At 52.9% G+C, this 70,005-nt stretch overlaps 2 protein-coding genes and 1 pseudogene across 3 annotated transcripts in view; all 3 read right to left on the bottom strand.

Moving 5' to 3' along the window:
- Positions 1 to 2,900: 2,900 nt before the first annotated feature.
- TAB1 (TGF-beta activated kinase 1 (MAP3K7) binding protein 1) lies at positions 2,901 to 34,791 on the bottom strand. The gene is made up of 11 exons (XM_034987477.1): positions 34,686 to 34,791; positions 20,832 to 20,968; positions 20,311 to 20,464; positions 13,845 to 13,931; positions 13,183 to 13,321; positions 11,895 to 12,008; positions 11,199 to 11,310; positions 9,138 to 9,282; positions 7,348 to 7,570; positions 6,119 to 6,281; positions 2,901 to 4,586 (listed from the first exon to the last, which is right to left on the bottom strand). The coding sequence occupies exons 1-11, from the start codon at positions 34,716 to 34,718 to the stop codon at positions 4,379 to 4,381; spliced, it is 1,515 nt and encodes a 504-aa protein (XP_034843368.1). The 5' UTR covers positions 34,719 to 34,791; the 3' UTR covers positions 2,901 to 4,378.
- A 20,542-nt stretch (positions 34,792 to 55,333) lies between these two features.
- LOC117998932 lies at positions 55,334 to 55,474 on the bottom strand (annotated as a pseudogene).
- Positions 55,475 to 61,803: 6,329 nt separating this feature from the next.
- Positions 61,804 to 70,005, bottom strand: part of SYNGR1 (synaptogyrin 1) — a 23,531-nt gene continuing 15,329 nt past the window's right edge. Inside the window, exons 2-4 of one of the 2 annotated variants that reach the window (XM_034987478.1) lie at positions 67,636 to 67,873; positions 66,132 to 66,277; positions 61,804 to 62,080 (exon numbers count right to left, since the gene is read on the bottom strand). In XM_034987478.1, coding sequence (XP_034843369.1) covers positions 61,859 to 62,080; positions 66,132 to 66,277; positions 67,636 to 67,873 — 606 coding nt within the window. In that variant the 3' untranslated portion in view covers positions 61,804 to 61,858. Of the gene's footprint in view, positions 62,081 to 63,932; positions 64,664 to 66,131; positions 66,278 to 67,635; positions 67,874 to 70,005 lie in introns of those variants that run through there. The other variant, XM_034987479.1, reaches the window with a different exon arrangement.

Here is a 70,005-nt window from a genome sequence, read left to right on the forward strand (position 1 = left end):
GGTAATGGTATTTCCTGCAGAAAAGTTCCAGCTCTTCTCTAGGCAATTCATCTATCCACCCAAGTTCCTGACACTATTCTTAGACGCTTCTTAGACTAGCCCCCGGCCACTGAGCTGCCTGGAGGAGAGTCTAGGGTGGAGGGGGTTCAGGGGAGGTCTCAGGGCTGGGGGAGAGGACGGAGCAAGCTCACGAGTGACCAGCACAGCAGGTGCTGAGAGCAGGAGGCTGGAGCTATGGAAGGTTCTTGAGCTCAGCCCTGTCTGGACCACAGGATGGCTTTGCTGAGGTAGCAAGCATAGGAGCTTGATCATGGAGGGTGTGGAGACAGTCTGGGGCTCTGGCCTTGAGGGAGTGGCCTGTCCCTGTCCCTGCCCTAGCCCACCGTGTGACCTGAGAGAACGAAAGCAAGAAGGTGCTGGACCAAACAACTGATCCACACAGTCTGGGGTCCTCTGACCTCTCTGGGGGTCTCGAATGCAGGAATGGAGTCTGTGAACTGCTGTCCATATTCCTCAAGGCCAGCTGCCAGACACTGTGTCTGTCCTGGGGGAGGCTGCCCAGGCTCGTGGAAATGTCAAGTGCCCATCTTTGCTCGGGGCTGACATCACCTCTCTGTGGGAACAAAGCGCATGCTCATGCCGAGCCTGTCTGGATTGGCAGTGATCTGTGTCCTTGTTTGGTTTCAAAATAGGGGGCCCAGAAGGAAAAATCATGAAAGATGCCCTTGTTGGAAGAAACGTCGAGGAGCCCAGCGGATCCCCTCCCTCTGGGCTTTGGCTGAGACGAGGCAAGAAGCACACACCCACTCCCGTGTCTGGGTTCCTAGGGGAAGCTGCCAGTACACCTGCTCCATGGGAGGCCCCGGGGGGGAACCTTCATTATACAAGACTTTAGAGTCCGTGGGGGGCGTGGGGGGAGAGGGGAGGAAATCTTGTCCATTTCCACATTGTAGGGCATTCTTACCTCTCAGAGGTATGGCAACTCAGGCCTGTCTGGCAATCTTATCAACAAGTTGGTTGTTTCCTCATTTTAGAGATGAAGAAACAGAGGCTCAGCGTGGTCAAGGAACTTGTCCAAGGTCACACAGCTCATCACTTTCATTTAACATGTATGTGGAGGGCTACTATGTGGCTGCCACTGACCTTGGGGCTGGGACCGGATGGAGTAAGGAAGACAAAGTCCCCCCCCTCACAGAGGGGTCATCTTAGTGGGTGAGAGAGGCAACACAGAGGCAACACAGATAAACAAGAAAAGATGTCAGGCAGTTTCTGTGAAGCAGATTCCACAGGGAGATGGGGCGGGATGTGGCTGGGGTGGGACCAGGGCAGGCCTGCGTCAGGATGTAGCATTTGTGCGGAGGCCTGAACGACAGGAAGGAGGCAGCCGTGTAAAGAGCCCGATCAGGTGCCTTTCCCTAGGACGTTCCAGTGGCCTGAGTGGCCCCTGACAGGTCCCACTGCTGGTGCTCAGCTGCAGGGTCAGTTTGTGAGAATTGGAGGACCAGATGAAGGCTGGACACACAAGAGAACAAATCCTCGTGAAGCTGGCCCAAGAGTGTCCATGGGGCTCCTGGTGCTGCCGGATGTCCCTGCGGCCTGCCCCGCCGCCTGTGGCCCCGGGGTAACAGTGGCTCACGAAGGCCTGCCTCATCCAGTCTGACCCAGGCCAGGTCGTCGATCAAGGCGGTGACTGAATCCCATCCTGTGAGGGGACCAGATGTCTTCAAGGGACAAGTGGACACAGGCAGCACGTGGTGGGCGGGCTTCTCAGGGAAACTGAGTGCTCTCCCCATGAGGCGGTGGGGGGTGGCTCAGCCCAGCGTGCGCGTCGGCAGCCCGCCCGCCTCGTACGTAAGGGCGGGCTTGCGGGTTTTGCAGCCATGCCTGGCTGCCCTGTTCTCTTCTTGGCCTGACTCTTGCCATTTCTGAGATCCTAAGACAGACTCCTCAACTAGCTCTCTCTGCCTCACAGCTTAATCTGCCAAAAGGAACCAGGAAGCCAAACCGGCGCCCCTCTCGGCCCCAGGAGGCCGGCCCAAGTGGAGCTGCGTTGACACAAAGCCAGCTGGGCAGGGCCCTGCCCCCCCACGCCTGGGGCAAAGCAGGTGCTAGGGGAGGCCCGGCGGGGTGCTGGGGGCTGGACGGGGCCATTTGTGACACGGAGCACGCGCACTTGTCTGCGCCTCAGTCACTCACCTGAGAGACGGTGCACCCACAGCCTCCCTCTCAGGGTGCTGGGCGGACACCAGGACTCCAGGTCTTGGGCCAGCAGTGCTCCCAAGGGCCTCTTGGGGGACAGCTGAGGCGAGCTCCACCATTCTGCAGGTGGGGCCCTGTGTCTCGAGCCCCTTCCGAGCAGAGGGGCAGGGGCATCTGGGAGCCTCAGACGCCACCACCCAAACACTGAGCTGTGCTTTGTTAGTTCCAAGCAGACGCCCTTGTTAGTTCTGTAGAGCAGGAAGAGGCCAGTATTTGTGGACTAGTATTTATAGAAAGTCCTCCACCCAAACAAAACCGAAATAAAGCAAAGGAACTGCCTGAATGTCCACTATCTGGTGACAGGGGAGGGCGCCGTCCCGGTGACCCGGAGCTGTCGGCCACAGCGCTGCTCACACACTGAGAGCTGGGCGCCCTGTCAGGAAAAGCAAGAGCTGCCCACGGCCCCGCCGCTGCTCACAGGGCCCGGAGGACGTGGTCTGCGGCAGAATGGTCCCCTCTCCAGATGTGGGGGGACTGGGGGGCGGGGGGGTGCCGGACACCCAGCACTGTCCCGCCGGGACGCAGGTCCTGTCAGAAGGCTGGTGCCGCCGGCTGCTGAGCGGGACCGGAGGAGGCATCCAGCCCCCCAGGCCGCTGCGACGTACCCGAGACCAGAGTAACAGCATTCTTAACACCCGATGTGTAAGACCACCTATTACTCTTTCTTTATTGCGGTAAAAAAGGGGTTCTATTTCTAGAGACCAAACAGCATCACAGCCATTCTTGGCAGAGAATTCTCTCTGTCCGCAAGCCCTTGCGACAGACTTTCAGTCTGCTCCCCTGCGGAACGGAGCTGGCCTCGAAATGCAGGGCGGGAGACGCGGTCCTGCCCCGCACAGCGCCCGGGGCCTTGGAACTGGCCTCCGACTGTCCAGAGGCTGGGCGCCCCGACGCCGCACAGGGCAGCCAGTCCCTGGGGCGTCGCGGGGCAGAAGCCTGGGGGCTGGGGAGCTGGGGAGGGATCCAGGGCGGCCTCCTGACTTCCGCTGCACCACTGACGGTGGGAGCCGGCACGTGTGAGTGCCCTGGGCCTGCCTCGTCCTGGGCCCGCAGGAATGGCCCTGCCAGTCTCTGCCCTCCAAAGGCAGAGAAGGTGTGCTCTCGGGGCCTGGGCTGGCCCGGTCCCGTCCCCAAATGTCTGCAAGAGTGGGGCGGGTCTCTGAAGCCCCTGGTCACCCAGGGCACCTGGTATCCAAGAACCTCCTTCCCACTGTTCTTTCAAATGCGCCCACCGCCCCGACTCTTGACCTGTTTTTTCCTTAAAGCCAGCAGACTCATCGTCAGGGGTAAAGACGACTCCTTGTAGTGGCTCCCCAGCCTGTGGTGGTGAAGGGAAAACAACGCAGCACCAGCTCCCCCCGATCTGGGGCTTCCCCGCTCCTGGAGGAGCCTGACAAGAGCGGCCACGTCCTCACCTCTCCTGCACCCCCGTGACTGGGGAGGCCCAGCCACACCCAGCCTACCCCTCCAGTGGGCTCCAGGACGAGTGCTCCCCTTGGACCGGTCTCCCCTCGGTCCTTTTCACTTGAACTGCCCGTGTAGCCACCCAGGCTCCCCACGCCTCCCTTGGCCTTCCTGAACACTGACCACTGGCAACAACCTGGGGAGGCCCAGGGATGGGCGCAGGCTTCGAAGGTGCAGGTGCCCCCTGGGGCTCCACTCTGGAGGCTGAGGAAGGAAGGGGGGAACCCCCACCCAGGGCTGCAGGGGCAGAGAAAGCGGCGGCTGCCGGACCCATGGCATGCTGGGCCGCAGAACACCTCGCGCTGTGCCCCACACGGCAGGAGCCCCCCTCGCCCCCCGGCCAGCACGGCTTCTGCCCTGAGCCATCTGTCTGAGAAACAGCAACGGTCCTGGCTGAGTCTGCCTGGGGAGGGGCCTCCAGCCCCCTGTTGCCGGTGCCGGGGGCCAGGGCCGGTGTGCAGGGCTGCTCTCCCAGAGAACGTTCTCTGCAGCACCGAGTACGGCGGGGTGCGAGCGTGGTGCAGGCTGAGGACTGGGCACTCCCTGGGCCCGCACGGCAAAGGCAGACCACAGGAAAAGGCCCATCCGGCCCCGGAGCTCTGGGCCCCCTTGTCCCCAGGCTTGGTCCTGCTCGGGCCACATCCCCCAGCTGGGGCTATGGTGCCGTCATCACACTCTGCTCGCCATGGTCCACGCTCCAGAGGCGGTAAAACTCAGCAAAGTCCACGTAAGGCTCCACACGGCCGCCCTCACCAGGCGGGAGGGAGTGCGCGGGCCGGGAGCGGAAGAGGCCTCCGTCCGAGCTGGAACTGCTGCTGTGCGTGTGCGTGGTGGTGGACTGCAGCGTCAGGGTCGGGCTCTGGCTGTGGGGACCACAGGGCACAGTCAGTCAGGGACAGAGAGGCCCCTCAGGCCACGAGAGCCAGCCCGGTCGGATGTTCTCAAGGGCAGATGAAAACTCAAACGTATTTTCCAAGCTCTAGCTCTATATGGCTCCTTAAGTTAACTAGAATTTAACAGAACGGATCACTCGGTTCAAGGGCTTGATCACCACGCATCCCAGCGGCTACGGTATCGGACACAGAACATCCATCTCCCCCAGAGCAGTGCTGAGCTAGAGGTGGTCCACTCCAGCCTCTCCAAATCCCACTGACCACAGGCAGGCAAGTGCTCTTCTCCCCGAAAACTGGCTGGGTGGGACAGGCCCCCTGTTGTCAGAGCTCCCTGGGCAGCCGGCTCTGTCACAAAGCACCTCACAGCCGGGCAGTACCTGCTAGCCGGCCGCCCCACACCTAGCATTGCCCACCCACAGCGGGGCCCACCCAACACCCAGACACAGGCCGAAGGGAAGGGCCGTTTAGGGGCCTCAGGAGCAGAGGTGCGGCAGGATGGCTGGTTCTCCCGCCTGGCCTGGGACCCCTGCTGTCCCGCTCTGCCTCTGTGGACACTGCTGGTGGTTTCCTCCGGGCAGCCCTGCACTCGGGATGCCCACCGCTCGGCTGCCTGGCAGGCCCCTCTGGCCCCCAGCAGCAGCAGCTCTGGTGGCAATGGGGGCAGGGAGCAGGAAGGCCCCCTGGGAGGCAGAGGCCGACAGCACCACTCCCTCCTGGGCGGCCCTTCCAATTGGCCACATCCTCTGAGTGGGCTGGGTGTGGCATCCCTATTATTCTGCGCAGGGCTGGAATGTGGAAACCAGATCCCCGCCTGGTGTGGTGGGGTTGAGGGGATGGACATTCCACAGAAGAGAAGGGGCTGGAGGGACACAGACCTGTGAGGCAGGTCTGCAGTGAGGAGGGGGGCCAGTCGGCTCACCCCTAGGCTCTGGGCCTCCTGCTGCCTCCGCCCCTCCCCCCTGCCTTAAACTAGACGACTCACTGTAAAGCTAAAATGGGACGCTTTAGTCAGAGCACCGGCTGTGACGAGCCAGCACAGGCCAAACAATGTCCCCCAAGCATGGATGCCACCGGGGAGGCTCCGAGATGGGGAGAAGATGGGAAAAGAGAAAAGAACAGGAGAACCTTCCCATTAAAAGAGAACGAATCTGTGGGACCCACGGGAAAGCGCGAGCAGCAGGCTGTCTGCATTAGAGGCCTATCTCCTCCCAGCCTGTCTCGCCCACTCTGCCTCCGAACCTCCACCCCTCCCAGGTCTGGGTTCAGTGAGCTGCTGGAACCTGCAGGGCTGCCTCCTCCTGCCTCCGGGTCTGGGGAGGACCCCCAGGGAATGGAGCTGGGGGATGTGAGAGGCACAGGACCCCAGCGCACCTCACCCAACATCACTCGACCCCAGGACTCGGCCCGTGGCCACTGCTGTCCAGGTACTGAGGGCTGTCCCAGGAGGCAGGCTGTCCCAGGAGGCAGGCCTGCGGGAGGCTGGGGGCGGGGTGAGGGCTTACTTGGTGAGGGTGGGAGTGGCTTCGTCCAGGGTGGAGGCGCTGTGGGCCCCATTGAGCAGCTGGCCCTGGGAGGGCATGACGAGGGAGAGGGTCACGCTGGTCTTGCTGGTGCTCTGGGCGCTGGAGTACGGCACGGAGACGGGGTACACACGTCCTCCTGCAGCTTGGGGAGGAAGAGAGCAGTGGGCCGCGGGGAGTGGCTGAGGGCGGATCCCTGGGGTGCCGGGAACAGGGCTGCCGTGGGGCCTGCTGGGGGCAGTGTCTGAGGGGCCGAGTAGGTGGGCAGCGGCCAGGCCTGGCTCCCAACACTGCCCCTTGGGACAGTGAAGGGGTGTCTGTCTCAGGGCAGACTCTTCCAGGTGGCAGCTGGGGGAGGGGGGCTCATCTCAGCAACAAAGCACCAGTGGTACTTAAAGCAGGAGGAGAGTATGTGCTGAGCTGCCTCTAGGAAAGGGTTACTGCCAGGCTTCCCACGGTGCTCTCAGCCCAGGGGTAAGCTGAGGTTGGCCCAGCAAAAATCTGGTTGCAAAAACAAGTTAGAGAAAATCGGGTGACCCTGGTGTCCGTGGGGAAACAAATCCATTGCTTGTGTGCTAAGCCCTGCTTGTCTGAAAAAAGAAAAGGAAACACAGCCCCTAGGAATTGATGGTCTCGACACTGAGCAGTCCTGGGAGAGAAACAGAAAAGGACCAGCACCTCTCTTCCTGAGCAACCTGATCACAGAATTACAAAGGCAGAAAATAAAGCGTCTCAGCCTCACCCCCGACAAGGCCCAGGGACAGAGCCAGGCTTCGGGGGACCCTCTGTCCACATGTGTAACCTCGCCTCCCTCTCTTCCTTCCAGAGCCTCAGCTCCTCAGTAAAAGGGGGTGCCACCTGCACCTAGGGTTTTCAGGAGGCCTGAGGGAACTCCGTGGACCCAGCAGACACCCAAGCAGTGGCGGCTACCATCCCTATTATGTGGCCTTGTGGCTTGGCAAAGAGCTTGTTCACGCACTCAGGCCTTTAGGAGGTCTGCCGGGCAGGTTCTAGGATCCTCATTTCACAGGCAAAAGGAAAAAAAAACAACAACAAACTCAGATCAGAAAGCTTAAAAGTCAGAGAGACCAGACTGGAACGGTTCCAAGCCAGGCCTCTGGTTCCACGTCCACTCCAGGCAGCAAGGCCCACCCCAACCCCGATCCCAGCCGGCCTCCTCAGGGGGCTCCCCGTCTATACTGCGCACATACCTGGGGCCGGGGACGGTGTGGGCTGGCTCATCTCGCCCAGCGGGTAGCCAAAGTTCCTCACCAGCAGGGTCATATCCTCGTGCCTCGGGCAGAACTTGGCACGCTCGCCACCGCTGGCAAAGGTGTCCCCGTGGATGCGCTTCACCCGGTCCACCACGGCCTGGGCCACGGCATCCAGGGAAGTCTGCTTGGCGAACTCGGTGTCGATCATGGCGGCGATCTCCTGGGGGGAAGCGGGAGCAAAACCTGGTGAGGAACAGGGAGGGGGAGCCCAGGACTGCGGCCCATGACTTCAGAGCTGAATCCAGATGCTTGGGGGGCATCAGCCAAGCAGGTGAAGGAAGTCTTCACCAGCCAAGCCTGTAATCTAAGCTTTTCAAGGTATTCAGGATAATTCTTCTGGAACTTTCTCATTAGAAAAGGTGTGACCTTGTGATCTCTCCAATTGTTGGCTTCCACACCAATAAAATGGGGGATAATATCCACCTCGCTGGGTTATTAGGCAGATTAAATTGCACAGTGGATGGGAGGGCACTCTGGAGACCACGAAAAAGCCTCGTACGAATTGCTGTTATTATCAAGTTTCCTTTCCTGGAACAAACTTACTGTAGGCTACATTACACCATTTTTGTTAGAGATAGGGAATATAGAATGAAGACAGGCCTCAGAGAAGTCCACTATCCAGTTTACTCTAGAACCCAGCAAAAACCACTGGATAATTCTTTGGCAAAGACCAAAAACAAGGAAAAGAAAGAAAAAAAAAAAATCACACTGACAGTAAGTTCACAAACACAAAATCCTCCACATGATGGCTGGCCTGAGTCTCTTGGAGGTAGGAGAGCTGGGGCAGGTCACAGGAGATGACCCGAGCTCGTCTGGGGTGGGCTCAGGTCCATCACTGACCGGCCATCGCCTCAGAACCTCAGGCAAACCCCCTGAACTCCATGAGCCCCAAGTTCCCTAACTTGACGTGGCAGTGAGCCCCTGCCTCTTGGGTTACACGGCTACTGGCAGGAACGATAAGACAAAATGGATGAAAAACCTTGAACATGGGTTATCAGGAGTCAGGCACATGAGACATTTTCTTCCTAATTTTTAATTAAAAAGAGGACAAAGCAGAAAAAGTTAACTTTCCTACAGGAAGCACAAATGGAAGGAGACACACAACCTGAATTCACTATCCAAGGTCAGGAAAAGGCAGCTTCCCTTCAAAATCATCCTTGAGGTGACTGTCTCGAAGCCACAGCGTTAGGGACAATTGTCTGACACGTGTGCTCTCAGCATAGGAAAATTAAGCGGCTCCCACTGGCAGGGGACCCAAGCTATCACACCTCGTCCTCACCACAATCCCACAAAGGTAGATGTTATCACCTCCTTTGTCAGAGAGGAGGAGCAAGCTGTGAGCAAGTGCAGCTCAGAGGGGAGGGGAGGGGAGGCGGAGTGAGGCTGAGGCTCAGGCCATACCCTCTGGGCCCTCCTTGGACCAGGGCCCTTCTCAGACACACTCCAGAGCAATGTGCCCCTGGAAATTCACTTCCTGGGGCCCTGGGGACAGAGCCTGCTTCAAGCCCAGAACAAGCACAGCTTTTGGGTGGGATGGGTGTTCGCGGAGCGCTGGACATTTTCTTCCCCCAGCTTTGAACGCACAGAAGCTGTCTGGTGAGGGCATTTGAGAACCGGAGCTCTGGGTCCCTGAGCACCGTGGAGTGAGCAGGAGGGCTGGCTGGGTCCCCAGGGGAGCACGCCGCGCTGCAGGCTGGCTGGTGGCGCTCTGCCCGGGCCGGGCTCACCTGGTTGGCCTGCCCGGGCCCGTGGGCCGCCTCCAGAGCCTTGTAGAGCCCCTCCGACATCAGCACCAGGAAGCCAGTCACCCCATCCAGGGGCTGCGCACCGTGGATCTCGGGCTCCGCGATAATCGGCTTGGACTTGGCGGCACTGTGGGAAGAGAGTGTGGGGAGAGCTGTGCTTGGAAGGGTCCCAGGGGACATTTCTTCTGCTGACGGCAAGAATCTACCCAGGATGTAAAGTAAAATGCACATGTGACAAGAGGAAAAGAAACAGAGGAAAGAGAAGACCAGAAAAACAGACCTGTCTTCTGAGGGTGGCTCCTAACGTAAAGCTCTGAGGGCCCGGAGAGCCAGTGGGGCCGCTGGGGTCAGGACGGTGAGGGTCGGGAGCCTGATGCTGGCCCCGGGCCCCATCCCGTCCACAGCCCCCGTGCGGTGGCAGGAGGGACAGCACGAGGGTGGGGATCACTTTTAGAAGCCCACTTCTCCCGGGCTCCTCCAGAACGAGTACCCACGCATACCCCACGGCCACTCCCCGGGGGCACGGGGACCCTTCACCGAGGGGCCAGCAGAGCCAGACGTCACAAAGCGCCAACAGGTGCGCATGCGGAGGCAAGTCTAAGACGTTCCTGGCAATAGCGCTTGGAAGAGCAGAGTCTGGAAATATCCTGGGAGCCCATGAGTAGGGGCTGGCGAGCACCGCTGCAGGCCCACTCCGGGCCCCCGAGAGCCATTTCAGAGAGTGCCGCCAGCCTACCCTGCGCCGCGCAGCGGGGAGGACAGCATCCATCGGGAATTGAGGGGGGTGCAGGGTGCTGGAAAGGGCAGGCCAGCCCCGGCGGGCGTTTTGGGAAGGGGGCTTCCCCCCGCAAACACCCCCCACACACATGCGCACAGGAGCTCCGGGGCAGGATGTGGGAGAGACCAGCAGCTTCTGGGGAAGGAGTCCAGGCTCGGGGTGGAAGGAAAACTTACTTTTCACTGTGTATCCTTGGCACTATTTGAATTGTTTTGAACCACATATGTACTTTCCAATTAAGCAAACAGAACCCCACAAATTAGAGACAAAAGTTTCCAAACTCAACTGCCTAAATCCTGTGAGAGTGAGGAGTTGTAACCATGCTTTCTAGGCCATGAGGAGTCTGGCTCTGATGCTGGGGACTCTGGTATGACCCCCCATAGCTCTCTCTGGTTGTGATGGCAACACACACCTCCCGGTCCCCCCCAACACCCCACACACCCAAACCACACCCCCACACACATACCACAACCCCCCCCCACCACACACACCCACCACACACACCACACCACACCCACACATACATGCCACACCCCTCCACAAACCACACACACACGCACACCCCCCTCCCCCCACATGTCTATTTTCCCAATCACTATTAAGGACGTTGCTCTGGATTCAGGATGCCTGGGTTCAAGTCCTGCCTCAGCCCCTGCGAGCCCTGTGACCAGGCAGGCTCCCTGATGTCCCTGCATCTGTTTCCTCAGATGAACATACCTTTGGGGCAACAACAGCACCCACCTCACAGGGCCCGAGTGAGGACTAAGTAAGACTGTGTGTAAAGAGCTGGGCACAGGCTTGGTACAATAATGGCCCACAATCATCACTGCTGCCCATTTGCTGCCCTGAGCCCTGGGTGGCACCTGGAAGGGAAGTGTCCTCGGAGGGCCGTGTCCACTTCGTCCTGCACCTCTGCCCCGGGCCCAGCCACAGGCAGCACGGATCAGCAGGCCTGTGGGCCATCCCTATCCACACCTGGTGGCTCGTGCCAACGCTGGTCACTCCTATCAGGCCCTGTGGCACTGGCTGCTGCCCTTGGCTTTGACTCAGCTCCAGAGCCTGACCCCTTGCCAGCCCAGCTCTATGGAACGCCCGCTCCCGGCCTGTTGGGTCTAGGGCCACACACCAACCTCTCTGGAGGAAGGAAAGTCTTCTTGGGCTCTCAACTACCTCAACTGCATCTTTTTGTCCCTAGAGCCTAAAATCTGCTTCTGCCCAGACCCTCTTGGCCTTACAAACAGGGGGCAGCTAGGCCGGCTGCCTACCTGAGTAGGTCGATGTCAGTGTAGCCATATTTGACCTTGTAATCCCCGATGCGTCTGGTGCTCTCCTGCCCACAGATGATCCCCACTTGCTTGATCTTTCCTGCATCCAAACCTGCCAGAGGGAGAACAGGACAATCCCAGATCCTGTTCATCATGAAGAACGAAAAGAACCGCATACAGACATAGCCCCCAAAACAAGGCAAAGAAGACCCCCTGAACGGAAAATGAAGTCACATCAGGGCACCCTAGGGAGCAGCTCACACGGAGCGCCCCAGCGTCCTCAGTGCCCAGCCCCATCAGAACGCCCCCTCCCTCAGGGCCCTGGGCAGGGAGGGAACGGCTATGCCATGGTGGCTGCGACCTTGGGACTTCTCTGGCCTCTTAGTCTCTAGCAATCATAGTACCTACTGCATGCTCGGTACTCTTAGAAGCACTTTACATATAAGGACTCTTAACCCTCACGATGCCCTGAGGCAGGTGTTACTACGATCCTCGTTACAGATGGGGAAACTGAGGCACAAAAAACTTCCAAAATTCTGAACAGCACCAGCTAGTAAGGGGCAGAGCTGGGATCCAACCCCAGGCAGGCTGGTCCCAGGCCCAAGGTCACAGCCTGATCACTTCACTCCTCTCCCTACACGGCCCCCAGAAGAGGACAGAGGGTGAGCCTTGGGGGTCAGCCCCACCCTGACTCACCCAGCTGAGAGAGGCGGAAGAGCTCGTCCTCGTTCTCTGTGGTGTGGTCCACGTTCAGCTGGGTCACCTGCAGCCCGTCCACCGTGGATTTGCATAAAAGGGCACGATTTGTACCTGCAGGAGAATTTGAGAAGCTGAGCCAAGTCTGCATAAGGGGAGGATACGGGGAGGAACAGACGTGTTGAGCGGAGAGGGAGAGAGAGAGAGAGAGAGAGAGGAGGCAGGCATCTCACACAGGGAAATCCTTGAAACGAGCAAAGAAAATAGGCTTAGGGGACGCCTGGGTGGCGCAGTCGTTAAGCGTCTGCCTTTGGCTCAGGTCATGATCCCAGGGTCCTGGGATCGAGCCCCACATCGGGCTCCCTTCTTCGCGGGAAGCCTGCTTCTCCCTCTCCCACTCCCCCTGCTTGTGTTCCCTCTCTCGCTGTCTCTCTCTGTCAAATAAATAAATAAAATCTTTAAAAAAAAAAGAAAAGAAAATAGGCTTAGATCACTGGGGTGAGTCACCAGTCAGGGCATGCTGATGATATTAAGGAATTGGGTTAAACTTTCCCAGTGTCATCCTAGGATAATTATGATTTTACTAGGAGACCTTTTCTCTAGAGAGACGTACTAAACTATTTACAAAGAGATAACATGACATGATGTCTGGGGTTCACGGGCACAAAGGGCTGGAGAAGAAATGAGACTGGTCTCGAGGAGGTGACTGTTGGGGCTGGGGGATGGGCACACGGGTGTTCACTCCCTGCTTTTCACCCTATCTTTTCACATTTTTGAGTTCTGTCCACAATGAAATCTTAAGGAAAAGAGGGACATTATCAGTGGGATCTCTACACCACTCCTACAGTAATCTGCACCCTGTGGGTAAGACCTTGGGTTCCCAGATGGCCTCTTCTTTGCCCACAAATCCAAATATCCTTATGGCCCCTCACCCAGCCCATCTCGCCATCCCTCCTGGGATGCCGAGTGGGTCTTCCACAGCCAGGCAACCTCTTCCAGAAGAGGAAGCCACTGAGGTGACCCAGAGAGGGGACACAACTCGCCCATAGCCAGTTGGGGCAGAGTGGGGACCACAGCCGGGAGGCCTGCCTCCTAGCCGGTACCGCTAACTCCCTGCACTGGGACTGGGGCATTCCTGTGCAGAAATAGGGAAACGGACCCCGGGGCCTCAGGAGACACGGGCTGGAGGGCTTACATGTCTGGGAAGCAGACTGCCCAAAGAACACACAGACCTTGAGGCTGATCTCTCGCCCAGCACTCCCCGCCCTGGGACAGGTAGGCGGCTCACCGACATTGGCGACGTAGAGCTTGTTGTTGAGCAGGACCGCCACGACAGCCATGGCTCCTCCCGAAATCTCCCTCTCCAGTACCTTGAGTCTTTCGAGGATCTTCTGATACTGAGGAGGCAGCTGGTGCTGAGGGACACCCTACAGGCCATCATCAGGGGGTCAGAGCAGGCTGGGTCCTCGGAGACCATCTCACCAGCTGTCCCTCCCTTAAAAGGCAAGGATCCGAGGGCCTGGCCAGGATGAAGCCGCACTGCAGCTCAAGGGCAGGCTTCTCGCAGGAAGGCCAGACATGACCTTACTCGTCCTGTCGGTTCTGGAAGTGCCGGTGGCTGATGTGGGCGGGTGGGTGATGAGGGCTATGGACAGGTTCAGGTCGAGGACTGAGCTGGAAGGGCCTTTTCTCACATCCTTCACTGCCCACCCCCATGCCGAACCTGAGTGAAGCTGCCCACAGTGGGCCAGGGAGGCCCCTCGGCGGGGGGGTGGGGGGCTCTGCAAACGCACTGTTGCCCAGTCCCTCAGTCAGGAACTGTCCCCCTAATTCCTGCTGCTCTGGCCCAGTCATGTCAATGGCTGGGGAGTGACATGGCAGGTAAGTCCCTGCTCCTTGCAAAGCTGGGCCCTGGGGTGCTTCCCTGCGGGAGCAGGCTGGGGAGATTACCTCTGGCAGCTGGGACTGGAGGCTCGCCTTCTCAGCCAACGCGTCATCGATGGACTCCAGGAAGCTCCTTTCCACCACATCGAAGGCCTGGAGGCACAGAGGACAGGGAGGGGTGTCAGGGAAAAGGCCAGTTCAAAATACCATTGTCACCAGATACTGAAATGTCTATTAATAGTGACAAATTCTGGGGTGCCTGGGTGGCTCAGGTGGTTGAGCATCTGGCTCAGGTCATGATTCCAGGGTCCCAGGATCGAGCCCCACATCTCCCTGCTCAGCGGGGAGCCTGCTTCTCTCTCTGCCCCTCCCTCCTACTCTGCTCTCTCTTGCTATCTCTCTCTCTCTCTCAAATAAATAAAATCTTAAAAAAAATAGTGACAAATTCTGTACAAACTGCAGGTCATCACGTGGTAGGGGCTTCACACGTGGTACTGCAAGGCCTGTGGTTCCCACAGAGCCGTGCTGGACAGAGACGTCAGCCCCATGGGGCTGGAGCCTTCTAGGTAGCACTGCAGAGACCAGAGAGGCAGGAGCCTGCGGAGAGGTTCCGAGCAAGGCTTGGAATCAGGCCACCTGGGGTGAATCCCAGCTCTGCCACTTGTCTGCCGGGCAGTCTCCATCTCATCCACGAAGGAGACCAGCGCTGCTCTGGGGGGGGACTGAGATAATCCACCCTGCGCACCCAGCACCTGGCTCAGCGGGAGCCAAGGGCAATGACACCTCGTATCATCACTACATCCTGCCGGTCAATTGCCCGTCAGCCGGTCACACTGCTGCCTTTCAGGGGGTAGAGGGGTGGGGGAACCAGCCGAAAATCACTGGCGCGGGGCCCTGAGGCCATGAAGGCCCTCTGGCCCAGGTGCTGAGGCTGGAAAACGGCCGGGAACACTGTTTTCGAGGAATAGGAGTCCATCCTTCTCAACGAAAACTAAGTGCCTCTGGACATGCTTCCAAAAAGAGATACCAGGAGGAAAACCTCCAGAACATCAGCAAGCAGAAAGCAGAACTGGCCAGTGAGTCCCAGCAAACCCGAAGTGAGGAGGCAAGGCCCAGGGCTGCTTGCAGCCCCAAGAGGCTGAGAACCTAAGCCTCACCTGGATGAAAGGGATCATCCTAAATTACCGTTCCTACCAGAGCTCAGCCCTCTCCCACCACACCCCTTTGTCCAAGGTACATCCCTGACGCCCCTCTCCCCAGGAGGATCCCTCCAGAGCCCACCCTGCCACTCATGGGGAAGGACTGCAGCTGGCTGCCTGGTCCTGGACTCTGGGGATGTGGAGAGCCCCTGTGTGACGGGAACAACTTTTGAGAAAAACAGCTTTGCCTTTGAGTGGCTGCCTACATGTCTGACAGGGTGACAACCCTGCTCCTAACCAGAGTCTGGGCACTTAGATAATGGCCTGAGCTCAGGAGTCCCACCAAAAATTCCCGCTTCACAGTTCCTGGGGCACCTTTTAAAATAACCACGTAGAGTTAAGGCTATGAAAAGTAGTGACCTCCACCCCAACCACCTGGTTAGTAACAGGTGCTTGCCACCCTGCTCTTTATCTCGTGCTGGCTCCTGACCTGGGAGGGAGGACTGTCCACCCACCCATCCCTGCTCAGTGGCGCCCTCTTGCTTCTGGGATCTGTAAGTAAGAATAAATCTGTGGCATGTGGGATTGCACCTTCGGTCAGAACAGTCCTGTGGGTCTCCCGTCCCCAGAGGGGGTGCCTGGAGGCTGAGGGAGCCACCTGCCAACCTCATGACATCATCTTTATACAATATACCTGCTCTGGCTTCCCAGCACAAGCGGTGACAAGGATGGGATTGGGGGTGGGGGCAGTCTGTCCTACATGATGCCTGGGAGCTGTGAATGGCTTGCTAACTTCCTCCCCCAGACTGATCCGGTTCTCCGGGAAGGGACCACTGCTTGCTGGCCGTCCGTGGTGTCGCCTGGCACTACGCCGGGTGCTGCTACAGATGCCCACCCTAAACTGTTCGTGCTGTGAAAGGTCAGGCTCCCCTGCAGAGACCGGCCAGCAAGCCCTGATCTGAGGCGGATGTTTCCCATTCGTCTCTGAACGAGACCCCACTGGGTGTCTGGTCTGGAGGTGACTGGTTATAATCGCAGGTGAAAGTCGAGCCCCAGTGAGCTAACTAGGACAGTAGGGTTCTGCCTCTTTCCCCGCAGGGGCGCAGGCTACACGGCCCCCGGGAGCCAAGGAGAGTTCCCCTAGATTAGTGCCGGAAAAGGAGGCTGGCTGCTGGGGCCGCTGTGTCGGTGGTCGGGGCTGGCCGCTGAGCTTGGGCGGCCAGCCCTAACTGGTGGCACAGACAACTCCACCAGGGGCATCAGGCACCCCGGGTCAGCGCCTTCTCTGTTGCTGTGTTCCCTGCTGTCACAAATCATTCCCTGACCCCAGGGGATGTTGGGAGTCCCGCCCCGGCGTGCTACAGCAGAACGAACCCTCACTAAAAGCAGGGCCCCAGAGCACCCGCTACCAGCTCCTCCCCAGTCCCCAGAGGCTGCAAAACTACTAGGCTCTTGGAAAGCTCTGCTGAAACGGCCCGGGCCTTCCTGAGCGCCGTGGTGTAACAGGCCCAGCTGTTGCTGCTACGTTCCCGGGGCTGCAGGGCCTTCCCGGACACACTGGTGAGCGCTGCACCAGAGGAGCCGCCTCCCCGGACATATACCGGGCCACCCCAGAGCCGGAGGCGGCGGCACGAGTCGGGAAGGAGACAACCTCCATCCCAGGTGTTCCTGGCTACCTTCCATCGCACCACAACATCCAATGATGACCAGCATGGCCCGGAAATGGAGACCGGTAACTATACCAGGCTGGCAATGCAAGATCTTCTAGAAACATTTGTTCAAAGTGGGGAGAAGGGTGCTGACTGACTCTTATGGGACTTTGAACTGACTCCGAGCTGCTCTTTGCAGCGGCTGAGATGGGTCAGTTTGGGTTAGCCTGGCCAACAACTCTAAAATTCATAATTGGTTAAAAAAGCAAAACAAACCACTCAAGGTACTAAGGACCCATTTTATTAGAGACACCCTAGAGGACCCCCGGACTTGGCGCCACAGGGCCTCCAAAGGTGTCAAGCCACAAAAGCAGGAGACAGACAAAATCAAAAAGGCGGTGGGCTCTGAGGAAGACATCCCCTAAGCCTCGGGAGCCCTCGGAGATAAGGAGGAAGATGCTCCGCCTCTCCTGACTCAGATTTAAGCCCAAATCTTGTTTGCCCCTAGAGCCAGGAACCCAATGGAGGGGCCCTAGGGGATACGGAGGCTTCTGGGCCCCTTCTGGGTACCCACGGAGGGGTGGCCTGCAACCCTCCCGAGATGACCCATAGGCCTCTCTGGGTAGCTCCGGAGATCAAGGACCCTTCATGACTTGCTCTCAAGACGGCCAGGACCCAAGTTAGAGGTCTTTGCTTAGGTGCTGTGGATGCTGTCACCTCCTGGCATGCCCCAGCCCCAACAGCAGGACCTGGATCCCGGGCCCTGACCTCTGAGAGGGGCAGCTGCCCAAAGCCCCTGCCCCAGGGACCCAGCCGTCCCCTGGGGCCTGTCCCTCCTCCAGGAGACAACCATCCGTATACTTCTCTAATTACCCACTGGGACACATAAAGACATAAAGACATTTTACTGGTCTTGTGGACGCTTCCTGGGAACCCCTCCCCACATCAGTGAGGGGCACCCTTTAAATGATAAGGCGTAACAGGCAAGATATAGAAGGCGTTCAGCCTCCATGGGATGGGATCCACCTGCAACACAGAGGTGGGGCTATTGCCCCACATAAAATTCAAGGGCCTTAATTGGTCCTGTAAAGGCTGGGAAATTCCAGTCGAGGTTAAACACCAAATGTGAACTATTCATCCTCCCACCACACTAGGGCAAGCCCGCCACGCCCTGTGTCTCCTCACACTTCGGAGGCAACACACACCACACTCTCCTCCATTCTTGATCCAGGCACCAGCAAAGCAGGGAGAAGCTCCACAGCGAGCTCGAGCTTGAAAGCCTGCTGGCTCGGGGCACCTGGGTGGCTCAGTCAGTTCAACGTCTGCCTTCGGCTCAGGTCATGATCCCGGGGTCCTGGGATCGAGCCCCACGTTGGGCTCCCTGCTCAGCAGGAGCCTGCTTCTCCCTCTCCCTCTGCCGCTCCCCCTGCTTGTGCTCGCTCGCTCTCTGTCTCTCGCTCTCTTGGTCAAATAAAGAAATAAAATCTTAAAAAAAAAAAAGAAAGAAAGCCCGCTGGCTCAAAGGTCAACTCATCAAGCCCGCTCCCTTGTTCCCTCGGCTCCTTCTTCCAGGTGGCCTAGGCGTCCTGGGGACGACAGACTAACCACGGCCCCTCCTGGCTGCCTGTGGGCTTCCAGCCCAGACGGCTGCACGCCCTCAGAACCTCGGATTCTGGCTCCTTCCTGGGCCGTTAGCAACCGAGGCCCTCACGGACTGGGGCTGCCCTACTCACTTTCCTCATGATATCAGAGATCAGGGACGGCTCCCGGCAGTGGCTCGACACCGCTATGGAGGGCAATTTGCCACAGCGGAAAGGGTCCCTTGGGGAACGGGCTAAACTCAGCAGGGCAGGTCTTTCCCAACTGCAGGAGGATGCGGCTTCCGCGCTCCTCAGCCACCTGCCCACGGACCTTGGGGAAGCCGTGACAGAGCCACCACTGCCTGAGGCCCCGGCGAGCTGGGACAGCGAAGGGGGTCCGTGCGCCTCATGGATGGCAGCACCCCCACCGACTGTGGCAAGGCGGGGTCGGCTCGGCCTGCTCAGGACAAATGGCTGCACCGTGCACGGCTGCCCACGACAAGCCTCTCGTCCATATTTTTACTGACTCACGGGCAGCTGCTCACAGGCTGGCGGTTTGGTCAGGCCAATGGCAGTGGGGTGACTTTCACAGGCAAGGCCGACCCATCGGGGCTGTTCCAGTTTGGAGGGCACCAGGGTGGCGAAGGTCACCCGCACTCGAGCACACGCAAACACTAGCACACCAGGGGCTGTCTCTAACCTCCAGGTGGAGTCCCTCACCTGAATCCCAGTCACCACCCATTTGGGGCTCTCAAGCACAACCCTCCACTCCGAGGACAACTCCACCAGCTCTCCGACCCTCCGCTCCACTGTTCCATACTCCTTCTTCCCTGGCCTAATGGGCCCCTCTGGTCACTATCCCTTCCAGTCTTGGGGGAGCTGTGACCACAAGGGCCTGAGCTCCAGAAGGGGGGGCACTGTGCCCCTGCAGTGCTTGCAAAATGCACTGTTTTGAATTGCAAATTACGCTCCCAAACCAAAGGCCGGAAACTGCCATTCTTTGGGCCTGTGAGGGGACAAACCTCTTAGCTGCTGGCCAGTTGAATTCACTGGGCCACTTCCTCCATCGGTGGGCACGACTCACTGCACTGTTACAAGTGTGGTATGTACTGACTTATGGCCCGTACACCCACCTGGAACACCTCTGTGGGGCAGCAGTCTTTCTAAGTGCAACCTACCGCCAGCAAGGCCTCCTGACGCCATGACTCAGATCCTCAGATCCAGGATCTCCTGTTACTGTCCACATAACATAGCACTGGGCTCTCCAACAGGACCTCCATGCACTTTCACCTCGATCACAGGCCTCTGGCATTGCTGAATGCCACCGTGGGCTTTTAAAATCTTTGCTCCTTAGGACGCCACCTGGCTCAGTCAGAAGAGCATGTGACTCTTGATCATGGGGTTGTAAGTTCGAGCCTCACGCCCCACGTTGGGTGTAGAGGTTACTTTAAAAAAAAATAAAATCGGGGCGCCTAGGTGGCTCAGTCGTTGGGCGTCTGCCCTCAGCTCGGGTCATGATCCCAGGGTCCTGGGATCGAGCCCCACCATCGGGCTTCCTGCTCAGTGGGAAGCCTGCTTCTCCTTCTCCCACTCCCCTTGCTTGTGTTCCCTCTCTTGTTGTGTGTCTCTCTCTGTCAAATAAATAAATAAAATCTTTTAAAAATAAATAAATAAATAAATAAATAAAATAAAATCTTTTGGGGCGCCTGGGTGGCTCAATCAGTTAAACATCTGCCCTTGGCTCAGGTCATGATCTCAGGGTCCTGGGATTGAGTCCTGCACTGGACTCTCTGCTCAGCAGGGAGTCTGTTTCTCCCTCTCCCTCTGTGCCCTCTCTCTCAAATAAATAAATAAAATCTTTAAAAATAAATAATAAAATCTTTAAATAAATAAAATAAAATAAAAATAAGATCCTTGCTCCTTAAGTTACAGGGCAGTAAAGAGCTCCTAAACCTCCTCACTGCCCGGGGCCCTTACCACTTTAAATTCTGGGCCCCACAGCCATTACGCTCCTCACACCCTGCCACCGGGAAAGGCTCCCAGAGCGGGTTCCTCTGCGGGAGGAGCCGGCAGCATCTTCAGACCAAGCCTAGCTAACCTAGCACTTTGCAGTTGCCAGGCTGAGCTCCCGGGGGACCCGCTCAGCCAGGCTGAGCATCCCTACCTGCAGCAGCACGCGCCGCACGTCCGCCTCGGTGTGCTCGGCGCTGAGCTGGCCCAGCAGGAGCTCGGCAGACAGCCGCTGGGCCACGAAGCTGGTCACTCGGTTGCCATCATAGCCATTGAAGACCCCATACAGGAAGCAGTTGTTCTCACTCCTGCCAGAGAGGGGGGGAGCAGCTTGAGACTGGGGGCTTACAGACGAGTGACACCAGTTCCCAAGGGGAGGGGACGAGGGCCAGGATTGTGGGAGACCAAAGACACAGCAGCGGGGGCTTCAGCTGCCCACCTGAGTCTCCCCACATTGACCTTCCTTCCCCGCGGGCACGGCCTTCTGGGACACTTCCCGCCCCCACGGTAGCAGGCCCTGGGTGGGTGTGAGGGCCAGCTGTGCAAGGGCCAGCAGCAGGTGCCACCTCCCACATCTCAGTGGCGAGCCCCATTTGAGAGAGGTGCAAAACTGTGGCTTTTTCTTGCCCACAAACCTGCTTCCCGTGCCCAGGGGGACACTGCCCGCATGCTCACCTGAACTTGAGCCAGCTGTCCTCCGGTGGGTGGCTTTCGGTGCCCTTGCCTTCGGCAGAGTAGCTGCGGTTGGAGGCCGAACCAACGCCAGAGAGGTGGCAGAGCGGCAGGTCATCTGTCCAGCTTGGTTGCTGTTCCTGAGAAGGACACCAGGAGACCGCGAAGCGTCACCTTCTCCCCCAGGACAGAGCCCTCGCCTTCTTCCCCAACAAAAACTAGTAGCCCCAGAGCCCCGTGGACAAGGTTCCACTTCCTCCTGGAAAACAATGCTTGTACAAACAAACACCTACAGAAGGGTCTGCATGTTTTTATGGGTAGTCCACAATGTCTTTCTCCAGGAAACGTAGAAAAGCCTAGAGCTCCCAAATTCAAGGCCCAGCAGTGGTTTCCAAGCATGAGCTGGGTTACAAAACATGAGACACACGGGTGCAGCAAACTCTTGGTAGAAAGCTCTTTGGTAGCTCCCCACCTCTCGCCGCTGTGGCTCTTACGCCAGCCCCTCGGGCACTGGTTCTAACTGGAGGTCTCCAGGCCCAGCCCCCAGAGTGGCCGATTCTGGGGGGCCCCGGATACCAGCAACAGCAGACCCTCCAGGTGACTGATTCAGGCGGCCCGGATGGCACTGGAGAAACGGCCTTTGCGAGCAAGCCTCCGTCATGCCACATGCCGCTGGGGCCTCTGCCCCTGCTCCGCTCCGGTGACCTCTTCCATCTGCCCCGTGCCACATCCTTCTCCACCAGTACAAGGCCCCCAGCACCGCACTCTTTTCCCTCTGCGTGAACAGACTCCTTATCCTTGTCTAGCAATTCTCCGTGCCTTCGGGACTCTGGCTCAGCAGTCACCGCCTCCAGGAAGTCTTCCTTCAGGAAGACCACCCCACCCCCAGCCGGGGCTTGACTGACAGCCCTCCCATGCACTCCTACTACACCCGGCTCCCTCACTCCGGCCTGCCTGTGTCTGACTGCCATTCTACCCCATGGATCTCAAACCAGACTGCTCAGTATCATCACCATGGAGCTTAGAACCTTACACATGCGCAGGCGCACACACACAGCTGTCCAGGCCTGGCCCAAACACAGATTCTGAATTGCCTAAATCTCCTCGCAGTTCATTCTGAGCGTCTGCATTTTTTAAGCCCCAGAAACAACTCTGACACAGGGCCCAGGTGCAATCCACTGCTTCTCACTGAGAGCCTCCCCAGGGCCGCCCCTACCCAAGTGTCAGCCCAGTTCACAGGGGCATTCCCAGGACCACCGGGCTGAACTATTGGAAACCGAAACAACTGGGAGAATCAAAAGTCACCTGCAAGGAGGACAAAGTTTGCATCGGATGCTGCACTGAAATATTAAACAGGCATGGCTACTGTGTGCGATTGCTCGCAAGGTAGCAGAGCCTTCAAAGAAGGCTGTGAAAACCACTTCAATGGGCTTTTGCAGTCAGGTATGTAAAAGGCCTGTGGTTAGCTTGTGACCCTTGTGTCACCCCTCTGTAGCCACACCCTCCCCTAGCCCTGTGCTAGGCCACTACGGTGTCTTCTCAGTAACATCTTTGGTGAGGGGCACCTGGGTGGCTCAGTTGTTAAGCGTCTGCCTTCAGCTCAGGTCATGATCCCGGGGTCCTGGGATCGAGCCCCGCATCAGGCTCCCTGCTCTGCAGGAAGCCTGCTTCTCCCTCTCCCACTCCCCCTGCTTGTGTTCCCTCTCTCGTTGTCTCTCTGTCAAATAAATAAATAAAATCTTAAAAAAAAAAAATCTTCGGTGAAATTAGGCAGTACATGACTTTTTTTTTTATTGTGATAAAACACATATAGCAAAATTCACCATCTTAACCGTTTTTAAGGGTATAGTTCAGGGGTACTAAATATTCAGTGTTGTGCAGCCAGCCCCACCATCCATCCCCATGGCTCTTTCCATCTTGTAAAACTGAAACTCCGTCCCCACTGAACACTAATTCCCCCTCCCCAGCCCCTGGCACCCACCACTCCGCTCCAGGTCTCGAAGGGCATAACCTTTTGAGACGGGCTCCTCTCACTCAGCACCATGCCTCAAAGCTACCCACCACAAGCTGCTGTGACAGCAAGTTTGTCCCCTCATCACAGAGTTTTCCATCAGATGGATGCAGAAGCCCATCCGCTCATCCACTCAAGGGCATCTGGGCTATTTCCAGTTTGGGGCAATTATGGAGAGCCGGTATGAACAGTCATGGGCAGGTTTTTGTGTGAACATGACCTTTCACATCTCTAGAGGAGGGATGAGATGGCTGTCTAATTTTGTAAGAAATGGCCAACTGTTTCCCAAAGTGGTGTACCATTTGCGCTTCCGCCAATAAATGCACAGGGAGAGTTCCAGGGGCTCCACATCCTCACCACTGTAGGGTCTCCTTTGTTAAATGGAGACATTCCAGGAAGTGGGTAGTGCTAGCTCATCAGGGCTTTGATCTGCATTTCCCTGGTGGCTAATAATGGTGTTAAGCATCTTTTCATGTGCTTCTTTGCCATCGCCACATCTTTGGTGAAGTGTCTGTTTTAAGTCTTATGCCCATTTTTTTTTCCTTATGTCCATTTTTTAATTGGGTTGTTTTTTCACCTGTCGAGTTCTGAGAGCTCTTTATGTTTTTGGATAAAGTCCTTTGTTGGACATGTGATTTGCAAATATTTTTTCCCAGCCCATACCTTGTTGTTTCTTCCCCCCCTTTTTTTTTTTTGCAAGATTTATTTACTCAGAGAGAGAGAGAACAAGCAAGGGGAGGGGCAGAGGGAGAGAATCTTTTAAGCAGACTCCCCACTGAGTGGGGAGCCCGACTCAGGGCTCGATCCCACAACCCATGAGATCATGACCTGAGCTGAAACCAAGAGTCAGAGCTTAACCGACTGAGTCACCCAGGTGCCCCTGTAGCTTGTTATTTTATTTGCTTATTGGTATCTTTTGCAGGCCAAGAGTTTTTAGTTTTGATGAAATCCATTTTATCAGCTTTTTCTCTCACGGTGCACACTTTCGTGTTCTGATAACTGTCTGCCTGGCCCCAGCCACAGAGACCTAAGTTTTTCTTCTGATAGTTTCACAGTTTCACATTTAGACCTGTGATCCATTTGGGGTTAATCTCTGTATAAGGCAGGGAGTTTAGGTCTAAGGTTTTTTTTTGTTTCACATATGGATATCCAATTGTTCCAACACCATTTGTTGAAAAGACTGCCCTTTCTCCATTAAATTATCTCTGCACCTCTTTCAAAAAAAATTAACTGGCCGGCCTTGTGTCGGTCTATCTCTGTCCTCCACTCTGTTCCATGGATCCATGTGTCCATCCCTCCACCAATTCCATGCTCTTGATTACCATAGTTTGATAAATCTATATTTAAAATCTCTATTATCAAATCTACATGTTATTTATAATCTATATTATACAATTGGGTAGTGGGTTGCCTCTAACTTCATTCTTTTTCAAAATTATTTCAGTCAACCTAGTTCCTTTGCTTTCTCTATAAATTTTAAAATTAGCTTGTCTATATCTACAAGAAAATCTTGCTGGGATTTTGACTGGAACTGTTTACAGATCAATTTGAGATCTGACATCTTCACCGTGCTGAATCTTGCAATTCATCAACATGGTGTGTCTTTAATCTTACTTACGTCTTTTTTTTTTTTTTTTTAAGATTTTATTTATTTATCTGACAGAGAGAGAGACAGTGAGAGAGGGAACACAAGCAGGGGGACTGGGAGAGGGAGAAGCAGGCTTCCCACCGAGCAGAGAGCCCGACGTGGGGCCCAATCCCAGGACCCTGGGATCATGACCTGAGCCGACGGCAGACGGTTAACGACTGAGCCACCCAGGTGTCCCTAATCTTACTTACTTCTTTATAAGACTTATTCACAAGATGTCACCACAAGGTCTGAAAAACCACTAATGCCTATTAGTAGCCTTCGAAAACAGAAAATATGACCGAAACCTAGCCGTGGAAAAGAAACAGCAACAAGAGCTGAAATTCTGCTCAGCTTCTGAGGACACCAGGTATGTAGGGCATGTGTTTCCTCTCTCGCTGTGTCTGTCAAATAAATAAATAAACTCTTAAAAAAAAAAAAAGATTTTATTTATTTATTTGAGAGAGTGAGCGAGAGAGAGAGAGAGAGAGAGAGAGCACACGAGCAGCAGGCAGAGGGAAAGGGAGAAGCAGGTTCCCCTGCTGAGCAGGGGCCCTATGTGGGGCTTGATCCCAGGACCCTGGGATCATGACTGAGCTGAAGGCAGACGCTCAACGGACTGAGCCACCCGGGCGCCCCTCTAGCTGGAATCCTGACCGGTCTCATTCGAAAGCAGTATAAATGTCTCTCTTAATATAAATGCGAACTACCTTAATTAAGTCTTGGAATTCACATGACGTTATGCAATTAGAGTACATTCAACTAATACAAACACGTATTCAATAAACATGTACTGGGCATTTACAAAAGGCTGGCCTTCTTCTGGGTGCTGGAGCCACAGCGCAGAAAACGACGGAGGGTCCTTGTTTGAAGCTTCCTTTCTAGTCTAAGAGAAACCGCAAACATGTAATACTATAAATAAAGCTATTTCAGACAAGGATATGCGCCATATAATATATATAACTAGGGTAAGGGGACAGACAGTGATGGTGAGGGCTCTTGTAGATGAAATGGTCAGAAGAGGCGACCTCTGAGCCAGACCCAAATGATTATGGAGCAGTGACCATTTCAGAAAAGTGGGAAAAGAGCCTTCTAGGCAGAGGAAACAGCATGTGCAAAGACCCTGAAGTGGAAAAGTAAGTGTGTGAGGTTTAAGGAGGTCCAAGAAGGCCAGCGTGGCCTCTGCAGTGACCAGAGGGGAAAGTGGCTTGCTACGGTGTTCATACATGTGTACCTGGGTGGGAACAGGGTAAGGCTTTCCATGCCACTGAAAAGAGTTCACTGCCAAGGAATTAATTATTTTTCAATGAACTGCTTTGTGCCAATTATCCCTTAGGTCTTAGATCTGATTAATGTACCACCACTGTCAGAGACCTCACAAAGGCAACCTGGCAAATAAGTTTCTAAAAGAAGTTCTTTTTTCTAGGGTCTGTCTCTTGCCTCCAACTCAAATGAGATTAAGCATGACATTAAGCACAAAAGCATCTCCCTAGTCAGGTGTGTCCCACGTCCTCCTCCTGAAAAGATGGGTCAAGAGACCAATATTCAGCACCCCAAAGTATCACAGCTATTTTAAAGCACGGCAGAAGGGGCACCTGGGTGGCTCAGTCGGTTACGCGGTTAAGGGTCCTGGGATCGAGCCCCGCATCAGGCTCCCTGCTCAGTGGAGAGCCTGCTTCTCCCTCTCCCTCTACTGCTCCCCCTGCTTGTGTGCTCTCTCTCTGTCAAATGAATAAATAAATCTTTCAAAATAAAGCACAGCAACAGATGTTTACACTTTTTAAAGTACAGAAAGTGATTAACTTAATCACTGTCTGTGATTAAAGATGAGATTAAGACGGATTGAACTTGTCCTCAATCAGAAGATGAACAATACAAATGTGTCGTCCTGGATGCAAAACCTGCATTGCGCTGCAACCGGGGTGCTTCCTCTGCCATTGCCTACCTCCCACAAGGGACAGGGACAGGCTTCCAGGGACTCGAATCCTTCCAACAAATTCGTACTTTCCAGCAAAAAATAAATATTACCCAAGCAACTTACGGGCCCACTTGACACTGAGATAGGCTACAAAAAACACTAAGTCTTTTACAAGGAAGGAAGGAACAAACTGGAACAGATGACCGAGGAACTGGCCGCGTCGGCATTTCAGGGCACAGGGACAACTCATCTGAAGGCATTTCCCGATGGCGCCCATGACATTGCTACCAGGAGTGGGCGGATGCTGCCCGGACCGCCGCAGCCACACTCAGCTCGTGTGGGAAGAGCAAGCCCTCCCAAATCCGAAAAACTATATGACAGTGGTCAATCTACTTACAACCATCTTGTTCTTCCATATTGATGACTAGTGCCTGGCCACCTCTACAATGTTAAGTGCTCTTTTTGAAATCTGATTTTCATAATGTTGAGCTAGCAATATTTTGGAAATATAGTTGACTCTTGAACAACGCTGGGGTTGGGGCACCAACCTCCTGCACAGTCTAAAGCCCACATGCAACTTCTGACTCCCCAAAAACTTAACTATTGAAATAGGCTACTGGTGACTGGAAGCCTTACCAATAACATAAACAATTAATTGACATGTTTTGTATGTCATATGTATTATATAACGAATTCTTACAATAAAGTTAGCTAGAAAAAGGAAAATATTAAGGAAATCATAAGGAGGGGCGCCTGGGTGGCTCAGTCGTTAAGCGTCTGCCTTCAGCTCAGGTCATGATCCCAGGGTCCTGGGATCGAGCCCTGCATCGGGCTCCCTGCTCAGCAGGAGGCCTGCTTCTCCCTCTCCCACCCCCCGTTTGTGTTCCCTCTCTCGCTGTGTTTCTCTCTGTCAAATAAATAAATAAAATCTTAAAAAAAAAAAAAAGAAAGAAAGAAAATCATAAGGAATGGGGCCCCTGGGTGGCACAGTCGGTTAAGCATCCGACTCTTGGTTTCAGCTCAGATCATGATGTCAGGGTCCTGGGATCAAGCCCTGTGTTGGGCTCCATGCTCAGTGTGGAGTCTGCTCAAAATTCTCTTTCTGCTCTCCCCCTGCCCCTCCCTCCATACACCTGCTCACGCACTCGCTCCCTCTCTCTTGAATAAATCTTAAAAAAAAGAGAAAATTCTGAAGAAAACAACATACACAATACAGTACTGTATTCATAGAAAAAAATCTGCATATAAGTAAATCTGCACAGTTCAAACCCATGTTGTTCAAGGGTCAACTGTATAATATTTGATTAACTAGCAACTGGTTTTCAGATCAATGGGTATGGACTCCAGCGCTGTTTATTTAAGGACAGTCTTTGTCCATTGCCAATAATAACACTCAAGAAAACAGTAGTCGATGGATAGTTAACATGCCATTATATGTACTTCAGTCGGCACTAATGCCAGCATCTTAGTGGGGAAACACCAGAGGCATTCTCATTAAGATCAGAAACACAGCAAGGATGCCCACCTTCTCCATTACCGAACATTGAACTAGAGATGTCAACCCACACAATTAGGTAAGAGAAAAAAGAAGCTGAGCTTAAGAATTGCAGAAGTACAATTATCTCTATTTGCAGTTGACAGGATAGTAAACCTCAAGAATTAATGTTAAAATTAACTCAAATAAAAGAAATCGGATAGAAAAATCAAGACCACTTAAAGAAAAGATCGGCATCCAGCCTCCACATGAAAATCCCCGCTTGCTGTCAACTAAAATCACAAAGTCTTTGTCCTCTGAGGTTCTCTCCAGTCAGTCTCCCCCAACCACACTCCCATAGAGGATTTCTTTAAACCTAAATTTACATTAGCTGGATTATATCTTAATGCTTTCATCTCAGCCTTCCAGCCTGTTGACATAATTTTGAATCTTACCCTTTGAAGATTAACAATCTCACTCAGCTGTCTGTCTTGTACAGCTAAGGCCTTCTCTACAGTGTTCCAAATGGTTTCTAAAAAACTGTGACCAGAACAAACAAGCGTGGGAAGCTAACCTACTTCTGGCAGGAGGAGTCCACATCAGCACAGGGGGGAAGTAACACCTCTACCAAAGGTTTGCTCTACTTGAAAGGCCAAATGTATTTTGGGGACCTCAAGGAAGGAGGCTACTGACCCCACAGGTGCAGCCGCAGAAACGGGCACACAATTTAAATCAACTATTTATATACATTAAACTTGCTGAGCAAAGTCCCACTTATTTCACACTGACACTCTTTAAACTTAAAGTCCCTAGCCAATTGGACTTGACTGGCTCTTAAGATAAAGGAGAAATAAGAAAAAATTACCCAAAATCATATTAAAAAGTATCCATGGTGAGACAAGGCCTCCCTCCCCTTTCCTTGTCTTTCCGAGTCCTGTCCACCTCCAAAGGCCCTGCTCAGATCCAACCAGCGCCAGAGGCCCATGTTTCCCAAACCTCAACCAGCTGTTCACTATCTTCAAGGAATTACCCCCTTCATATTTTTTCTTTACACTGCCACATTTTCTTTTACTCAAACGACTTCATTTTGAATGTGAACATTTTTGGTATTATAAGTAGAAAACCAGTATCACTTGCTGTATCTTGAAGATAATAAAAAATGAAAACAAGATTATTAAATTCTAGCTGAACCTACTGCCTGCATTAGACTCTGAGCCAGGGCCCTGTTCTCTCTGTTTAAAAAAAACAAAAACCAAAAAACAGAGGGGTTAGGACAGCTGGCTGGCTCAGTGGGTGGAGCATGTATGTGACTCTTGATCTCAGGGTTGTGAGTTCAAGCTCCACACTGGGGGTAGAGATTACTTAAAAATAAAATCTTGGGCGCCTGGGTGGCTCAGTTGGTTAAGCGACTGCCTTCGGCTCAGGTCATGATCCTGGAGTCCCGGGATCGAGTCCCGTATCGGGCTCCCTGCTCAGCAGGGGGTCTGCTTCTCCCTCTGACCCTCTTCCCTCTCTTGCTATCTGTCTCTCATTCTCTCTCTCTCAAATAAATAAATAAAATCTTAAAAACAAAAACAAAAACAGGGAGGAGACTAGCAAGAAGCAGAAAGGTGTTAAGGACATACCAGGACCAAACCAAGTCTTTCTCTCTTGATCTCATCAGTTTGAAAGAGAGCTGAAAAGCAAATAACCTGTGTGATATATAACAATGAGTTTTATGCCGCACACACCAAACCCTCTCACTGTACGTGTCCCTCACTCTGGGAAAATAGCCACCCAAGGCTGCAGGGCCCCTTCCCTGAGAAATCCATCCTAGTGGTTCACGAGACATACTGTCATGAACCTAGTGGTTCACGACAAAAAACCATCTGGGGTTTTGGCAACTTTCATGCTATAGTTTGGTATTGGGCTCTTGGTTTTTGTTCTTTAAGTTTATTCATTTAAGCAATCTCTACACCCAACGTGGGGCTTAAACTCACGACCCTGAAATCAAGAGTCACACGCTCTTCTGACTGAGCCAGCCAGGGGTCCCTCTTTTGTTGTTGTTGTGTTGTTGTTCTTTTATAGCCTAGTACTGTTAATTAGCTACTTATTTTGCTGATTCCAAGACGTGTATTCTCAATCTTTTAATATCTGAAGCTGATGTGTTACACGTTAATTAGCAAAGTGTTTTCTTTCTTAGTAGCATATAAAATAATGACGGGTCCTTATAATTAATGGTGTCTTGGATCCAAAGATATATGGACAATTTCTCATACAGTTATGAGTGCTCCTTCAGTGGGAGGCCCTGCCTAGAATGCAGTCCCCACAGCACCTCAGACGTTCAATGGCAAGTGGCCAGAGAATTCCAGGAGGTTCTGCCCAGGCGGGAGTGGGAGAGTCCTCGGTCTTCCCTGACGTCAGCAATGGCCCCAAAATCGCTCTGACGCTGCTGTGGCTGGGTGAGCAGCCATCCTGCTGCCCCAGCTCTCTCCCCTCCATTGGGGATTAGCCACACCAACCCTCCCCCGCTGATTCCACCCCACTGCCAAGTCTCTTGCTTCCTTCCTCCACATTTCTGGAACAATTTTCAGAAAGGTCATGTATTTCCTATTCACACAAACCACCCCCTTCCTCACCCCTGCGCGCACTGATGCATACTTCCTCCCACGCCCACAAATGCCAGGCCTGCCAGCAGCAGTGGCGATGGGCGCCTCAGCGCCCGCACCCGGAGCCGAGAAGGGGGCGCCTCGCGCTCACATAGCCTCGTCACAGAGCTGCATAAATACATGCCACAGTGAGCCTGCACCACCTTCTCTGATGAGTTCCAAATTATTTCTCAGAAATTGAACACAAAATAGGGTAAGCAAGAAGGCTGCTTCGAAATGCCGAATTTTGGGGCGCCTGGGTGGCCGAGTCGGTTGAGTGTCTGCCTTCTTCGGCTCGGGTCATGATCTCAGGGTCCTGGGATCGAGCCCCGCGTGGGGCTCCCTGCTCTGCGGGAAGCTTTCTTCTCCCTCTCCATCTGCCTCTCTCCCCTGCTTCGCTCTCTCTCTCACTCACTCTCTGAAATAAATAAAATCTTAAAAAAAAAAAAAAAGCCTAATTTTGACTTGATTGTGTGAGGGAGCTCCCAAAATTCGTATTTTGGTATGAAAAGTATTGATAGCGATCCAGTTGCAACCGAAGTGGTGAACGGTATTACAACCTCCGTATGCCCATACCCTTTAGCAACCTCATACACATATGTGACCATGTCACAGAATAACAGTCTGTAACAGTCCCCACAGAGATTCATCTCAAACTCCTGGGCAGCAAAAGTGGACAAAGCATGGTTCCAAGTTCAGGCCACAGCTTGAATATCAAATTATAGTATGAAAAGGCTGAGTGTTTTTGTGCTGAAAGCACCCGAATTCCTTGGAGGCAAAAAGGAAGCTCAGAATGAGAGAATAATGCCCCCAGGAAGATGGCTCAGGGTGGGGGCGGGGGGGCAGCTGTTCTTTCTCTCCAAAAAGCTTAAAATACCCAGTGCCTCCTGCCATCTCTGTCCTTCTGAATGACCCCCTTTTCCTTCCCCACTCCTCTGGGACCAGCTCAACTCCTGGCCCCCACCTCTCCCAGCAGGGTTTTCATCAAAGGCTCTCTATGTTTTCATCACAAATATAGTCCTAATACATTCTTAAAGGGGCTACTAATAATTGTGGAGCACTTACTGTGGCTGAAGCAGCTGGGCCACATTCTGACGGCGGAGGAGATGGTTGTACGTGATGGCCTCATGGATGTTTTTATTTTAATGGGGGCATTTACTACATATATTAGAAAAAATACAGAGCCAGCACCTGTGATCTTGTAGATGTAGTTGCTCAAGATTTCTAAGTTAAAAAAATTAATTTCAAGTTGATTTTCTTTTTATAATTAAGTACAGAATAGCATAGGCAACACCAAACTCTTGATTCTCTCAGCCCCAAATGTGTTCCTCTTCCAGAGATCCTAATCTCAGTAAAGGGCACTGCTGTTGTTCCAACTGAAAACCTTGCAGTCCTTCTTGACTCTTCTTCCTCAGTCACGCACCCCACATCTGATCCACCAGCAAATCCTATCAGCTCTTCCTCCAAAATACAGCCCTTCCTAAAAACCACTGAGTTTCACAGCACATAGAGTAGAATCCAAAGTCCACACCAGGGTCCACAAAGGTCCCTTGAACCTTGGCTACCCCCACTCCCCCCAATGCACTCTACTCCAGCCACGCTGGCCTCCTTGGTGGTCCCCAAACACAAAAGCCTTTGCATCCCTATTCCCTCAAGCAGAATACTCCCTCCCAAATCCCCTACTTCATCCCATCAAATGTTGAGAGGTCGTCCCCTACCACTCTAAAACGGCCCGTCCACCATTCTATGAATCCAGACTATTCTTCCTCACAGCACCAACTGATGCTACAGATATTATACTGTTTACAATCTGTATTTACTCATTGTGACTGTCTCCCTTATTAGAACAGAGGCTTCATGAGGAAAGTGTCCCCTGTACCTACACAGCATCTGCCACATAGCAAGTGCTCAGTGACACCTGAATGCTCAGAACTGAAGGTGGAACTTCATGGCTGGACCGTGACCAGGCTGGGCTAGGACAGTAATGCGTTAGTTTATTTAATCCTAACAACGCTCCTGGGAGTCCTTTCTGTTGGGAACCAAGGTTCAGGGATGTTAAGTGACTTGCCCAAGTCCATATGGGACTTGTACTTTTTGTTAGGCTGCGAAGGGCCCAAGTTCCCTTGAACACATCAAGCTACCTTCAAAAGCTCTTCTTTTCTTCAAAAGACCTTTTAAGGTACCATGCTGGCTAGGGACCAAAGGTGAAACTCCTCAGTGCTCTGCCAGCTGGCCCCAGCACACCCTCCTAGCACCATGTTGTCAGCAAATCCCCATCCCTCCTGCAAGCCTCCACTGTCCCAGTCAAATGAGGCCACCCACGACCCCTCAACACTGACGACAGAGTGCCTTACGCATTGTTAGTGGTTGATGGCTCCTTCCCCCACGCTGCAAATGCAGTGAGGGTGCGCACCCACCCTCTTTATCTTTGTATCCCCAGGCCCTGCAACCACAGACTAGGGACCCTCATGGCCATCTGCTCAATGCTGATATTTGAGCTGCTCTTACCAGACTCAGGACAGTGGAGAGCAGGCCAGTGAGCTACACACGCTGCCTGGACACTCAGACACCCTGTGGGCAGAGACGTCTGGTCATCCTTAGGGTGGGAGGGGCCTTGTGTGGACATCACTGCCATCCCCTTGCCTTTCGTCATGATGCTATGCACCTAAAGCTAATTGTCCTGTCTTGAAAAGATTCCATTTCCACCCAGGACCACATTCTGGAGCTAGCAAAGCTTCTGTCTAACCCGAGTCCCCTGGGCTCCATCACATCCAGAAGAGACGGACGCTGGAAGCCACTCCCCTCAGCAAGTCGAGTTGGCCCACAGCAGTTACCACTTCCAGCATTCACTACAGTCCAGCCTGTATTTCTGGAATTTTTACAATGAGTAAATTTATACAGGGGCCCTGCCCTTTGGAAGCTTACAAAGCAAAGGGCTGGCCCTACCTAACTCGATGACAAGGCTGAGCACTAGTAAAATAAAAGGGCAGTTAAAGGTGTGGAAGGGAAGAGAGCAATCCCCACTGGGGAAACCTGGGAATTGCTGTCGTGGAAGAGCAATTTCAGAAGAAAGTCTACACGAAGCTTGTCATCAGTATACAGCACTGACGGTCATCCCTGCCAGTGTCTGCTGTATCTTTAAGGCCAAGGCCAAGCCCTGGACATGTCTACAAATGCTTTTTTACAAATATTTATTGAGTGCCTGGCACCGAATGGTGGTAAGTGCTGGCGATGCTGTTCATTGTGGATCACAAGTACAGGAGGCAGACAAGTGCACAGGCAAGCACAACAGACTGCCCCATCTGCGGAGGACCCAGGGGTCCCACACCCTACCCTGGCAGGTCAGAACAGGCTCATGGCGCCAAGATGTGTGCGCATCCATGTGCACGTGTGTCAGGAGGATGCAGAGGCTGTAAGACACCAGCGACAAACCCATGGGGGTCCAGACTAGGGGGTAAGAGTGAGTCTCGGGACAATCCTCCTACTGCCTGCTCTCACCTTGGAGTCAAGGAAACTGAGGCACCGTGCGTTAGAGCCAGGACGAGAACCCGGGCCGCCACTCCGGCCACGCCTTCCCGTGGCGCCAAGAGGTTAACAGGGTTTCTGGAATCAGACTGCCTGACTTCAATCCTGACTCTGCCACTTACTAGCTGTGTGGCCTCGGGCGAATGACCACCCCTCTGTGCCTCCGATTCTCACCCGTCCAACAGGAATAACTGTAGACCCTACCTCCCGGGATGTTAGATAAATTAAGCTTACAACGTAAGGCAACCGGCAGAAAACCCGGGAGATGACAAGCGGCCCACAAGCGGCTGCCGCGGCTGTAACTGTTGTTATGCCACGGCCGCTCGCTGCCCGGGTGGCCTCACCACCCCGGCTGGCTCCGCCGCAGCGCGCCACGTTCCCTTCCGGCTCCAGGACGCTCCCCACTCTCGACGCGCCCTTGACGCTCGGGGTCGCTGGACCGCGAATCCCAGCCCCCGACGACCGGGCGGCAGCGCGCACGCGCGGACCTCGCGCGGTCGCACGCGCCCCCGGCCTCGGGAGTGAGGGGGGCCGGCCCGGGAGAGGGGAGGGCGGCGGCCACACCTCGCCAGGGAGAAGGAGGCGGCCCAACGGCGGAGAGGGAGCCGCGCCTGCACCCGACAGGCCCCCCTTGGGCTCCCAACCCCCAGCCCGGAGAGCGGGTCGGTTCCTCACACTCTGCAGCAGGCTCCTCCTCTGCGCCGCCATCTTGGAGGGACCCCCCGCGGGTGCGCCCGCTCCCAGCAGAGCAGGCGAGAAGGGCGGCTAGAGCGGTCTGAAGCCGGCCGGGAGGTTCGGGCGCCAGGGAGCGCGCGTACAGCGCCACCCCACGGCCAAAGTGGGATGGGGCCGTAGAGGAGTGTTGCGCAGGCGCTGTCTTCCGCAGTTTTCTCTGGCGGGAGGAAAAGGGAGGGCCTCCCTAAATGATTGCCTCTCGCCCATTTTATTTGCGCATTTTCTCCAGGATGCTTTTCAGGTGGGGCTCCTAAGACGCCGGATTTGCGTTCTCTTTATGGACACTTTGGGCGTGGGGTCCGGTGAATTATTCATTCACTCGATAAATATTCATTGGGTGGCCATGCCCGGCTCTATGGGGTGAAGCAGCAAGCAGGACACCCTCAGAAAGCTCATGTTTTAATTGGGGAGGACATCGTTTACATACATAAATCATTTCGAGATGGGCTAAATGCTAGGAAGAGAAATTTATGGATGTGGCATGGGAGTGGAGGGCACGCCAGGCCGAGGGGGACAGCTAGTGCCCAGGCACGAGAAAAGGGAGCGTGAGTGTGGGTTCAAGAAGCATGCGTGTCACAAAAGGCTGGAACAGAGGTGGAGGGGAAGTGAGATAAAGGGCTGTGGGCTGAGTTCTGACCTTGCTTGCTCCAGGCTGGAGTTGAGCAATTCATGTGGTGGACAAAGGAAAGTCGTTGACTTCTGAGCAAGCCAGCGACATGATCCCACTGGTAAAAGATGCCTTTGACTTCTATGTCCAAAACAGATGTTTAGGAGTATTGGAGTGAAGATCAATTAAGGGACTGTTGTGTTAGCTCAAGGCAAGAGATGATAGTAGTTTGAGTCTGCTGCCACTGCCCAGTCGATGGATTTTATTTAGGAGATGAAATTGTCAGAGCTTGATTCATGGATTGGTTGGGATTGATGGTGGAAAGAGATTTGTCAAAGCTTCTCCTAGATTTCTGGAAAGAACAGCTAGAAAATCTTGGGGGGAGGGAGAAGGGAATGAATGACCTTGAGTTCAGCTTGGACATGTTGAGTTTAGGTGCTTTTAACACATGCAAGAAAAAGATCAGTCCTGAGATGGAGTGGACGAGAGAAGAACACAGTGAAGGAGCAGGAGGGGCTGGAGAGGCTGGGGAGCAGAGGCACATAGAACCCAGGGTGGCTCAGTCGTTAAGCGTCTGCCTTCGGCTCAGGTCATGATCCCAGGGTCCTGGGATCGAGTCCCACATCGGGCTCTCTGCTCCGCGGGGAAGCCTGCTTCTCCCTTTCCCACTCCCTCTGCTTGTGTTCCTGCTCTCGCTACGTCTTTCTCTGTCAAATAAATAAATAAAATATTAAAAAAAAAAAAAAAAAAAGAACCCAGGGTGAGGAAGGCAATGGCAACAGTTTCAGCTCTAGGTAGAAGATTACTGAACAAAGTCCACTAGGTTTAGCTATCCAGAGGTCCTTGGCCCAGGCAATTCAGGTAGGAAGGTAGCACAGAAACCCAGATGCAGTGAGTTGAGGAACGGTTGGGATATGGGGACATGGAGACCTTGAGAATCGGCAGTTATTCCCGGCTGGTGGGCTGTGAAGAGGAAGAGAGAGGGAAGGTAACATGAAATTAAGTGTGTTTTTCTTTTAGGTTGGGAGAAACTTGAGCTTGTTTAAATGCTGAAGAAAAGACTTACCAGAGAAGAGCTGACAATTTGGAAGAGGGAATGGGAGGCCATCTAGGTCTAGGATGGTAACTCACCATCTTGTCCTGCCAGCATAGCTCCATGTGGCCCAGGATGACTGCTTGAACTCCAGCTATTTTGTCTGAGTTCAGCCAGCAGGAAGGAAGGAGGAAGGGAAAAAGATGGCACTTCTCGTCCTCTTTTTTTTTTTTTTTAATTAAACATTTACTTGCAAGCAATCTTTCCTTTTAAGGAGACTTCCAGAAGTTCCACCTGATGTTTCTCCTTACATCTCATTGGCTATAAACTAGCCCTATGGCCACATTTAGCTGTAGGGAGGTAAGGAAATGCAGGCTTTGGACTAAGCTCCAGTGTGCCCAGCTATAGTTTCCGTCACTAAAGAAGGACTGAGACTTGGATACTAGGAGGTTATGAAGAGTCTGTGCCACAAAGGGGACTGGGAGGGGCCAGACAGTTTTTTGAGGAAGAAGAGTCTGGAAGGATTCAAGATTTGGAGCCCAAGCCACTCCATTCTAATCCCAACCCCATATACTTTCACCTCTGTGACCTTGAACAAGCCACCTGAGCCTCAGTGTCCTCTGTAAAATGGGGGTGACAATCTACTTGGCAGACTGCAAGGATTAAATGAGATGCCGTGGAAAGACCTGCCCTGTGGTAAGTGCTGATGTTTGTTACATTCAAATTACAATTTCATTTTTATTAGAAGATTTTATTTATTTATTTGACAGAGACATGGTGAGAGAGGGAACACAAGCAGGGGGAGTGGGAGAGGGAGAAGCAGGCTTCCCATGGAGCAGGGAGCCCGATGCGGGGCTCGATCCCAGGACCCCAGGATCATGACCTGAGCCGAAGGCAGACACTTAACGACTGAGCCACCCAGGCGCCCCACAGTTTCATTTTTTTTTAAAGATAATAAACGTACCCTGAGTGCCTCTGTATGCCAGACACTTGCCAGATGCTTTTTCATCATAGTTATTTCTCACTCCAACCTGGTATTACAATCATCCTTAATTTTTTTTTTTTTTAAAGATTTTATTTATTTATTTGAGAGAGAGAGAATGAGAGAGCACATGAGAGGGGGGAGGGTCAGAGGGCAAAGCAGACTCCCTGCTGAGCAGGGAGCCCGATGCGGGACTCGATCCCGGGACTCCAGGATCATGACCTGAGCCGAAGGCAGTCGCTTAACCAACTGAGCCACCCAGGCGCCCACAATCATCCTTAATTTTATAAAACAGGAAACTCCAGTTCAGCAAGTCACCCAACAGGTAGATGTTTGGATTCGAATCCAGGTCCAGTGACTCTGTGATGTTGTGATATGATGAGAAATATACATCTGGTCTTCACCTCTGGTCCTTGGCTTCCAAATCCTTGAATGATAGGGGTTCCACCAGCATCCTTTGATATAATATTTGGTCATCCTCATAGCTTCTGGCAGGGCTTTGGAACTTTCCGAGTTATGGAAGTGATAGGGGCATCTTTTGTTATTCACCGAAAGCCCCTTCAGCCATCCTGGAGTTTATGAGATGACTGGTGGCTGGAAGGCCCTAGGTAACTTCAGGTGGGACGGGTTGCCAGAGGATCCAGTCATGGGATTAGAGGGTTAGAACTTTCAGCCACTCCCGCCCCCACTTTCTTGGCGGGGCAGAGAGGAGGGGGTGTCGGATTGAGTCAATCACCAATTGCCAATGATTTAATCTATCATGCCTGTGCAATGGAACCTCCACAAAACCCTGAACAAAGGGGTTTGGAGAGCTTTTGGGGTGCTGAATGCATCCACAGGCTGGGATGGTGGCACACCCCAAACTCCATGGGCCCAGAAGCTCCTGCGCTCTGTGGACCCTTCCAGATTTCCCCCTATGTACCTATTCATCTGGCAGTTCATTTGTATCTTTTATAATAGCCTTTTTAAATAAATCAGCAAAGTAACTCTTTCCCTGAGTTCTGTGAGGTGTTTATACAAAAAAATCATGGACCCTGAGGAGGGGGTCATGAGGATCCCTGATTTGTAGTCAAATCAGACAGAAGTGGGGGTGGCCTGGGGACCCACCACATACGACAGACTTCCAAAATAGGGAGCAGTCTCATGGAATTCAGCCCTTAACCTGGGGGGTCTGGTGCTACCTCCGGGTGCCGTTAGAATGGAGTGAATTACAGGGCACCCGGTTGCTATCCACGGAGAATGGAAGAGCTGCCCGCCATGCACACGCATTTGTGGTCACAAGTCTTCCGCTCTTGTAGATAAAAACACCCTGGTGTTAGACTCCAAGGCCTTTGCTGGCAGCCCTGCGAGGTCAGCAGACCCTCCAACACCCTTCACTGCCCAACCTGGGCTAACTGCTTGAAGGCCCCCAGACAACCTCGTGGTTCCCTTCCCCCATCTTTGCAGCTCCTTTCCCACTTGACTACCTGGTGAACTTCTCTTCATGATTCCTATCAAATCAAAGTCCTTCCCGGAAACTGTTTTTTTTTATTCACATCCCAAGAATTGCTCCCTCAGTCAGTTTAAAATCACACTTATAAAAAATAATAATAATAAAATAAAAATAAATAAAAAAATAAAATCACACTTATAGGGGCACCTGGGTGGCTCAGTCATTAAGCATCTGCCTTCAGCTCAGGTCATGATCCCAGGGTCCTGGGATTGAGCCCTACATCGCCCAGCCTGCTTCTCCCTCTCCCTCTGCCCCTCCCCCTGCTTGTGCTTTCTCCCTCTCTCTCAAATAAATAAATAAAACCTTTTTTAAAAATTTAAAAAGGGGCGCCTGGGGGGCTCAGTCGTTAAGCGTCTGCCTTCGGCTCGGGTCATGATCCCAGGGTCCTGGGATCGAGTTCCACGTCAGGCTCCCTGCTCAGCAGAGAGCCTGCTTCTCCCTCTCCCACTCCCCCTGCTTGTGTTCCCTCTCTCGCTGTCTCTCTCTCTGTCAAATAAATAAATAAAATCTTAATCTAAATAAATAAAGTTATATTTGTTGTTTGCAGAGGCCTTCCTGAGGGTAGGAACTGTGGCAGTTCAGCCCTTGGTCTCCTCACAGGCTCCAGAGAAACAGCTCAGCAAATGTGTGTGGCACCTAATTGATTGAAGAGGCAGAGCTGAATAGATACGTTGGTAGACGAGGCAGCTGGGGGACAGGCCATCTGTCCCCAGGTCCCCAAGTGACTAGAGGGGAGCTGGGACTATGACTTGGGGCTTCCGCTCCCCACCCCAACTCCTCTTTCCACACCTGACCGCCTAAATAATCCACTCTGGTGGGTCCTCCTTCCAAAATTCCTCTGGTCTGGTTTTCCAGGTGATGTAGTTTTGGAATGTTGCTGTATTGGAGGGGTCTGGAGGCCGATGGCCAAGAAAGAATTCTTGAGACATCTTTGGTGCAAAAAACGTGGTTTTATGAAAGCATGGGGACAGGACCTGGGGGCAGAAAGAGCCGCACTGGGGTCATGAGGAGTGGCCCATTATAGACTTTCAAGTTGGGAAGAGGGGGTTAGGGATAGCGTAAATCTCTAAGGAATTTGGAAGCAAGGTTTTCAGGACCTTGAGGGGCTAGCCATTGTTTAAAAAAGGTCATTTACTACTGTCTAGTAAAACCTTACTCATGAGACCCTTCAGATGTATATCAGGGAGCCATATGCTTGGAGGATGATTGGTAATATCTATCTTGGGGCGGGGGGGGGGGTTGTTGAAAGAAAGGAAGTTTCCAAAGGGATTTTTACAGGATCCTGGAGATTGGGCTAATGTCCAGCTAAGGTGGCCTTTTGCCTCCAGCAAAGTATTTACAGGGAGGCAGCTCAAGAAGGTCACTCTGTCTGTCCCAAGTACTTGTCAATGGGCTGCTAAGGAAATTTAATTTTTTCTATATTCCTTTTGCCTTTATTCTCCACATCAGTGAGACAGGGAAATCTGCTATGGACAGTTCCCCTTCTCCTCTGGGGACAGAGTGCCGGGGCACCAGGTTGTGACGTGGATCCTGCTTTCCCCAGGACAGCCCTGTGGTTCACACTGGGGCTTTGCAGTCAATCCAACAAGCCAGAGGAGGAGCAAAGATACCACAGCTACTACCTTGATAACCACTTAAACAGCCAGAGAGAGCTCCAGGCCCTCTCACCAGAGCCCAGGTGGAAGGGCTGACCTGCAGGCACCAGGGTCCCAGTGCGCTGTGCAGTGTATACATGGCCCAGAACATCAGATCATTCTGTGCCCCTGCACCATGACTCTTCCAAACCCCAGAATGCAGAGGAAAACCCAGCCGCACAGCACGGAGGCCGAGAGGGCTGGGCACGGAAGGTCGCAGAGGCCCCGTGTCATAGGGTCTGCAGCGAGGCTTTCTCTTTTTGCGCACAGGCAGCTCTATTGGTCTCTCGTGCGGCTTCTCGGTGGCTGCCGGGACCCTGGTTTGCAGATCGCAGCTTGGAAAGATGACACTAAGGACGCTGAAGAATGTTTTGAAGGGTATCCCACCATCTGCACGCCCACCTTCCTTTTCACCTTCTCCGTTCTGGCTGGGACCCCAGGCCGGTGAACCCTGGCTGCCAAAGGAGAGCGCAGAGACCACCTGGCACCCGGCTCTTTGCCTTTCTGGATTTTTCCTGGTGCAAGTGTTTTGCCATGTGGCTGCGTGGTCTTCATATTGATCATCTTAATGGAGGTGTCATAGTCCTTTGACTGGATACACTCTCATTTCCAGATGTTCGCTAATAAGCTTGTTTCCACTGGGGGGCTGTTACAGATAGCTCTGCAACAAACAGTCATTTATGGGTTTAAAAACTATTTATTGAATTTCTTAGAGAAGCACAATGAAGTATATAGGGGGAGGGGAATTATTTGCTTTATTTTAGCAAATAGAAAAAAGAAAACGGGAGAGCTGGGGCCAGTGGGACAAAATCTGTGTAACCTGGGCTGATGGGCTTACAGGGTTTCTTGGTGCTGCTGTGTCCTTTTTCTGTATATGTTTGAGATCTTTCATAATAAAAAATTTAAAAGTGCAAACATGGTCCCTGTCCTCAGCTCACAGTCAGATGAAACAGACGAGAAACCAGGATCTAGCAGAGCAGTGTGACAAGTGCCAGGATGGGACTAGGGGACCCAGACGAGGGCCACTTACCTCAGACTTAGGAAATCAGGGAGGGCTTCCTGGAAGAAGTGACCCCTGATGCCTGAAAGATGTGGAGGAGGTGGTCACATGACACTGAAGGGAAGGGTGTTCCAGGCAGGGGTCCTGTCAGGAGCAAAGAGCTGGTAGAGAAAGAAGGTGGCCCAGATAGAGCCTGGTGCGATGGTCCATCTGGCCCGAGTGTTGGTGAGGGTGAGCCAAAACTGGGGCAGGGGGCAGGGGCCGGCCCAGCGGCGGGGTGTGAACCTCAGTAGGAGTCCGGGTGGCCTCCAGGTGCCAGACAGCTGGGGGAGGGTGCAGTCACATTGGGCTTTGAGGGACTCCCGTGACTCCCGGATGCAGGACAGATTGTGCGTGGTGGAAAGAGACCGGAGCATCCTCATGCTTGCAGCTTTTTGCTTCTCCTGAATTACTCCCCTGAGATCATTTCCAGAATGCTCACCCCCCACCCCTACATTGTGCGCTTGATTTCTTGGCTGTTTTCGGCTTACCTCTTCCAAGAGGCTGTGACCTCTTTGAAAGCAGAGGCTAGGTCTTACTCATCTCCGCAACCCCAGCCGTCAGGGCACACAGCAGGCATGAGTAAATGCCTGTGAGTGAGTGAACTTCCACTGAGCAATTACCAAGTGCCAGGCGCTCCTCTCAGCGCTTATACATATTCCTTTGTGTGCAGGGCCTTCATGACCACGCTCCTGGGATGTGTCACTGTTACCCCCGGTTAGTTCGGGTCCTCTGAGAAGCAGACAGCAAGACAGGATTTGAGGGGAAAAGGAGGGGGAGCCAGGGAAGGCAGGCCTGACTCTTGGGGGAGGGTTGGGTGAGAAGATTCTCAGACAGCAGATAGTATGGTCCCAGGAAAGGGTCAGCTGGGCAGCTGGAAAGTGGTCCAGCTAAAGTCACTGGTTAAAGGGAGTGCTGTGCCCCGTGGGAACTGGCCTGCATAGCTCCCCTTTACTGGTTCCTCTAGGCCCCCGCTGCCTACCCGAGGCTTCAGGAGCCCAAAGAAGGGGGAGTTTGCTGGAAGATGGTCAAGAGCTGACAAAGAAGGCAAAAGGTGTCTGTCCTGAGCACCCAGAGGGCTGTGGAAAAAAGATCAGTGTCTGAATCTCTGCTGGAGCCCTGCTAAAGCTGTATGTCACCCCATTCAGCCATTCATTCAACAGATACTTCTTACCTCCTACCTCCTGTGGGTCTGACCATTATAGACGGTAGTATATGCAGTGTGATTGAGTGCACAAATTCTGGACACAGAGGGACCTGGTTCAGGTTCCAGCTCTGCCACTTACTGTGTGGCCTTAGATGAGTTGCTTAACCTCTCTGAGCTTCCTTTGCTTCATCGGTTAAATGTAAGGAATTTTACCATCACTTTCACGGGATTTTTTTTTAAAAGATTTTATTTATTTATTTGAGAGAAAGACAGAGAGCACAGAAGTGGTGGGGAGGGGCAGAGGGGAGGGAGAAGCAGACTCCCCACTGAGCAGGGAGCCTGACTGGGGGCTGGATCCCAGCCCCCCAGGAACATGATCCAAGCCGATGGCAGACACTTAACCCACTGCTGCAGGATTGCTAGGAAGATAGAATTGCTGTAAGTAAAGGGTTTAGCATACACCCAGCACCCAGTGAGTGCTCCTTGGCCTTATTGCTGCTGTACAAGTCTGAGAGGTGAGTAAGGTGGAGTCCCTGCCCTTAAGAAGCATTTGTACACTTACGGAAGTTACAAGTGTGAATCAGTGATTACTGAACATATCATAGGTTCAGCATACAAGGAATGACACACTGGGTGAGGTGGGGAGGGGTGGGGAGGAAAGAGGATAGAGAGGCAGAAATCCAAGAAGGCTTCTTAGAGGGGCGCCTGGGTGGCTCAGTTGGTTAAGCGACTGCCTTCAGCTCAGGTCATGATCCTGGAGTCCCAGGTCCCAGGATCGAGTCCCGCATCGGGCTCCCTGCTCAGCAGGGAGTCAGCTTCTCCCTCTACCCTCCCCGCTCTCGTGCTCTCTCGCTCATTCTCTCTCTCAAATAAATAAAATAAATAAATTTTAAAAAAAGAAGGCCTCTTGGAGGAGGCAACAACATTGGGCAACTTATCTAACTTCTCTAAGCATCTGATCAATTGTTTATTTTCTTTAATAAGTAACTTAGGCAAAACTATAGTGACCAAAAGGAGATCAGTGGTTCCTAGAGGTGGGAAGAGGTAAAAGGCCCAAGGGAATTATTCTTCCTCTTCTTCTTCTTCTTCTTCTCCTTCATTTTATTTATTTTATTTATTCATTTTTTTGGTGTTGGGAGTGTCCTATGACTTGGTGACAGCCGTGGTTACACGACTGTATATTTTTGTCAAAACTTACCGAATTGTACACCTAAAAGTAGTGAGTTTTATTGTGTGTAAATTATACTTCAAGAAGACTGATTAAGAAAATTAAAAAGAGGGGCGCCTGGGTGGCTCAGTCGTTAAGCGTCTGCCTTCGGCTCAGGTCATTATCCCAGGGTCCTGGGATCGAGCCCCACGTCGGGCTCCCTGCTCTGCGGGAGGCCTGCTTCTCCCTCTCCCACTCCCCCTGCTTGTGTTCCTGCTCTCACTATGTCTCTCTCTGTCAAATAAATAAATAAAATTTAAAAAAAAAAAAAAGAAAGAAAATTAAAAAGAGCTTTTAATGTGGTTTATATCTTATAAAAATAATACAAATTTAGGGGCACCTGGCTGGCTCAGTCGGTTCAGCCTCTGCCTTTGGATCAGTTCATGATCCCAGGGTCCTGGGATCGAGCCCTGCATTGGGTCCTGGGATGGGTCCTGGGATCAAGCCCCCCGCATTGGGGGCCCCCTGCTCAGTGGGGAGCCTGCTTTTCCCTCTGCCCCTCCCCCTACTTGTGCACTCTCGCTCTCTCTCAAATAAATAAAGTCCTTAAAAAATAAAAATAATCATATTTAATGCAGAAAATGAAAAAACAAGAGCAGAGAAAAAATATTAAATCACCATTATCCCAAGACCACTTAGATATAACTACTATTAACAATTTGGTGGGACGCCTGGGTGCCTCAGTCAGTTAAACGTCTGCCTTCAGCTCAGGTCATGATGCCAGGGTCCTGGGATCGAGCCCTGCACTGGGGCTCCCTGCTCAGCGGGGCGGCTGCTTCTCCCTCTGCCTCTGCAGCTCCCCCTGCTTGTGCTCACTCTCTCTCTCTCTGACAAATAAATCTTAAAAAAAACAAAAAACAGCTAGGTAAATATCCTGAGACTTTCATATGTATATATTAACACATGTATATTTCATGCTTTTCTTATTACAAAAATTAGATATCACTGTACATATTATTTTATAACCTCCTTTTTCCACTGAATATTATACTTTGAATGTTTTATTTTATTATTCTTCTACAATAAAGTTTTTCTTTCCCTCATGATATCCTGTTGTAAAGATACAACCAAGTTTAATTAACCAGTTCCCCTTGTGTGATGCCTCTGTCTGTTCCTTCCCCTTTCTCAGGAGTATACTCAAGGTTGCGTCGTGCGCCTTAGACCAGAATTTCTTAACCTTCTGTTTTAAGAATGCCTCTGACCACCTGGAGAAGCCCCCTCTCAAAATAATATTTTAAAATGCAGAGAGAGGCACCTGGGTTGGTTAAGCGTCTGCCTTTGGCTTGGGTCATGACTTCAGGGTCCTAGGATGGAGCCCTGGGTAGGGTTCCCTGCTCAGCAAGGAGTCTGCTTCTCCCTCTCCCTCTGCCCCTGCCCACCCCCCAACCGACTCATGCTCACTCTCAAATAAATAATCTGTTTAAAAAATGCATAGAATAATATACCAATGTTTACAAAGGAAACCAATTATATGGAAACATATTTATCAAAATATATTTTTTAATTTGTGCTACAGTGATCCAAAGGTGTGAGGCATGTGGAGCAGAGCCATCCCAGCAGAGCTGGTTGCCCACAGTGAGACGCAGAACAGCCCCAGTCCCACCACACTGCAATCAGCTAAACCCCAGAATACTGACAGATGTGTGGACATTGTTTTAACCTACTGAGTTTTGAAATCACGCCTTACACAGCAAGGCTATCTGATACAATGGGGGAAAGTAGCCTTCCCGCAGAAAGCATCACCTAAGCTTATAGTTAAACCTGGAGCAGAAATGGCAAATAAGCATATGAAAAGACGCTCTGCATCCTGTGTCATTATGGAATGGCAAATTGAAAAACAATGAGATACTACTATGCACTTATTAGAAGAGCTAAAATCCAAAACACTGACAACACCAAATACCCCATGAGGATGTTGAGCAACAGGAATTTTCCTTCATTGCTGCTGGGAATGCAAATTAGTACAGACACCGAAGTTTGGTGGCTTCTTACAAAGCTAAACATAGTCTTACCGTATGGCCCAGCAGTTGCTCACCTTAGTATTTATCCAAATGAGTTGAAAATGACATCCACACAAAAACCTACACACAGACATTTATGGAAGCTCTATTTATAATTGCCCAAACTGAAGCAACCAAGATGTCCTCCGACAGGTAAGTAGGCAACTCTGGTACATGCCCACACAATGGGATCTTATCATAGATACAAAGAAACGAGCTATCAAGCCACGAAAAGACATGGAGGAAATGTACATGCATTACTGCTAAGTACGGAAGTCAGGAGACAAGACTGCATACTGTACGATTTCAACTATACGACATTCTGGAAAAGGCAAAACTAGAGAGAGTGAAACAAATCAGTGGTTTCAGGGGTTCAGGAAGACAAAGGGAGGGATGAACAGGTGAAGCGGAGGGGATGTGTAGGGCAGAGTACATTTTCTGTATGATACTGGAATGGTGGATGTACCACATTGTGCCTTGGTCAAAACCCATACAGAGTGCAACGTAAAGAGCGAAGCCTGATGTTAACTGATGTGGGGAAAAAAGGCAAAAGAAAAATTAAATTTCCTGACTCCCTACAGCCCACTGACAAGCCCTTCAAACAGGCAGAGTGACCTTCCTCTAGGAACTCAGCTGCCCCAACGTTAATACTTTGCTAAGGGCAAAAGGCAATCTTAGCCCGACCCCCAGGATCCTGTAAGCCTACTTTAACATATAAAAATTCCTTTGGAAACTTCCTTTATCTCTAAACCCCCCAAGATACATGTTGGCAATCGTTTTGCAAGCCTATGGCCCACCGATATACATCTGAAGGGTCTCATGACTAAGGTTTTATTAGACGGTAATAAATGACTTTCCCTAATAATAGCTAGCTCCCTCAGGGTCCTGGAAACCTTGCTTCCAAATTCCTTGGAGACTTAGGCTATCCCTAGCCTCCTCCCAACTTGAAAGCAAATAATCGGCTACTCCTCAGGACCCCGGTGCAGCTCTTTCTGCCCAGGGGTCCTATTCCTGTGGGCAGAATAAAACCACCTTTTTGCACCAAAGACGTCTTAAGAATTCTCTCTGGTCCATAGGCTCCAAACCCCAACATCTTTCCTACATCATTATGGCGGCCTTTAGTCAACAATAACGGGTCGTTATTGCTTCATCAATGGTAAACAATTAAGGCAGGATGTTAATAATAGGGTAAACTCTGGGGGCCTGGAGACAGGAAGTATATGCGAACCCTAGTTCTTGCTCCATTTTTATGTAAACCTAAACCTGCTCTAAAAAATAAAGTCTATTATGAAGTGCCAAAAAAATGGCTATAATTATAGATATGCTGCTTCTTATTAATGCAATTAATAGCAAGACTACCTAACCTTGAACTGGCAATGAGCCTTCAAGAGCTCCACGGCTCTGTGACTCTATGGTCAAAGCCCCGGGTACTGCGGATTCAGCCGCAGGTGGCTGCCCGCGTTCGGAAGTGCTCAATCTCATCCATCAGTCTCTGAAAATACAGGTGCAATGTTTTTGCTCCCTGCCAGCCTCCCGGATTCCTGCTGTACAGTCAGCTTCCTTTGACCTGAGGGTAAAGTCGTAGACGCGGTTTCGTTGGGTCAGAGTCTGTACACTGGTAAGCTTTGGCTGGCGGTTGGAGAGGCAATTTCCAGTCGCCCAGCATGAAAAGGGCCTATTCTCCTGCCTTCTACCTGCAGCCAGGGCTCCTCAAATTCTTCATCCCCTGGGGCCACTCTGCTCTTTAACACTCCAGTGGAAATGACCTTGAGCGGCTGTTCTAGAGACTGAGCTTTCACAGGTTTGACTGCCCAGCGACTTCCAAGCAACACTTCCTCTCCCTGCTCTGACCTGGCTTGTCACCTCAGCCACCTCCCTTCCTCTGGATCACTGCCCTACTCCCCAGAAATGGGTCACCTCCTGCCATCTGGGTCCCTCTCCAGGCTTCAGCTCCCAGGATGGCTTCCCTGGGCTCTGCACCCTCCCAGAATTCCTTAAAACACAGCGGCCACCAGCCTGACGACCCTTTCCAGTAGGTTTGGGAACAGAAGGCCGATTTAAACTAGAGGTCACTGCCACCAAAGTCTGCAGTCCCCGAGTCTCCCCTGGGGCCACCCTGGTGTATCTCTTTTCTTCTCCCTCAGTGCAGGGACTCCACAAGCGTGGAAGCCCTTGACTGAGTCTCTACTGCCCGGAGCATAGACCTCCACAGCCTCCCACTCCAGGGGGAGGAGACATCCTGCTTCAGCTTCTGCTCCCGAATCTTCCATGGTGGGGATACTCATTTTCTTCGGGGGCAACCCCCACCCTCGTCATGGCGCCTGGTCAGGCCAGACCATCACAGCATATGACTGCATATCCCCAGGTCAGGCTGGCCGCACCGCCTGCAGACCGACAGCCCAGACCAGTGGTTCAGGAAAGGTCTGGCCTGCCTTGCTCAGCCATCCTCCTGTTTGCAGGTGGTGGGACTGTGCGCGCGCGCACACACACGATTTTCCCGGCATAGAGTGGAAAATCCAGATTTAAAAAAAAAAAAAAAAGTCCTTTAACTAACAGACCCAGTTTACGTAACTCAACAGAATCCTTAATGTCTTAGTCTAAAGAAGCTGACTCGGGGGTTCCCCAAGAGCGGCAGCCGCCACAGCTGCCTGACCAAGAGGGTCCATGGAGGTGATCTTTCCGGAACAATCTAGAACAAAGGGAAGGTCTTCTCTGCAAACAAATTCTCTCTCTCCTGCCCTAGAACGCAAAATCTGTTTATATCTTTTTTTTAAAGTTTACTTAAGTCATCTCTACACCCAACATGGGGCTCGAACTCACGACCCTGAGATCAAGAGTGCCATGCTCGGCCGACTGAGTCAGCCAGGCCCCCTGTTTATAACCTTTATTTATTTTTAAAGATGTATGGATTTATTTGGCGGGGAGGGGCAGAGGGAAAGAACCCCAAGCCGACTCCCTGCCTAGGACAGATCCTTCCCCGCAGGGCTTGATCCCGTGACCCTGAGATGGATCACAACCTGAGCCAAAATGAAGAGCTGGACATTTAACCAACTGAGCCACCCAGGCGCCCCTATAACCTTGAAAATGGCAGGTTCTAGTGATGTAGTTGTTTTTAATATTGTTGTGTTGGTGAGGTTGGTGGGGTTGGGTGCTGAAGGCCAAGAAGGAACTCTTGAGATGTCTTTCGTGCAAAAAGGTGGTTTTATGAAAGCACGGGGACAGGACCGGGGGGCAGAAAGAGCTGTAGTCTGCGGCCTGCTGCTCCTTGTTGCCCCGGGATTGTGAGCTGCGCCTGGTTATACGCCTTGGGGCTGGGGGAAGTAAAGATAAGGGAAGTTCCAAGAGGACTTTCATATGCCAAAGAAGACGCAGGCTTCTGGAGGAATGTTATAATCTGCCTATCTCAAGTATCTGTCAATGGGCTGCAAATTGTAAAGATATTTAATTTTATCTACGTTTCCTTCTGCCTTTGTTTCTCACATCACTAGATCCGCAGTTTTAAGATGCATTCTCCCCTGGCGCCCCGTGACAGAATAACCTTATTAAAACGAGTATTTGATAATTTGGTAGATTACAAATGGTACCTCAATTCGACTTAATTTGTGTTTCTATGATTACTCATCAAATGGAACTTTTCTGGATACGTGTATTGGCACACTTTATTTCTTATTATGTGAATTGTCTGTTTAGATCATGAACCTATTTCTGTTAACATGTTGGAAATAGTTTTCCCAGTTTTCTATTTTCATTTTAACTCTATTTTTGACATACTAAACATTTACATTTTGACTAATGAAATCTCTCAGTATTTTCCTTTATGGTCTCTGTCTTCCGTGTTATGCTGAGAAAGACCTACCTGACCCCAAACTGAAGTAAATATTCGCTTAACTATGGTCATGTTTATTCCATTTGGGGTTCCATGCAGTGGAAGGGATCCAATCTGGTTGTTTCCATACACATGGCCAATTTCCTATGAAAGCCTTTTATTGATTAATCTCCTTTCCCCCACTGCTTTGGAATGCTGCCTTTATTAGTTTTGTAAACCTTATGCACCAGTTTCTTTGTTTTTGAAATCCCTACCATCCAGAGATGTGACAATGATTAAATGAAGTAACATTTTCAAAGCCTTTAGCATGGGAACACAGAATCCTCTCCAAGCACGCTGGTTCTCTGCCCTTCTTCTCCAGACCATTACTCCCTCCTCATGCCATATGCTTCTGCTGTTTGACCTTGGGATTCTGGGAATGGTTCCAACCACACAGAAGGTGCTTACTCAGGCCTCACTGTTTGGCCCCCAAACTTCTTTTTGGCCTGTTATCCCCTCAGCCAAGGTGACCTTGCTCAGGAGGGCTGGTCGTGAGCCGCCAAGGGAAGATGGTAGTTACCCAGTGCGTAGGACGTGGTGGAGGTGGGGTGGGTGGAGTCAGGGGAGACTTCACAGGAGAGGTGACTTTGGAGCTGGGCCCAGGAGGGGAGAGGACCTGGGCAGGCAGAGAAGGGAGAAAGGGCATCCTAGGCCAAAGGAATAGCGTGATCAAAGCAAGAGTGAGAGGGAGCAATGGCAGAAGTCAAGAGTGGCAGGAGGCTGGGACAAGTCAAGCAGGGGGGTCTGTGCACGGGAAAGGGTAGGGATTTGTTTAAGTGGGAGAGTCCCGTGACCACACTTGTATTTTAGGAAGATTAGCCCAGGCCAGATGGCAGGCAGGGAGTCCAGCACTAGGGGGCTGCTGAGATAACGCAGATGAGATGGGGTGGTGGCCAGGACTAGGGTGGTAGCCTCGAGGATGAAAGGAAATGGGCAGTTTTCAAAAACATCTAATTAGATAAAAAGAGAAAGACTGGCAGTGGGTTGGAGGTGGAAGAGAGGGGTGTTAAGGAGGACCCCCAGGTTCCAGGCATGGACAGCTGTGTTGATGGTGGAGGATTCACTGAGACAGGAGCACTAGAAAAGGAGCACATTTGGGCCTGGGTTGGGGAGGACAAGGGGATCAATTGAAAGGGGTGGGGGTGGAGAGGACACGGAAAAATTCAAAATCTGCAAAACTCAGTGTATTCTTGTATGCATTCCAGGCATCTGTTACGGAAGGGCAGAACCCAGCAGGTGGCAGAAGGGATGGTGGGAAGTGGATGGTTTGAAAAATATTTAGGAAGTTGAGTCAACAGGATCTGGCAGATGCTTTGATTTTTTAAGGGAGGGACAAAGCTCAGATATTACCTCCAGGGAGGGGAACCAGAGGCTGAAGGTGCCTGTCTCTGGGATGGTGAGCACAGGGAAAGGAGGAGGTTTGGTGGGAAGATTAATTCATTTAGGCAACAACTCTCAATTAAGCACCTACTATATGCCAGGCACCTTGTATTTAGGATAGAGCAATGACAAAATCTCTGCTCTCCTGAGACTTAAATTCAGTGAGAGCTAGACAATAAACAAACAAACATATGTCAAGTTGTAAAAAGTGTTATGGAGGAAAAGAAAGCGGGGGTGGGGTCTGCAATTTTTATTTTTGTTTTATTTTTAAGTAAGCTCTACACCCAACGTGGGGCTGGAATTCATGACACTGAGATCAAGACTCACACATTCTACCAACTGAGCCGGCCAGGCGCCCCTGGTCTGCAATTTTTTAAAGACATGACCAAGGATGGTCCCATTGACAAGGTGTCATGTAGGCAGAGACTCGGAGGGGGAAGAGCATTCCAGGCAGAGGAAACAGCACGTGCAAAGGCCCTGAGGCAGGAACATGCTAGATATATCCTAGGAACAGTGGGGAGGCCAGTGTGGTGGAGCAAGGGGAGGAGTGACAGCTGATTGGATGGGAGGGGTAGCAGAGGCAGATCCTGTGGGGCCTTGTAGGCCATTGTAAAGACTCTGGCTTTTATGCTAAGAAAGCCAGGAAGGCTCTCTGGAGAGTTTTGAGCAGAAGAGGACCCTGAATGGCTTGTATTTTAGAGGCTTAGTGAATAAGTATTCCTTGGTCCTTAGATCCCAATTCCACCACTTTCTAGCTGGGTGACCTTGGACAAGTTATTTAATTTCTCTGCGCCTCAGTTTCATAATCTGTAAAATGGGGATAATACCAGTAATCACTTTGTATGGTTATTGTGAGGATTAAATAAAGTTAATATAAAGAAAGCACTCCGAACAGTGTCCGGCACATTCTAAGCACTTTAGACTGGGAGCAGCAATTATGATAATTATCATCAAGGCTGCTGGTTTGAGAACAGAATGGAGGGGGCCAGGGTGGAAGCAGGGACACCATCTGGGCAGCTTCTGCAGTGGTCCAGGGGCCCAGGAGAATGGTGAGGATGGCTTGGACCAGAATGGTTATGGTGGAAGTGGAGAGAAGTGGTCAGAATGAGGAAGAGCTGATAGCATCTGCCTGGGGATCAGACATGGAATATGAGAGAAAGGGGACCCACAATGGCTCCAAGGACTTTTGCCCTGAGCACATGGAAGCTGAAGTTGCCATTTATGGAGATGGGGAGCAACATCAGGAATCTGGCCTTGAGCATGATAAACGGGAGACGTCGACTGGATGTCTCAGTGTAAAGGCAGGCAGTTGGATATACAAGTGGCCCAAGCTGGGGGTGTATGCTTGGGAGTGATCAGTATACAGTGGATATTTCGAGCCGTGGGTTTGAAAGCCCAGATGGTTTTACCAAGGAAGTGAGTGTGGATGGAGAAGAGAGCCAAGGGTGAGCCTGGGAGTCTGCCATGTGCACAGCAGGGGCTTGGCCGATGCCACCACCCAGCTGATGTAATTTGTGAAAAGCCTGCAGTTTTGAAAAAGCTTGAGGAAAAGATTCTCGGTTTTGTCAGAGATCTCTCAAATGTTTGAAATAGCATTTCTAGGACACATGATGAGGACAGGCTTGGGAAGACACCAGAGATGGGTAAGCACAGAGGAGGCTGGATGGGTGACCAACGTTGAAGTCTTTGCTGATCCAGAAACGTTCTGAGCGGGGGCAATTTTTGTGTAAAACTGGCTTTAAGGATATGTGAATTACCAATATGACCATATACTGGTATAAAAATAATTTAACAAAAGGCAGTGGCTAAGAACATGGATTTTTTTAAGAACGATTTATTTATTTATTTGAGAGAGAGTGAGCAGGGGTGGAGGGAAGGCACAGGGAGAGGGAGCGAGAAAGAGAGAGAGAGAGAATCTCAAGCAGACCCTTCCCCCCCTAAGCATGGAGCCTGATGTAGGGCTCAATCCCACGACCCTGAGATCATGACCTGAGCCGAAATCAAGAGTCGGATGTTTAACTGACTGAGCCACCCGGGCGCCCTAAGAGCATGGATTTCAAAGGTGGATGAACTATGGTTCTTCAGGCTCTGCCCAGTGAGACCCTAGGCTGTGCCACTTCTCTGGCCCAGATCCTCATCTGTAGAATGGGCTCAGCTTGTCTCTAACACAGGCATTGAAAGAAGTGAAATAGATATGCTAACAAAGCGCTGAACATAGCTCTGGCCCTCAACACACACACACACACACACACACACACACTTTTTTCTTCTCTACTACCACTAGCACCAACACTTCTGACACCAAATGTGTGGGTTTTTTCTCACATTGACCCACTCTCTGACACCAGCTGGGTGTCCTGTAGTTCAGTTCAGTTCTGACATTCTCTACCTAGAGTTAGTGTCAGATCCCACAAGTTAAGGGCTCAGTCGCCAAACTGCCTTCACTTTAGATATTAATGGAAGGTCCCAGCCTCCTCTACTTCTGATCTGCTGGCTATAAAAATCAGGGGTTCCCAGGACTCCCTCCTGAATAAGTTAATAATTTGCTAGGATGGCTCACAGAACTCAGGAAAATGCTTTGCTTTCTATTACCTATTTCTTATAAAAGGATACAACTCAGGAACAGCCAGATGAAAGAGATGAATAGAGCAAAGTACCTGGGGGCGGGGGTGGGTGCAGAACTTCTCTGGGTGCATCACCCTCCCAGCACCTTGATGTGTTCACCAATCTAGAAGCTCTTGGAATCCCTTTGGTTAGGATCTTTCTGGAGGCTCCATCATGGAGGCATGCTTGATCCAATCACTGGCTATTGGTGATTGAACTCAATCTCCAGCCCCTCTCCTCTACCCAAAGGTCAGGGGGTGGGGCTGAAATTTCCAACCCTTCAATCCCAGGGCTGGTTTCTCTGGCAAACCCCCTTAGGGGTTTTCCAAAAGTTACCGCATTAATATGTGCGCAGGTGTGACTGTAACGGGCTTGTTATAAACAACAAAAGGTGAACCTCTTAACCCTATCATTCAGAAATTCCAAGGATTTTAGCAGCTCTGTGTCAGGAACTAGAACTGGGTGATCAAATTTATTATAATTATAGCCAATATGACAGGCGCACAATTAAGTGTTGCTATCTAATTGACAAGGAGACTAAAAAGAGAAAAAACCAATTCAGAATAGGATGAAGGAGGGGCACCTGAGTGGCTCAGTTGGTTAAGAGTCTACCTTTGGCTGAGGTCTTGATCCCAGGATTCTGGAATCGAGTCCCACGTCGGGCTCCCTGCTCAGTGGGGAGCCTGCTTCTCCCCCCCATCCCGTTCATGCGCTCTCTCTCTCAAATAAATAAATAAAATCTTAAAAAAACAAACAGAATAGAATGAAGGAGCAGTGGAGAGGGGGCTGAAATCGGTATTCTGGGCAAGGCTCAACTCATAGGCGGGTGACCTGTGCAGTTATAGAGGCCTCCCAGCTCAAAATGGACCCAGTTCTTCGCTTAATGCTCTGCTCTCACCATCTTGAAATTCGTAATAATTTTCTCCTTGAACCTGTGTTTCATAAAGGAAGTCCAATGGGACAGTGAAGTATGGTGTAAAGATACACCAGGTGGTGGGGAGCTGGCCCTGGCCAGCAAGTATGGCGGGTGGTGGGCAGTATGGGGGCTGAGCAGTTGGCTTGGCCACCCAGTGTGCACCCACATGGCTGGGCAGTCTGGGATCTGTGCCCGGATTGGCAGCAGCAGAATATGGCTACAGTCCACCAAAGCCAGGGTGAGAGAGGGGACCCCCCATGGAAGAGCCCATCCAGTAGATTTACACAAACGGGAACTCTGCAGCCTAAGGCTGGGACAGGAACTGTCAGCACTCGGGCAGTAAACTGTCGGTAAATTATTACATAACCAAAGCATACACATGGACATTGCAATAAAGCATATCAGGGAGTTGCCAATTCTTCAGAGTTTGGAATCCTTGGTTTTGAAAACCACCGCAACATTGCAAAGCAATTATTCAGAGGCTTAGGACTAGAACTCAAATTTAAAGGTCACATTTTATAGAAAATAATTCTATTTTCATGTGAAGTTTCATTATGAATGAGAAAGACAATTTTAAAATTAATTTTTCTTGTAATCAAGGATATGGCAATCAGGTGCATAAACAGTTTATTAAAATTATAGACAAATTATGAAGTCGCTTTCAGTTTGTTTTTTTTTCCCCCAGAAGAGAACATGAATGCAGGCCCCTACTATTAGAAATTACACAGTTGAGTTTCTCACATTTCCTAAGTGCAATGTAAGAGCCTCACTCTGCAAGAACTACTTTGGTGATCACTTAGTATCTCCCCTGCCAGGTAAGTATCACTCTTAGTTTTTGTACAACTTCACAAGGTACAGAAAATGTTAGAAGAAATATTAAAATGTCACTGTATAAACTTACATATAAAATTAAATTCAGGCATATGTGAAATTGATTTTTCAAAGACTTAAATATTTTGACAAATTGTTCCACAAGATTAATCAACTCTAAATGTATGGATTATAACAATTTTTTTTGCAATTTTAAGTTTATGATGTCACTCGTGTAACCCCTATTTCATTTTATAAGTAATCAAATATTTCGAAAGGAAAAAATTTTTTATTTTGGTACCTTTAACTGCACTTTTTTTTTTTTTTTTTTTTTACGGCTGTGTGTGTCTGTGTAAGTAGGCTCCACACCCACCATGGAGTCCAACTCGGGCTTGAACTAAAGACCCTGAGATCAAGATCTGAATTGAGATCAAGAGTTGGATGCTTAACCAACTGAGCCACCCCCGCACTCCTTTTTATTGGTTTTTGAAAAACAGGCCCCCAAAATTATGTAGGGGCTCTGATTTTGAAAACTAGTATTTCTTTGAGAGGATTTTCATATTTCCCCAAATTATTCTGACTCTGTTAAAGCCCTTTCAGGCTTTTACTGATTTCTGTCAAGTCCAAGGAATGGCCATCATGTTATCACGTTTTGTTTTGTTTTGTTTTAAGATTTTATTTATTTATTTGACAGAGAGAGACACGCGAGAGAGGGAACACAAGCAGGGGGAGTGGGAGAGGGAGAAGCAGGCTTCCCGCAGAGCAGGGAGCCCGATGTGGGGCTTGATCCCAGGACCCTGGGATCATGACCTGAGCCGAAGGCAGACGCTTAACGACTGAGCTACCCAGGGGCCCCCTGTTATCACGTTTTAAAACCCACATCACAGCATGGAGGACTGGTTATCTTTGAATCAGAGATGACCACTGTGATGTCCTCCTCATCCCAAACTGGGAGCCATCTTTTCCAGCCAAGGATCATTCTTCTGAGTAGTCACCCCTCCCCAAACCCCACTCCCCCCGCAGATCCGAGTCCTTTGGATTCAGATTTTAAGTTTTGAAGTCCTTTGTTAGGTAAGGTATGTGACAAGTATTTTGGTAACTCCAGAGTGGAGGAAATAGGTGAATAATAATGACAAAAACAGAAAATGCAAATGGAGGGCGGCGTGACTATTAAGTAATAATAATGATGATGTTATAAGTCTTGTTAACAGTGACTCCGCACACGCGCTCTGCCGTCTGGTTGGTTCACAATTCCATTAGTCTTCTTGATGCCTGGCAGGGAAGGGTTGTTACAGGTGAGGCAGCCTTCCCGGGGTAGTCAAGCTCTTGTGATTGCAAACAGCGGCAGCCCTCAGGCCTCCTGAAAGCAAGAGGAAGGAGGTTGAACCCAGGAGCACTGAAACTCGCGCTCTGCACTTCCTCTCGGAACTGTGCCTCTTCCGGGGTCTCCTCCAGCCTCCTCCCACTCCCGATTGACCAATCCTCCCGCCCCATCGTGGAGGGAAGCAGTCTGATTGGCTTAGTCATGGAGGGAGGGCGGTGCTTTTTAGCGCTGCCTTGGCACCTAGGCCCTGAGACTCATCAGCCTATGAAGGGGCATTCCGTGGATCAGGTGCTCACCTCTGTCCAGTCAGAGGCCCCGCGGTGGGACAAAGGCGGGACTTGTGGGCGGCCATGGTGTGGGCGTGGCCAGCACTGTGACTGACAGGCCGATACAGAGGCCGGAGCCCTGGATCAGCTGAGCTCCGGCTTTTGCGGGAGAGCGGTTCTTACACCCACCTCAGCCCTCCTTACTTAAGCCGTCACTTACCGATCTGCTCTTTCCTCAAATATTTCTAGATTTCCTCTATTCTCCCCTTGTCCATGGTGACCTTCCAGTCTGAACGCCGGGCAGCAACCTCTTGGCTGGCATCCGACCACAGGGCTGGTCTTTTTCAAACACACACTGGGATGGTCATCCGCCCATCAGTGGGTTCCACATCGCTCAGCAGGAACCAGACCTCCTACGGAAGCCTGGAGGCCCTCCGCGGTGGGACCCCTGAGTACCCTGTGGCCTGTCCCTCCTCCTCCTCTCCCCCGTGTGTCCGCCTCGCCTGCCTTCCGCCGCTCCCAAGCTCTTGCCGGGCCAGGGACCTCCGCGTTTCAGTTCCTCTCTTCAGGTCACCCAGCAGCCCACCCCCTTGCCACTGAACACCTGCTCATCGGAGTGAGCTCCGGCCAAGGGTCACCTGCTCAGAGGGCCTGTATCTGAGCCCAGGTCTAAACGGCATCTTCTGACATTCTCTCAGCACTTGTCACAACTTACATTTTTGTTTGCATGTTGGTTTCACATCCATGCCTCCTGCTGGAAGACTACGTCTGCGGGGACAAGGGCTGTCTACCCTGCTCAGTGTGGACTCCCAGGGCCCGGCTCAGTGTCTGGATAAATATTGTGCCAGCTCAGGGCCATTAACTTTAAATAGTGACCTGTAAGCATATGTGTAGATCTGGATGGAGGCTTGGGTGCCTCTGGAGATTGGGAAAGGAATCAGGATAGGGAACAATGACGTGCGTGTGTGTGTGTGTGTGTGCGTGTGTATGCCTGTGTGCCTGCAATCGCATATGTAAAGCTGGGGGGCACTGGTTTCAACTGTAATGATCTGACTTGTATTGAACAGTAAGAACAAATAAAGTACGTGCCAGGTCAGGGGAGAGAGGGAATGGGTGATCCCAAGCCACACTCAGGAAGAACAAAAAGATTGTGACACGCCGCAGTCAGCTGGTGGGTTTGTCTTCACTTTATTACTATGTCACCAGAAGTCACCACCTTCACTTGGTTCACCACAAATGGACAGATGTCATAACGGAGGGTGCCACGGGGCCACTGGATTCACTCTTGAGACTTAACCAGGTGGTGGGGGAGTCCAGAGTGGGGGCCCAGGATGGGGACCGCCATTCACTGCACGCACGCACACACACACAGATATATTTGTGGAGCCTTATATTATACATCTTATATATAGAAAATATATATATTTATACTATACACAGGCAGTTACGCTGCGGGAGGGCCGGGACACCCAGACAAGGGCTGTGGGCACCAGGGGATGGGGAGTGTCACATCAAAGGGCAGCGCTGGGAGATGGCTGGACCAGCCCATCCTCCCACAAACTCTTGGGAGGGGTGCTCCCCCTTCCTCCTCCTTAGAGAATCAAAGGGGTCTTGGGCCAAGGTTGGGGGGCCCTCAAGGGGTAACAAGTGGGGGCTCTTGTTTACATGGGGGAAGCCTGGGACCCCCAAGAGTCTTTGAAGATCAAAAATCACAGGGGAGGTTGGAGTAGGGGAGCGGATGCCAGTCCCCGTGGAATTAGTCCCTCGACTGTCACACTCCCAGGTACCAGAAGCCAGACCCAGGCAGACGGCCCATGACTGTGCAGGATGAGGGTTAACTCAGAAGCAGGAGACCTAGGTCCTCAACCTCTGACTCTGTGCGTAACTTTGGACAAGTGACTGTCTTCCCGGCCGACTCTACCATCTTGAAGGGTCCTTGCAGCTCTAAACTTGGGTGGCACCCAGTTTTCCTGGGCCCTCTCTTGTGCTTGGTGGAGGGAGGGAGCTCAAACTCAGCAGGGTCAGGCTGCAGGGGGCAGCCTTCTCCATAGAAGGGGTTGGAAGCAAGGGAGAGGCAGAGGGAGGGAGCAGGGAGGGAAAAGAGGATACCATTGGCCCGGGAGTACAGGCTCTAAGTTTGGGGCCTCCAGGGTGCCGTCCTCAGCCAGTGGGAAGAAGCAGGGAATCCCTACCAACCTCCCAGAGGGGGAGTCAGGAGCCCTGGGTCCCAGCCGAATCCTGCCCTCTCCCCGCCCGTTTCTCACCTCCACCATTGGCGGGCCCTGCCAACACCCAGCCTGTTGGTGGGATCATGTCTGGGCTGTACCCCAGGCCGAGTGAGCAATGCAAAGTGAAAAGATTCTGCGCCCCTCCCTCCTGGAGGGGTCCTGTAAACTTTCCTGGTCTGGGGTGGCAGGGAGTGTCTATAAGAAACACCCAGGGGATCGGTGAAGCTTAAGTGGTAGCCTGCCCTCCAGCTCGGTATCACAAGCAGCTGGTCGGTGCCCAGGGAGAAGGGATGGGCAGCACCCTGGGGTCTCCTGGTGTCCATCGGCAGGGGAGGTGTTGGTGGGGAGTGGGAGCGGGGAGGACCTCTCTCAGCCTCCTGCATGGGCACAGAGCTTCACTTTGCCAGAAGCGCACCCACAATCACCCACACCCTTACCTGCTTTGCCAACCTGGTCTGGTACAGGCTGTGCTGCTTGGCCTGGTAGATGCCACAACCCCATCCCATCCCCACTTGAGCCACTGGGGGGGGGCGGGGGTACCAGAGACAGAGCCCCTTCCCCAGATGTGGAAAATTGAAGTCCACAAAGACCAGTTGTTGCTCAGCTGTCTGGGGTTCTCTCCTGTCTCTGCTGCCCCTTATGAGGACTTGAACAGGCTTAAGTTCAGATCCATGCTCCACTGTTAAGTCGTTTACACTCTCTGAGCCTCAGTTTCCCCTTCTGTTAAGTGGGGACAACAACGCTGCTTCTCAACCTAGGAAACTCCTCCTTCCCTCACCGCCGTGCTAACTGCTGCCCGTCCTCCTGGCCCCTCCTAGGGGCGCCGCATCCCTTGGCAAGTCCGCCAGAGGTGGTGGACCCTGGGTACAGAGGTTGGCTTGGTGCTCATCTCTGGACGGCCAGCTTGCATGCCTTCTGGCACAGGATAGCTGCTGAGTCCAAGGGCAAGTGAGTATCACCTGCCTCTGAGGGTTCTCGTGGGGGCATGGGGTGCTGGTGGTGGGAACATCCAGCACGGTGCCAAGCCACGATCCCCTGGCCCTGCTCCCCAGGTCACTGGCCAGTGGACGCGGAGCCCCATGTCTCCCCACACCTCTCTCTCTCTCCTTTAAGACCTCCCCGTCCTTTAAGGTTCAGTGAAGAGTCCACCTGTGCAAGAGTCCCTCCCTGCCCCCAACCCTCCTTGTGCCTTTGGAGACACCTGCTACAGTCTCTGCTACGGCCCACCGCCTCCCCCAGCCCACCGCGCACCAGGGGCCCTCAGCGTTCACCTTGGGAGCAGTGTGTCCCATGGCAGCAGCTGGAAGGCTGGCCTTGCTGGCTCCAGAGCCCCTGCTCTCTCTCCTCTGACTCCCAGAGAGACTGTCCTCTCATCAGACCTTCTGGAAGGCCAGTGGAAGGACTCTCCATGCCCTTGGCTGTTCCAGCCCCTGAGACCCTGGCTTACCCTGGCTGAGGGAAAGATGACACAGTGTCCCAGATCAGTTCTGTTTCCTGGGAGGTCACAAGGGCAGGGCAGGGAATCGGGGCACCTGCTGGGTGGCTGGGGCCAAGAAACCCAGGCAGCAAGCCCAGCTCTGCCACTTATTCAGTGTGACCTTGGGCCGGTCGCTCCCCGTTCTGGGCCTCCTCGTCCACCCAGCCCTGGGCAGGGACAATGGTCAGTCCTTTGGGAGGCCACAAAGAGGGTGTTGGAGCTCCCGGTGGGGCACGCACAGCATGGAGCAGTACATGGGGAAACAAGCGAGTGAGGCGAGCCCCTTAGCCCTCCCACCCTGACTGGAGGCTGGGGGAGGGGCCGGTGGGGATGTGGGGAGAGGGGCCTGGAGGCAGAACGGGCCCCTGGCTTGCAGCAGAATCAGGGTTATATCATGGGCTGATGTCCCCAAGGCCTCCCAGAGTGACAGGAGCACTGAGCGGTGGAGCCCCAGGCTCAGGGATGGGGAAGGCGGGAGGACAGGGGACAGCAGGTGCTCTCCGGTCAGGTGGCTGGGGCTTGGCCCCAACTCTATCACTGGCTGCCTGAGTGACCCTGGGCAAGGGACCTTGACCTCTCCAGGCCTCAGTGTCCTCAACATAAAATGGAGACAGCCCCCATGCTCGTAGTAGGGCTGGGTGACAGCCCCTGATGTCCTGCAGGTGTTCCCACCCACCCTGGAGCCAAACCTTCCCAGCATCACCCAGGTCTATCTTTCACACCGATTTCCACCTCCGGGGCTCCTCTGTCCCTCATCTTCGCCCTTCCCGGGACCCCTGGTCTCTCACCACCAGTGTCAAGACATGCAGTAGGCACTCCATGAATGCTCAGTGACACCATGCATGAATGCAAACGCCCCCAGCCCCTGCTGGACAGACTTGCACACATGTGGAGATGCGCCCCCACCCAACACCCTACAGCCCCATCCCACCCTGAGCTGCCCTGGGCCTCAGGGGAACAACCCAGAGTCTCCTGAGGTGCTGGGCAGGGCAGCCTGGGAGGGAGCAGGGGTCTGGGAGTGGGCAGGAGGGCAAAGGGCGGGGGGCGGGGGGAAGCTGGGACTGGGGCAGGGGACAGGCGAGGGGCAGGTGGTCACTGCAGCTCAGTAGCCCTGAGACTGGTAGCCCTGGGGCTCGGTGTCAAAGGCGTTGGCCGGCTGCTGGTAGGTACCGCCCAGGCCGGCGGGGTCTGGCCCGGCGCTGGGCTCCACGTAGGGGGCATAAGGCATGCTGGAGTCCTGGCTGGGGTCCATGTAGTCCTGGGAGAAGAGAGCCGAATCGGCGCCAATCTGGTACCGCTGGAAGGCCAGCACGGCCTGGCCCGCCTGGGGACGGGAGCCGGCGGGGACAAGGACAGGTGGGAGGGGATGGTTAGAGGAGAGAGACAGACAAGAACAGTGGGTTAGTGGCAGTTAGTTCACAGGACACAGGCAGTAGGGGTTAAATATCCTCAAAGCCCCGAAGATGAAACCAAGCTTGCCCGAGGGGGAGTCTGTCCTGGCAGCCAGCCCTCAAGAGATCCAGAGCCACCCTGTCCATCCAGCCAGAAAGACCTTCAGAAGTCACCCGTCCCATGTCCCCCAACCCCAGAGTTCATGATGGGTCCCCAAGCATCCTCCACGGTGGAGCGTTAAAATGGCTCAAAGGCCACGACATCCTTCTCAAACTGTGGTCTCGGGGGTGTTAGGTGGAATGGGGAAAACGGGTTCTCGGTGGGATAGAGAACTGTTGGTATCTCCTGCAAGCCATCCCGTCTCCCTTGCAGCTAGGTGTAAGAATGTGACGGAGTTCTGGCCAGCACGTCACCCCAGGTCCTTTGCCCTGCCCTCTGACCCAACCCGTGGAATGCAGATGTGGTAGCTGGAGCTCTAATTGCCACACGGGACCGCGAGGTCCATAAGCCAAGTTGGAGGGATGGAAGAGGCCTGGGTCCCAAAAGGCCTCTGGAGCCGCTAGGTCAGTCCTGCACTAGGCTGCATTTAAACCACTGCGATTTACAGTTTCACTTGGGGCTGAACCTGATTCTAACTAAAACATTTGGTCAAACAAGTTTGGGACAAGAGTAAAATAAGTTTCAAGGCCACAGGACTTGTCAGAGCCGTGAAGGATGTATGCTGGGATCCCCAAGGGGAAAACTATGACAAGTGGCATGTGTCAACCTTATCTGACCAACAAAGCCCTTTCCCCATAGGACCTAGTTGGGAAAGACTTGTCTACAGCATACGTATGTAGGTGGGAAATTCTTTTTCAGTAAAAACTATCACACTGTTATTAAAGGCAATGACACTGACCACACCAAGTGAGGGAATAAATTTCAAAAAATAGTTTTTAGGTTTACATTGAAAGCCTCCTCCAAAGATCTTTCCAGCAGGTGGTCTGCCTGTGATGGAAAGATGCTAATGCTCAACATACCCGCTTTTGGGCTGGGAGGACTGAGGCTTAGTCAAGGGAGACCTCATGGCAGAGTCAGTGCCAGAAGCCAGATCTGAATAGAGGTCCTGCCTCTTCCCAGGCCAGGGCCCTCCCCATCTCTTTCCCTTTCATCAGCCCCCTGACAAGGCAATAAACCAACGAGGAACCCCAAAAGGCCATCTGATGACAGGCAGGGGGTGAAGTGTGCTTGGCGTTTTATTCTAGACAGTTCCAGAAGCTCAGTGACTAGGCACTGACTTTCGATTTGTGTCACTGGCAAAAGCTCTGAGGGGCAGCCCTTCCTGAATGGTGGCTGTCCAAAGCAGTGCAGGAGCCTGAAAAAGGGGGACCAGGTGGACGAGGGTTGAGCTGAGGAAATCAGGCCTCCCTTGGTCAGCCAGTTTGTGTGGGGGTGGGAGCGCGGGGGTGGGGGGAGGGGGAGACGGGCCCTGCTGGTGAGCCTGGCCCTGCTTCTTCAGAGCGGGTGCTGTCTGCGGCCATCTACACTTGTATGCCTCTCGTGTTCGGAAGCTTACTCTCTTTGTGCTTTGCTCTGGGGGCCTGTTTGCTTTAATTCCCCCTCGGCTCCTACAGAGGGTGGAGGGATAGGTGGTTCCTTCCTGGGGAAGCTGGAGGCTGTATAGAACTGGAGGCCAGAGTCTTTTGGAAGAACAAGGATTCACCCCCTGAGAACTGCCCCCAAAGTAGGGATTATGGAGGTGTCTCTGACTCCTGGGAGAGAATGAATGAATGAATGCATGAAAGAACAAAAGAACCTACATTTATTGAGCATCTCTATGCCAAGCCCTGCGCCGGCCTCTGCTTCATCCGCACAACAGCCCTGCGAGGTTGGTCCACTGGGTAGTGGACAGAGGCTCAGAGAGCGCAGGGGTTTGCCCAGGGTCATACAGCATATAAGAGCAGACGCACGCGAGGCGTCCTCTGACGTGCTCGGCCTGCCCTGCCCAGCAGCCAGCCTCCACGGGGACTGTAAGGTCAGCCTTCATGCTGCAGCGAGGGACAGGCTCTCCCAGCGTCCACAGCATCCTGGCAGCCCGTGTATGAGCCACCTCCCCCCATCTTAGAGCCCCTGGCAGTCTGGTTAGGGGAAACTGCAATTTGTTTGTCTTCCCCTCCCCAGCCTGTGGGCTCCTGGGGCCAGGCCCCCCGTCTGATTCATCACTAGGCACAAAACAGCTCAATAAATGTTTACTGAATGAATGGACAAACGAAACATAAAGGAGGCAACAAGTGATTCAGTGGCGGGTCTGAACTGGCCTCGCAGCCGGCCTTCCCCTGCCCCACGGGCCCTGGTATCCTGGCCACTCCCAGCAGCAGGACGCCCCACAAGCTTGCCACTGGCCATGACACGGGGCGCCCCTGCCTCTGGAAGCCGGGCAGGCCTACGGCTGTGCCGAGGTGGGAAACAGTGTGCTGTATTCCTCCTGGAAGGTAAGGTCCTTGAATCTCCGCACGGCCAGGGCTGCGGTCAGGCTCTGCCAGGAGAGAGCAGGGGTGAGGCCGGTGGGGAAGAGCTGGGAAAGGCAGAAGTGCCTGCAGTGGGCCAGCGGGCTCCTGTCAGTCAGGCTCTTGGCCCTGCCCCTGGAAGTCCTGCCGTCCAATCACCCACTCCTCTTCCATGAGCCCCACCCCCATCTCGGGGCTCCCTGTTCCAAACACCTCCCTGCAGGGCTGGGTGGGCTGGGACGTCCCCACACACGGGGCACCTTCTCTGGTCCGAGATGCCCTGGGGTCACCTGATTCTTCCGGCCCAGCCTTGAGGACCTGGAGGGCTGGTGTGACCACAGCTGTTCTCCTCCAAACTCTGGCTCCTAATATTGCATGGGGCCGGGGCGGGGGGGTATCCCAAGAGGAACTGGATATTCAGGGGCCCTCATAAGGAGCAGGAAGTCACTCCAGGGCAAGCCCAGGAGGGCAGAGGGGAAGGGAGGGCTGGCTGCAGTACACTTTGCAGGAGGGGCTGGGGCTGCCCGTATTCAGCCCCGGGGGCTCCCTGCAGAACTGGGCCCAGGACTGCCGGGAAGCCTGGAGGGGAAGGGGCTGCACGCAGGGGAGGGAGAACTTTGGGATGGGGGCCTGGAGCCCATGTGACCCCAGACATCTGCAGGAGGAAGATGAGGGGAGAAGAAATACATCAAGGCAACCTGGAACCAGTGGGAAAGAGCGTCCAGCCTAGGTCTAGAGCTTGCCAAGGGGTGCCATCTGGCCAGTCAGGCCCAGAGACATGCTTTCTTTGACCCACATGGGATTTTTTTTTAACTTGAATAAATTGCTAACACATAAAGATCAGATTTCACACAGAAATTCAGATTTCTGGCTTCTCTGGAAAACGGGAAGACCTGGCCTGTGTGGATCCCCATTCCCGCTCTGGAACAGGGGCTGAGGGTGCCCTTTTGGGGGGGCATGAACCTGCCACCGGCCCACTCATAATTTCTCATGTGCTGCCTGCCCCGTGGGCATCTGAGTTTGTGACACCCTCCCACCCCAAATCCAATCGCCTGATTTTACAGACGGGAAGACAGAGGCCCGGAAAATTAGAGGCAGCCCCAAGATGTGGCCCAGGTCTCCTGACACCTAGGCCTGGGCTCCTTCCCAGCCTCGGGACTGCAAAGCCTTATCTTCCCGCCTAGGCCTCTGCTAGTGTTTATAAAAGCTTATGGTAAATGCCCACGACCCAAATACCAGACTGGTTGGGAGGGGCGTTCATGATCACTGGTGGGTGCTCTGGGCCAAAGCAAGGGTCTCCCGTCACTACGGGACTGTCCTCACCGGCACTGGCAACAGCCTCCTTCCTCAGGAAGCAGCCCTGTGTGAGCGTCCAGGAGAGACGCAGGGGGCCACTCGGGCCCCAGGAAGCAAGAGTCCCTGGCGAAGCTGCAAGGCCCGCAGCCTGGGAGCCTGGCCGGGGTGGGAGAGTGCACGCCGGGCCGGTGGTATACTCACCCACGTGAAGATGGAGAAGAAGGAGAAGGTGATGGCGGCCCGGGCCGCATCTGTCCCTTCATTCATCGGGTTGTCCTTGGGCTTGGACACCTGCCACTGGTTGGCCAGGAAGCAGAAGCCCACGAACCAGAGGAAGGCCCAGAAGGCTGGGGTGTCCACCGGGACCAGGCAGAAGGGGCCACACGAGAGAGAGGGCGAGAGGGGAGGAACAGGGAGAGGTTCAGGAGCATGTTTCCCATGCTCCCCGACCCCCAAAGGGAGGGGCAGGGTGGGGGCGGGGGAAGGTGAGGCCAGAGCAGGGAGGTCGGTCAGACGCGGAGAGACCACAGAGAGGAGCCGGCGGCCGTGCAGACAGCAAGGCCAGGAGCAGAGCCGGGGGGAGCCAGGGGCGGTGAGGGGAGCGAAGCAGGGAGAGACAGAGAAAAGTCAGTCAGCCTGGGCGGGCATTTCTGTCATCTCAGCTGCACACAGATTTCCCAGCTGAATCCCTGCCTGGGGACCGCTGACCACCCTGCAGCAGTCTGGGAGGGGCACTGATCTGACCCCCTAGCCCACTGCAGCCTCCCTGAGAACTGGGCAGAGAGAGGAGGAGGCTGGGCAAGGGGGGCAGCTCGGCTGGGCGGGTCTGAGCACCAGCTTCTCATGTGCCTGCAGCCTCACAAAGCCCGAGGTTAGGGAGGAGCCTCTTGAGCAGAGGCCTGGGGAGTTTAGCAGTGAGAGCCTCGTGGCAATGAGAGCTTCTGTGGGTGCCCAGAGTCTACCAAGAGAGAACCAGAGCTGCTCCAGTAAAGCGTGTGTGTGCCAAAGGGCTGTGGTATCTAGAGACCAACGTCTCCCACAGGTACTGCTGCGGAACCCTGGGGCTCCGGGGAATACAGTTTGAGAACTACTAATTTCATTCTATCTTTCAAGTCTAAGGGACTGGCTTCACTGCTTACAAGTCAGCCGGGCTCATCCTGAGAGTCCCAGGCCCGGTAATGGGGGGAGGTCCCAGCCAGAGACCTGAGACCACAGCCAAAGCCTCACTGCCCCTCAACCAAAGCACCCAGTGATCAGACTCTCAGAACTCGTGCGGACAGAGGTTGGGTTACCTCCGCCAAAGGCTGTTTCTGGAAGACAGGGGCAGCAGGTCGCATCAGGCCCCGACCCTCCCCGGGCCTGGACTGTGTGCCATGCCATCAGTCTTGCCTTACTTCTCACGAGGCTCCACCAAGGGAGGTGGCACAGAAGCCCTGTCCCCTCCCCGCGGTGGAGCTCAGGGCTCTTCTAGGGTCTCAGGCCCAGCCCTGGTCCCACCACTCCCCGTTGCCAGCCAGGTGACCCCCGGTCTGTCCCCTCACCCGCCTCATAGCTGTGCGTGAGGAGTGACGGGCCCATGGCTGGGGCAGCCCTCTGCAGTCTCTGTTGTGCTGGGGGGGGGGGGGGGCCCACGGGGGCGGGGGCCCCCCCCGGGGCCCCGATGGGGGGGGGGGGGGGGGGGTGCCCACGGGGACGGGGGACTCACCTGAGACCCCAATGTCGGACAGGACGGCTTTCTTGCGGTCCTTCACGCTGCTGATCTGGGGGAAGTACACGTCCAGGGCCAGGTAGAGCAGGCACGTGAGGAAGGCGAGCACGCCCACGGCCACACCATAGCTGCAGGCGTTGGGGTTGCGGTTGTAGATGCAGAACTTCTCGCCCCCCGAGTTGCTGTTGAGGTAGCCCTCGTTCACGATGGAGCCGAACACCACGATGGAGAACACCTGTCAGGGCGGGGGAGGCGCAGAGCTGGGCATGAGACCCAGGCCGGCCCTGGCCCAGCACCAGGCCTGGAGAAGGGGCGGCTACTCCCCTCAGCCTGCTGTCTGCCCCCACCCCAGCCAGCCCCCCTCACCCCAATCAGCCTCAAGGCTGCTGTTAAGCAGGCACGGCAGAGGGGAGGCCCAGAGAGGGAGGGCACCTTGCTTAGGGTCACACAGCGCAGCAGGGGATGATCACTTCCTTCCTTAGCCTCAGGCTCTAATGACCCTCTGACCACGAATTTGGTACTACCATGCCACCAGCCAGGTCCTGAGAGGTCCTCCTGGGCCCTGACCCCAAGATTCCTCCAGAACTGCAGGCTTGGCCTCCCAGAACGAGGGGTCTCATGCCCTTCCGGGAGGTAGACCTGCCAAGGCTGGGTCCTCCGGATGCTGGCGCGTGCCCAGCCCCATCTCCAGTCATGACCTGAGCCGAAGGCAGATGCTTAACCGACTGAGCCACCCAAGCGCCCCTAAACCTCTGACTCTTGGTTTTAGCTCGGGTCATGATCTCGGGGTCCTGGGATCAAGCCCTGTGGCCAGCTCTGCGCTCAGCAGGGAGTCTGCATGGGGTTCTTTCCCTCTGCCCCTCCCATCGCTCGTTCTCTCTCTCTCACAAATAAATATATTAATTTTTTTTTAATTTTTTTTTGAAGATTTTATTTATTTATTTGAGAGAAAGAATGAGATAGAGAGAGCATGAGAGGGGGGAGGGTCAGAGGGAGAAGCAGACTCCCTGCCGAGCAGGGAGCCCGATGCGGGACTCGATCCCGGGACTCCAGGATCATGACCTGAGCCGAAGGCAGTCGCTTAACCAACTGAGCCACCCAGGCGCCCCAATAAATATATTAATTAAAAAAAAAAAGTAACAGCAGTCACAATCCTGCCAGTTACAGGGCAACCTGCACTCCCCCAAGTACGGTGCACATACCTCATTTAACCCAGTAATCCTCTGTGACAGGTCTATTGCAGCTGGGTAGGCAACCGCCTGAGATGGCCCCCCACCCACCTCCTGGTATTCACAGCCTTGTACAACTTCTTCCCCTTGAATGCCGGCTGGGCCTTCTGATTCACTTCTAACCAACAGAATATCACAAAAAGTGATAAAAAACATCTCTGCGAGGAGATTACAGACACTTTGGCTTCCACCTTGTTTACCCTCTCTTGCCACTCCCTACTTGCTCGCTCTAATGGAAGAAGCTGCCATGTTTTGAGCCACCCTGTGGAGAGGCCCACATGGCATGGAAGTGAGGGAGGCCTCCAGCCAACAGTCAACAGGGAGTGGAGCCCCTCAGCCTGTAAGGAGTCGAGTTGGCCAGCACCATGTAGGTGAGCTTGAAAATGGGTCCACCCTCAGCCTTCAGGTAAGGCCCTGGCTGACACCACACTGTAACCCGTGAGAGATCCTGAGGCAGAGGCAGCTGGCTAAGCAGATTCCTGACATTAGAAACTAGGAAATGACAAATGTTTGTTATTTTAAGCCACTTTATTTGGGGATATTTTGTTATACAGCAATAGCTAACTAATACATCAGTTATCATCAGCATTTTGCAGATGAGACAGTTAAGGTACGAGTACTGATTAATGTTACCAGAGTCATAAAACTGTTAAGTTTTTAGAGTCCAGGGGCTGGACATGCTTTGGGGCACCTGGGTGGGTCAGTCAGTTAAGTCTCTGACTTCGGCTCAGGTCATGATCTCAAGGTCCTGGAATCAAGTCCTGCATCGGGCTCCCTGCTCATGGGGAGTCTGCTTGTCTCCTTCCCTCTACCCCTCCCCCTGCTTGGATGCTCTCTTTCTCTCTCAAATAAATAAAATCTTAAAAAAAAAAAAAAAATTCTTGCTTTTTCCTCCTGCCTCTCACCTTCCCTGAAACTGTGTGAGGGTGAAGAGGCCCAGACTCAACAGGCAGAGCCTCAGGTGTGGCCTTCAGTGAGCTTGAGGCAGGGGCCAGAGGGCATTTTTATTGCCTGTTTTCCACTTCTTTGTGGTTTCCAATTTTTCTAAAATAAGAAACTATAATTTCAGGTACATTTTCATCCTCAGCTAATATGCAGGATGGGCAGTAACTCCATGGCAGGTGTGGGAAAACACATG

The sequence above is a fragment of the Mirounga leonina genome, unplaced genomic scaffold, assembly GCF_011800145.1.
Source record: "Mirounga leonina isolate KUSES-001 unplaced genomic scaffold, KU_Mleo_1.0 Mir_418, whole genome shotgun sequence".
Lineage (NCBI taxonomy): Eukaryota > Metazoa > Chordata > Mammalia > Carnivora > Phocidae > Mirounga > Mirounga leonina.

What these genes read in the sequence shown, in the direction of transcription:
- TAB1 (XM_034987477.1), bottom strand. Translation starts at nt 34,718, where the DNA reads ATGGCGGCGCAGAGGAGGAGCCTGCTGCAGAGT. An exon ending in TGCGGCGCGTGCTGCTGCAG is followed by an intron (nt 13,932 to 20,310) that starts GTAGGGATGCTC and finishes CTGTGCCTCCAG; the next exon opens with GCCTTCGATGTGGTGGAAAG. An exon ending in GCCACTCCCACCCTCACCAA is followed by an intron (nt 4,587 to 6,118) that starts GTAAGCCCTCAC and finishes TGGTCCCCACAG; the next exon opens with CCAGAGCCCGACCCTGACGC.